The sequence below is a fragment of the Pyrus communis genome, chromosome 3 (assembly GCF_041283825.1).
Source record: "Pyrus communis isolate YQ-2024b chromosome 3, ASM4128382v1, whole genome shotgun sequence".
Lineage (NCBI taxonomy): Eukaryota > Viridiplantae > Streptophyta > Magnoliopsida > Rosales > Rosaceae > Pyrus > Pyrus communis.
Window position 1 is genome coordinate 23,352,655 of NC_142567.1, and position 72,089 is coordinate 23,424,743.

The window sequence follows — 72,089 nt, forward strand, 5'->3', positions numbered from 1 at the left end:
ACCCCAACCCGCAGGGAAAGGGTTCAAACCCTGACGGCAACATGTATTTTTTAGTATTTATATGTGATTTTTTTTTTTGGTTCGGTTCAGTCCGATTCGATTTCCAAACCTCAAAAACCGAAACCGAACCAGCCAAATTCGGTTCGGTTCAGTTTGGTAGTTTCGGTTTGGTTTTTTTCGGCCTCGGTTCGGTTTGGTTTTCGATTTTTTTCGGTTTTCGATTTTTTGAACCCACCCCTAATGAGCGATGGAAAGAAGCAATGAGTGAGAGGGAATGATGAGGAGGATGGGGACCAGCTGAGATGAGCAATGAGGAGGAAGGATGAGGATGAGCAATGAGGAGGAAGCTACGTGAAGAAGAGAGAGACTGAGTGAGAGAGAGGGAAGAGAGATCGACTATTTTTCAATTGCACAATTTACACCTCCATTTGGGAAAATTAAAAAATAAATATATAAATTTAAATCTACTTAATAAATATATATACCATTGAAATTGATAGGATACGCATTGTACGAAACTAATTTCAACGATCCAACCGTCAAACTTGTTTGTATAGACTTTAAGATCACATACTCCAAAAATTGCAAAAAACAAACATTCAGATATCAAGTAACGGGACAAAACTTTTCGACGGTTATAAACGAAAAATCACGATTTAACGGTAGTTTAAACTCCGATTTTGATGATTTTTTACAGCTACCCCCTTGACCCTATATGAATATAATGAACTAATTCGATCTTCAATTTAAAATATTTACACTAGTGGATAGCACAAAATCTTATGTTATAGTTAATGGAAGTATAAATAAACTCCAAGTGTTAGTGAATCTATTATTTTGATGGGATACGCATTCTACGAAACTAGTTTCAATGATTGAACTGTTAAACTTGTTTGTATATACTTTGAGATCGCATATGCCAAAAATTGCAAAAAACAAACATTCAAAGATCAAATAACAGGACAAAACTTTTCGATGGTTATAAACGAAAAATCACGATTTAACGGTAGTTTTAACTCCGATTTTGATGATTTTTTACAGATACACTCCTTGATCCTATATGAATACAATGAACTAATTCAATCGTTAGTTTAAAATATTTACACTAATGGACCACAAAAACACTTTGCGTGACGCAGTTTGTTTGTCACGTAAACAACCTTTGCGCGACGTAGTTTGTTCGTCGCGCAAACAACCTTTGCCTGACGCATTGGTTGGTTTGTCACGCAAACAACCTTTGCGTGACGCATTGGTTTCTGCGTCGCGCAAACAGTATTTGCGTAATGCATTGGTTGGTGCGTTGCTCAAAGCTTATTTGCGAAATGACCCAATTGTGATGTCACACAAGTTATTTTTTATTTTTTAAAAATTATTATAAAATATACTGAAAAAGTGACTTTACTCCTTTCAAATTCATTTTTTTTTTTACATAAAACACAATAATATATTTTTCAAACAAAAACCCGATCCGAACTACAATAATAAATTTAAAGTTACTTAATAAATATATATACCATTCAATTTCTTAAGTGTTATAACAAAATAAAGAAATTTAAAGCTACTTAAGAAATGTGACTTTACTTCAATATAATTCTTAATTACTTGCGGTGCATTGGATTTACCCTCAGTTCAACCGTATAGCACAAATATAGGAAATTTCAAGGGGAAACCAACATTTCTTACAATTTCTCCCGTGTAAATATATAAGTTAACCCTGATAAAGTATTCAAATGCTAATTCCAAATGAAGCCGAAACAAGTCTTTATCAATATATCTACAGTCTCACTCCTTTTAATAGGTAAAATTAATAAAGATTAATTAAAAATTCAATGATACAAAACTCCACCATTACCAAAAAAGGGCATAGCAAGTAGGCAAAGGTACGTATACAAAAATCCCATATGCAATTTGAAGAAAATACCTTCAAATTCGTTCTTCAATGATATTCATATACAAAAATCCTATACAAAACAAATTTAGTAGTGTGGAAAAACTCGTTGACTTTGCGTGACGTAGACTGACGTCGTGCAAAATATCTTTGCATGACGTTTTGTTGTCACCGTTGCGCAAACATACTTTGCGCGACGCAATTTGCTCCGTCGCGCAAATATGTTTTTGTACTAGTGGTTTGCGCGACGCAATTTGCTCCGTCGCGCAAATATGTTTTTGTACTAGTGGTTGCTGCTACTGGTTGTCTGTCTGTTGAATCTTAGCCTCTAGGTCCACCAATCGTTTAACATTAGCTTCATCCTTCCTTCTTAATTCATTGTTTTCAGTCATTAACAGTGCGACTGAACTCCTGGATGATCTCCTAGAGGAATTAAAAGTAGAAGCTGAAGAAGATGCATATGACACCATATCTGGAGTCACCCCATGTCCAAATCCTCGGACTCTATTATGACTCTCAGGATCCATCTTCTCGACATAAACTCGGGTCCTAAGCTCCTCACTGTCTTCTTGGCCAGACTTAATCAAAGATTGAATAATGCTCTCTATGGTTGCCTTGCAATACAATTTTTAAAAATAAAATTTCATTAATCATAAAATAGAAAAATAAACTATAGTTATTAAAAACTAATAATAATGAAATACTAACACGAAAAAATCAATAACCCTTGTGTGCTGAGATGTTTCATCAATCCAAGTTTTATCTTTTCGTGTATGACAATGACGAGGAAAAGAAAGAGGATCTACCTTCTTCCCATGCTTATTCCGCTATAATTATATGTCAATGAAAAAACAAATAATTTTAAGCAAACTTCATATTAAAAATAAAATTTCTACCAACTATATATTAAATTTAAAATTAACTACAATTCTTAAAAATGTATAACCCATACAAATTCTTCCCGAACTCTTGCAAAAGATTTTGAACCGGTTGTGTGGTTCATTGTTTTCAAATGCTGATTATGCTTTTTTTTTTTTTTAGCAATTTCCTGAAAAATAAGAGAATTTATTAGACAAATTTTAAGGTATAATAAAATAAATCATGAAACGTTTACCCTTGTTTTTTCTTTATTCCAGTATGCAACCAACTGAACCCACTGTGTAGGATTCACATCATGATGAGTGTTATTGTGCTCCTCAATTGGTTTATTAGTATAATAAGTTTTTTTAATCTATTTCTATACTCTTTATGTGCATGCTTCGCAATCTGAAGCGTCATGTGGCGGATCATAGGCATTTTCACTATATCTTCTTCTTGAAAAATAATAGTGTCCTAAATTCATCAAAAAGTTCAAGCTAATTAATTATTATTATTATAATCATTGCCTTATTCTACTATCTTCTAGTAAAAAAAAATAATAATAATAATAATATTTATACCTTTATTCTATTCCATAACACTTCCTTGTCTTTTTCCTTGATCAAATGCCAATCTCTCACCATCGGAATATTTCTGTAATCTCCAATCCCTACCGCTACATGTTTTGAAAAAGCACTAGAATTATCACTAATCCATTTTCCAAATGAATCAAAGGAACAAGGTTGTTCTTTCCAATTGGGAATTGAGGGTCCCCATCTCCGTTGAGTTGATCCTTATAAATACTAAAAAAACAATTAAAAACCAAGAAACAAAAATAAATTTTCAATTTAAGCATAATACTAGTTAGAATACAAAACAAAAACTAAAATTAATAATCATCATAATTTAAAAATGAACCACCTTCGAACTCTTCCTCTTTGAATTGGAGTTCCTCAGAATGTTGACCTTCAAAATGTTGATCCATAGCAAAAGTTACTGGAAGGAGAATGAGGAAAATTGAAACGGGCACTACAATAAAACATGGAATAGGTGACAAAATTCTATGTGACGCCCAAAAATTCGTCACATATAGAAAAATTATGTGACGAAATGTTAAATGCGTCATGCATAATTGGTTTGCTAGGTAAGGAATTTGAAAACACTTATGTGATGATAAATACATCACATATTCCAAAACTAAGTGACGAATATGACAAGCATCACCCATAATTATTTTATATGTTTAAGGATGAAAAAGTAGTGACATAAAATTTTCGAAGTCCTTACTAAAATATACGGCGGGGAAGAATGGTACCCTACGAAATACAATATGTGAGGAATTTCAAAGTGGGTCACATATTTGTATCCTTTGTGAGGAAAATGGTCGTCACATTTTGAACGGAGAATAAAAGTTCCAACAAAAAAAAAAAGAGTGAATCAAATATTAATATTTTTTAGAATACTCTATCTCTCAGACTTCTCCCTTCTCTCCATCACCGTGACCCAACATCATGGCAGCAACCACTATCTCAACTCTCAATCTTCTTCTCTTTCTACTATGACAGTACCAGGATCTTCTGAGCTAATCGCTCAAACCCTCTCTCATCCTTTCCCTCTCTATCACACTCGACAACTGAAAACCCTAGAGACCCTTTCAACCAACAAGCCAAATCCACACCCAGACTACCTCGATCTATCGTCCAATACTTCTCTTTTTGTTCTAATCATGATTTTTGTGTTGGATTCACAGATATCTGTCTCCAATCTTGAGCTTCCAGTAGTCCTTCACTTCTACATCTACGAATTCACCCTCCAATGTCTCTGTTTGTGTAAAATTGTTTTTTTTTTTTAATTTTTTTTATTATGAGTAAACCGTAAATGTTGAAATTATTATTTTTCTTTCACAAAATGTTGAAATTATTTACCTGATTAATTTATACATGTGTAGTTTTTTCTTAATTATTTGGTCTTTTTTTTTTCCAGAATATTTTTTGTTTGGTATGAACTTGCAGGTTGGAATTTTCCTAAGTTCTTAGGTTTTTCTTGATGATTTAAGGTAAAACAATTTGGTTGGTTGTTCATACACATGAATGAACAAAAGAAAGAAAATCTGATATAGTTTGGGCTTTATAGTTTCACTTTAGAAATTAAATCAAACATGTTCCTCCTAAAAATAATTGTATATTATTGAGGTCAATTTGATGTTTGTAGTTGTGAGTGCGAAAGACATTTATTGTTTGTCTTCCGGGTATGTGCTATAAACTGGTCTCCATAATATAAGAACACTTATCAATGTTGACATTGCCCAATACATCCATTTGTATAAAATATTTGATTGCCTTGATTTGTTACTTGTTTCCAGTAGCTATAATTATAATTGAATATACATTTACATTGTTGAGGAATATTTAATATACGTGAAATGTTTTAGAGCTTTTCTTGTACTCTTTGTCCAAAGATTGGAAACTGGAAAGTTAATTGTTACTATTTGGGAGTTTAAGTGTTTTTATTTTTATTTTTATTTTTTATGCTTGAAATCTGCTTCAAGGTTAAGGAAAGCTGATTTGTTGTTTTTAATATGTTTCAAGGTGAGAGAAAGATGCACTACAACAAAAATGGGCTAAGAACACAATTGATTTGTGCCCTTCTCATTTTCATTGAGCACAAATATATATTTGTGCTTTTTAAATTCCATTGAGCACCAAAATACCTCAAATGTGCCCTCTAACATAAAAGCACATTAGTTTGTGTCGGGTACTTGTGCCTATTAAAATTTGAACACAAAATATTGTGTCCAACTTGCATGTCAGAGATGAATTTTTTTTTTTATTAATTTACACAGACACAATAAAGGCTTTTGTGCCCTTTATTTTAATATATTTAAATAAAAAAAATGTTTTTGTGTTCTTTACATTTACTTTTTCCTATTCCCAACTATTTTTCCCTATTCACAATTTGTGAAAATATCTAATTGCAATCAACTTGAACTATTAGTGAGGCATTTAGATTGACATTTGTGTGTTTTAGACCTTTGATCAAACTAGCTCCTTAAAATGTGGCACCATTTAGATTATCATAAGCCCATTTTGTTATAAAAATATGTTAGGCGCCATTGCATTTAAATAAATGGACCACAATTCTTGAAAAACAGTGATTGATATTTCTATATTTCTGGAAATTAATTGTTTAAGTCATCAATATTTTCGAACGTCATGTTTGGTTTTGTACATTCATGTTAATAGTTGTCACATATTGTTCATGCAATTTTCTCTTTTTTTTTTTTCAATTTTATTCTCACATCCTACCATATAAATCAATGTACAAATGTCAATAAAATTATGAAAATGTACCCATAGCACCTATAAAACAAATGTACACAATTTATTTGTAATACCTTACGTATTTTTAGATGTATGATTTGGTTATTCATTTTTGTATGATTATGTGGAACTCGTTGGAAAACAAATAAGATGGTGGGTAATTTCATCTTTTGTGGGACCTTCGAGTTCAAGACACTTGGTGATAAATATTAAATTTTATTTAAATAATATTTATCTTAATGAACGCGTGGTCACAAATGGATGTGAATTCGGAGTTAGAACGAGTAAGTTACGAATTTTTAAAGTTAGAAGGTAAAATGGTAATTTTGGGAGGGAGGATTCTAGAAGTCAAAGGCTTCTCCCATTTTACTTTCCTAGCAGGCTGATGCAGCATGGACCCACCCACGTGGGTTTTCACCCTTCCCACCTGGTCATGTATATATAATTATTTGTTGTATAGACACAGTTATGTATATAATTATTTTATAAATTTTCTGATGGGTTTTTGTGTACCGTGGGACCCACCCACATGGGTCTTCACCCTTCCCTGTGCTTCTATTCCTCTCTACACCCCATCACTCTTCCGTCTCCCTCCTTCACGTAATCCTCTTTCTCTACTTCTTCACATTTTTCTCTATCATCTCCCTCACCATCTCTGTGCTCACTGCACAAAAAATCGCAACATCCATCTCTATTTAACTAGCCACTTCGGCGAACCTTGCCACCACCCAAACACTACACTGCCACCCTCGCTCTCTCACAATCTTTTTGTCTCTCCATCTCGACTTCTTCCTTGACACAGAGAAGCACATAAGCAATGATGCTGGCGGAGCTGGCGATCTCCAGCGAGGCAACCACCAGCGTCACCTTCCTCTCCTCACTGCAGACTCCCCATTACCTTTTGCTTTCTGGAAATCGAAATTGACGCGATGAAATGACAAGCTCCGTTGTAGCTTGACTCCCCGGCGAGATTTTCCGTCGAATCCAGTATGAGTGAGTCTCGAAAACACCTTAGTTAGGTTCTTTAAGTTGTTTAGAGACATTTTGCGCTGCATGCCTGATTTGGTTAAATTTGGATGCAGTTTCAACTCAAGGGGACAAATTCCCCAGATTTCCAACTAGGGCTATGATTTTTAGTCTGATTTTAAGATATCACTAGCTACCCAATGGCCCTGAAGAAGGTAAAATTCGAATACTTACCTTTGTAGCTTTGTTTTAGCTTTTGAATTATTGAAAATGGTTGTGATTTGGACCAAAATGGACTCTGAAACCCCTGGCGTGGCTGCATGTCGCACTGTCGTTGCATGTGGCATTGTTGTGGATGGCGCGTGGAGCACAGGCGCCTCCATCGGAAGGATGACTGCTTGAAAGGATGAATATACGTTTTCAAGGATGATTATACATTTTCAAATGTTTGTTTCAGATTGTAGGGTATTTCAAATTTGTTATTATTATTAATTTTTTATATTTAATTGACAGGGCACAATTACAAAAATTGTGCTAACGTGAATTTGAAATGGCATCTAACACTGGTGTCAGAACAGGGCACAATATAAACCTTATTGTGCTCAACTTTTTGAGCACACATGGGCGTATCGTGCCCTCTAATCAAAGGTGACGCCTGTAGAGGGCACAAATACAAATATAGTTGCCGCATTGTTGCTATTGGTCTATGGGAACAATTGTTGGTGCTTTTTGGCCTCAAAGGGCACTGATAATTTATTGTGCGCAGTGGCCATTTTTGTTGTAGTGATGATTGAGGGATCATGGCAACAATAAGAATAGGGTCTCCTGTTTTGGAGCCAAGCACTGGTAATTTTTTGTCATCTTTATTTGCTACTACTCTGTAATTAGTCTAGTAGTGTTTTCATGAAATCCATTTTTATTTATTGTGCTTTGGTTGATCTTATTTCATTTTTATGACATATGTAATCTCTATAAAGCTAACTCCAAATCTTAGTATCTTTGATTTTGGTAATCTCTCATTCTCTAAAGCATTGTTAGTTGATTAGTATAGAACAAAAACAGAATTATGAAGATCTTACAGGTCAATCAGTTCCTGTTTACCATAAGGCTGAGTTAAGAGCATTATCTACTAACGACGGAAGTTAGCCATATCTAGCTAGTTTTTGAAATGACTATCTAATCCATTATGGTTTATAGCCCTTTTCTCTTGTAGTGCTAGTCATCATGTGGGAATTAAGGATTTTGGTCTTATTGTTTTTTAGGAATGGTTTGTTTCGGATTGGGTTTTAATTAAATTTTGACATATCTTTGTTATTTACCTTACTTTCCTTGGCAGAAAATTGAACTATGCCGAACTAGAATTTGTGCACTTCGAGTATAGATTAATTGAGTGAGCTTGTTATTTGTTACACATGGGATAGTGCTCAATTTTTAATTTTTTTTTCTCTTGTATCTCCACATGTTTCTGATAAATTTTTGTCAGATAAGTTACTTGCGCCCTCCAACCAACAGTAGCAGCAGCATGAGAGTCTTTCATGGCCCAATTGGGTTTCGTGTAGTCTTATTGTATATGATAGTGGGAGACTTGGATATGTAAGTTGTAGCCTTAATGTCCATGGAAATCTACTTATGCAGGTTGTCTTAACAACTTAAGACATGAATGATTAATTTAGTTAAGTGACTATCTCATATCCAAATTGTTGTGATTTTGGATCATTGAATTGATCAAAGGAAGCAAGGAAATAGAAACAATTTGTTGTTGTTTTTCAAATTATGTCAAGTATATTTGTAATCTTGTTTATTTCTAGTTTGTAGGTGTTTTTCCTCGTACGGATACCTCTAGTTGCATTTCTTCTATGGCATTAAGTTCCAAGTTAACTGATATGAGATCTCAGATCAAGCTTTTGTCAGATGGTTTCCTCAAATTGCAACAAGAGAATGAACAATTGAGAGCTCGATTGGATTTATGTAATGATGATGAAAATCTGTTCACAAAAATCAAGGCATTTTTTGCTGCAAGTCAGGAGAAGATCAACAACTCTACAGAATCTGATGATGATATTTTAGAGGGTGAAAATACTTATCTTGAGCTAGAAGAACATGATTTGGAAGAGGAATGATGTCCATATTGTGTCTTTTGCGGTTAGTTTCAAGTATGCACATGGTACACCTCTTTTGTTAGCACATGGAGCACCTCTTTTGTTAGCATCTAAATGTGTCTTGGACTTGTCATTTGTTAGTACCCAAGATGTCTATATATAGGTGTTACTCCTCTTGATTATTCTGGCTTAGACTTTTGTTAGTACCTCAAGCTGTCATTTGTTAAGCACCTCAAGCTATTTTCAACTTCTCTTTTGAGATAGGTCACCATGACTTTAATTATTGGGATGTACATTTGGTGAATGTATTTGACTTATGTGTTTTAATTGTTGATTAATGAAAATTCTAGATTACGAAACAAGAAAAACGATTAGTTTGTCGTTATTATTTCTAAAAAGGTATTTGATTTAAACATGTGTGATGTAAGTTGCACCACATATCAAAGGAATATGTGACCTTTTCAGCGTCACTTAGTGTAAACTATATCATATGGTATCATATTGGGTGACTACAAAATCATCACCTATAAACCTGATACGAGACGAAAAAATAGGTCTCAAAACTTTGTATTTTGTGATGTATAATTCGTCACAGATATTGTTATTAAGTGACGAACGTTGTGTCACGTATACTGAAAAAAATGTGGCGAAAATAAAATTCGTCACATAGACTATAGGTGACTGTGTATATGTGATGAAAGTGGTGATGCTAGAATTTCGTCACATATAGTCAAATGTGACGAATTTTCTTGTTTATGTGACAAATGTTTGTTGCCACCTAAGCCATATTTTATTGTAATGGGGGGAAGAAAGGGACGCACGGGGAAGAGGGAATTAAACAAGTGGAGACCGAAATGAAAGAACGGATGAAACGGGGAAGGAGAAAAAGAAAGACTGAAATTGGGGGAGAAATGAAAGCATATATGAAATGGGGAAGAAAATGGTTTAAATATGGATACTGAGTTGGCGTCAATTAAAACCGACATTGACTGCACTGACGTCGAATTAAAAGCCACTGGTGTCGAAATAAATGAAGCTTGGTATCGGTTAAAACCAACACCAACTTTTGACATACTTTACTGATATGCACGTTGTTGAATTAGATGAAGCCACTTTCCAACACACTTTATTGAAATTCATGTGGCGCCGTTTTAAATGAAAATTGGTGTTGGTTTGAACCGACACGAGCTTCTGACACACTTTATTGAATTGCACATAGCATCGGTTTAGATGGAGTTTGCGTCAGTTAAAAACAACATGATATCTGACACATTGACTTCCTGACTGATGGTCCACTTCCCAAGTCAACTTTACGTCACTTTTATCGACGCTACTCACATGACATCGAAATAAATGAAGCTGGCATCGAATTAAAAGATCCTAGCATCGGTTACAATCGACATTACTCACCTGATATCAAATTCAATGTAACTCGTGTCGAATTAAGTGTACTTGGCGTCGGTTAAAACCGACATTAAGTCTAACACTGACTGCAATTCCTCTTCTCAATCCATTTCCTCGTGCAAAACAAGCGAGAAAATTCCTGCCTAAATATTTCAAATTATCTGACCAATGTCGTCAACTAAAAGTAACAAGAAACTAGTTTGAAATAAAAAATGTTTAACCCAAAGGAAAAAAAAATAACCAGCTTTTTTTTTTTTGTTATCTCATATAACATTTTAAGATTTTAATAAATAAAATACGTAATAAAAAACAAAAATATAATTTTATGATAAAATATCATCACATACGAATTGAAATATAGTCTAATTAATACTTAAAATACATAAAATAATTAATATATTTATTCCATGTCATCATCTGTTAGGTCATCGTCGGCGTTGGCATAATTAATGTACTCGGTAGGCAACGGTAATGATTCATGAAAAGGAGTCTCTTCCACGCCAACCCTTGTATGGAAATTTTCAATGTCAAGTATTCGATCATCCAAATTAGGTATGGCATAATCATCAATTGCATCACTATCCTCTAATACATCAAACAAATCCCTCAACTGCGTTCGAACAACTATGTGCCAATCGTTTTCTATTGTCCTCGACGTAAAATACTTGTGATGCTTGTGATGCTAATATGAAAGGATTCTCCTTAAAATCCCTATCTATTGAAGTTCACCATAGTGAATCCATATTGATCGGTCTTCATTCCTCGTGAACTTTCATTATTAACCCATTTGCACTTAAATGACATCACAGCTCGACCCCTATCTCCTACTCAGTATGACCACAATATTTAACCTCAAACATATCTACAACTCTACCATAACAATTCACTTGCCCAATTGCACCAGGAATATTTGCAGGTACAAAGACACTACAATTTTGATTCTTATGCTTATCATCCACAGATTTTATACGAAATCTGAACCCATGAACAATGTGACTTTTATATCTACTCGCAACCCTACTAGGATAATTAGCTAGCCAATGCAAGTCTTGAGATATCAACGTGTTATTACGATGACATCTTGAATTCATCTGTAATAAGAATGAAGATAGCTATAAACATGTTATAATTAAAATGTGAAAATATAAATAAATAATGTGATTGTTATATCAACTCACATGTTGCTTGAACCATTCTTGAAATTCTTTCTTGCTTAGCTCATTGATTTGTCGCATAGTTGACCTTTCTCGACGATGTTTAGTATTCAAGAATTCCTCATGTTGCCTGGGCAATTATGTCCAAATTTAGATAATTAATTTTTCAAAGTTAAGAAAACCAATCAAACATTAAGACGTATGATTAAACGTTCTTACCTTCTAAATGGGTTAACTTCATCACAGTTATTTAGAATGTATCTATGGTTCTGATCAAGAACATTTAGATCGAGCTCCACATTTTCTCCTGAAACCATGTAACATCCTTCGGAGTCAAAAATTGATAACCCACTAGATACTCCACGTCCAATACCATCTTCATTTCGGCCTCTACAGGTGCGACGAGAATTGACATCTCTATGATACATGAAACAGAATGACAAACACTCATCCACCAAATATGCTTCAGCAATAGAACCTTTAGGACGACCCTTATTACGAACATAGCGCTTCAATGTTTGCAAATACCTACAATTATAAAACGAAACACAAATTATTATAATTATTAATTAAAGTTAAGACGACCCTTATTACGAAAAATAGTGCTTCAATGTTTGCAAATACCTACAATTATACCTCTCACAACTCATTCAACTCGTCAATCAATGGACGCATGTACACATCAATCTCTTTACTAGGACTACGTAATCCTGGTATTAATATAGACAACAACAAATTTGGTTGTGTCATACACATCCAGGGCGGCAAATTGTAAACAGAAAACACCACATGCCATATGCTATGGTCATGCATCATTTTCCCAGAAGGAGTAAATCCATCATTGGTCAACCCTAATAGGACATTTCGAATTTCTGACGCAAACTCTGGATATAAATTATCCAAATCCTTCAATGCTGGAGAATCTGAAGGATGCCTCATAAACTCATCCTTAGGACATTCAGTTGCGGTCCACCTCATATGTTCAGCCATATGCTTCAACATAAAAACCTCTACAATCGTGCTTTTAAAGGAAAATACCACATAACCTTAGCTGCGATTTTTTTTCCTCGAGCTATCTTTTGCGTTGGTAATTTTATATCTTGATTTACCACAAACTGAGCACACGATCAACTTTAAGTGTATTTCCAATAGATCATGCAATCATTGGGACACGCATCAATCTTCACATACGTCAGACCCAAGTCATTTAAAAGTTTTTTTGCCTTATAACAAGATTTGGGCAAACAATCTCCTTCGGGCAACATTCTTTTAATTAACTGGAGTAAAGTGGTGAAGATCTCGTCTGGCATTCCCGTTAAACACTTGATCTGATACAGCCTTACAATCGCTTCCAATTTCTTGAACTCCTTACAACTTGACCACAAATTTTGATCTGCCTCTTCAAGCAACCTAAAAAAAGTCTCCACCTCTTTTGGCCACCCTTCCCTAATAGAGGGTTCAGTAGACGGCCCAACACCTTCTTATGTTAATGGTTGGACAAATGCATCATTAAGAAAATCATGCATACTAGTCACCTCATCTCCTGTTTCTTCTTCTCCAATTGCCACATTTTGGTCTCCAATGTTGGGCTCACCATGATGTCACCACCAAGCTTTTTTATAATCTTTATCCATATCATACAATACGAGATCTTTTGCAAGGACATCTAAACTTATCGGGGCCAACACCATTTGCACCCACTTGATCCAAAAACAATTAATTCCAGCTATATACGATTCCAAATTTCAGGGTATCGTCAATCAACTCTTGTCCATGTTTTACCACTTTATGAGGCAAAATATTACGTTGACACTAAGATCCCTACAATCTTTCAATCCCTATCATGTAGGCATAACTACTAGAATTTTCAATTTCTATCTTTCAACCCTCGAACTCTATCACAATTGCAATCTTTTAATTTCCAACACCTCTTATAATAAAAAAAAATTAAAATAACAACAAAAAGTTATCAAAATTATGCTCATCTAATCTTGATTGTTTGTTAAATTCAAGTTTTGAATATCCTCATAACAATTAGAGTGCAAAAAAAAAAAAAAAAAAAATAATAATAACATAATATATTCTTATATCACTAAATATTATTAGTTTATGTTATATTTAATATTGTTAATTTAACAGAAATACGTATAAATATTATTCATTTCCATTTTCTCATAACAATTCAAGTGACAAAATTAATTAATTTGACTAAATATTTATTAATTTAACATAAATTGTAGCAATTTATCTAAATACTTAAATCAGAATTTTTAAATAAATAAACTTGTGTATTATACAATTTAAAAATTAAGGAATTTATTGATAGAAACCTGAATTATGGAAGAATTTCGTCGTCTATCAATTCTTTATGTACTCAACCAGCTCAAGTAAAATCTCTGTAAAATTAAATTGTAAATAAAAATTAAGCATAAGAGGAGAAAATAAAAATACTAGAAGCAAGAAAAACTTACTGTGAAGAAGGAATTAATGAAGTTGGAAGAACAAATAAGAAAGATGAGAGAGAGAAAGAACAAAACACGTGGGAGAGTTTATAAATTGGAAGAAGAAATAAGAAAGATGCGAGAGGGGGAGAAGAAAACACCTGTTGCCTACAACTGACACCGGGTTTCAAAATATTTAAAAAAATTTAAAATCCAAGTCGACTGCAACCGACACAGGCTTGGAAAATATTTAAAAACTTTCATTAGTGTCGGGTAGAAGCGACACCAATCTTCTTTTAACTGACGCTAACTTTATGTCGATTATAAGGGACACCGGGTTTCAAAATATTTAATAAAAATTATAACCTATGTCGGCTACAACTGACACTGACTTTGAAAATATTTAAAAACTATCATTATTGTTAGGAATAAGCAACACCAGTCTGCTTTTAAACGACGCTAACGTTATGTCGGTTAAAAGCGACATGGTTTTTTTTATGCGACACCACTATTAAAAAATATTAAAATTTATGTCGGTTATAACCGACAAAAATTCCGACACCATGTTATGTAGATGTCGGAATGTCTTATCCGCCACTATATTATATAAAACCGACACCAACCACCGACACAATAAGGGCCTTTTGTAGTAGTGATGTGTTGAATCATTAACCTATATCCTATTACAGTAGAAGGAAGTCGAACCATTAACCTAGTTAATTTTGTAATATTCCGTTTTGTTTCCAATAGATCTTTGCAGAAATCACTTTTTTTTTTTTAAGTACATATCATATACCAATTTGTAGTACAACATAGTGGTATCATGTGTAGGTATATTTTGGCCAGATTTTTTAATTCATAATTGTTTAGAAAAATCTTATTGGAAGATGTTTTGGTTGTCCTAGTTTGTAAGGGATTGAAACTAACGATGGATCTTGAATTACTCACTGATATTAAAACTGGAAGACAATGTTGGTTTTGTACAAGGATTCTAATAGGAAAATCGTAGGGATTGTTTGTCTATATAAAAGGTTTCTCCTCACAATCACAGAAGAAGCTCATTGATATATTGAACCGAAATCTATTTTTTGTTGATCATTGAGGATCTGATAGAGCGGAGAATGTTAGCTTTAACGATCATGGCTTTTTTATCGACTTCTATAGGTCAGATATATTCATACATGACTCACATGTATGTGACTTATCCCAATTTCCTCTCCTGTTATAGTAAAATATCTCATTCCTTTAGAGTAGAATATTGTTCTATGAAGAAAAAGGTGTATGTCATATATTGTCATCGTTATCCAGTTGAAACAAGGGAGTAGTTAGTATCAAGGACTTCCTTCAACTAGAACTCGGATGTCATATTACGGACCTTAAAATTAAAGTTTATAAGCTGTTAAAAAATACGTAACACATTGTTTGAGCAAACTAAGATTTGGGAGGCAACTCCCCATCGAATATGATTTCGATGATTAATATTGAAACAAAAATTATATATATATATATATATGTATATATTTTCCTTTCCTTCTGGATGTACAATGGTTAATGAGAAGAAGAGTATGTGCATTAAAGAAAAAGAAAAAGAGAAGTATTTGTACAAAAAGGACTGCATCTGCACTGTGGAAAAGCTGTTCTAGAAGTTCTCCTTGTGGAAGACAAACCGAGTTGCTGAGTTTAGACTAAATTCTAGGCAGAGCTTCCTGAGTGTTTTGGTAAGTGTTGGACTTCCACAATAGAAAACTCCTGCAACAAACAAGTGAATCGAAACCGTCTTATACATGCTTAGAATGTCCAAAACTTTGTTGCACCTTGAAGACTTCATAATCGTTATGGATAAAAGAAATGCGAGATTTCATCAGAATTAGGCTCACCTATTCGGGAGGATTCATGTGCGGTAGCCAAGTCGGAAAACACCTTTCTCCAGTTAGGCCTTGCAAAATGAGTTCTTATCTGTCACAGTTACATTATACAGAATTAGGACTACTATAACTCCAGGACCAATGCTTTGCGTGTTGACAATGTTTCGAAGTTTAATACCCGGCTTTCTGAGACGACATCAACTCCATTCTTAGCATGTTGCAGTTTCTGAACCATGGCAATGAGAGCAGACCGCGCGTCTCCTTCTTCGTACACGCTAGTCAAGTAGTTGTGCATTTCTATCATATGCTGCAACATTTGGTTCATGTTAAAGAAAACAATGAAAAAAACAATGCGGCTAGGGTTGTTATCTGACTTTTATTTTAAAAACTCACATTGTTGTCACATTCTGCAATGTCATCCATGACACCTTTAAACCATTCAAAGGAAGCCTGCTCCCTTGTTACCCAATAAAAGTATGCTCTTTCTGGACCCTTTTTATATGCCTCCCCTGGCATGCTGTTTGATTTGGTTTCCGCGGATGTTTCTTGATGCCCGTTTATTGAATCCTGCATAAGTTAACTAATTTGAATTGTTAGTTATCGTTCTCATAAGATTCTCGACAAAACTTTAATCTTTTTCACTTCTTGGACTCACAGGATTATGAGCCAATTTGAGGTTTATCTGGTTTATGATATCTTTTAAGATGCTGACGAAGGGAGTTGCTCCAATTCCCAGACCTATGAGCAACAAGATGTCAAACTTTATGTAATTTTGAGCCGGTGCACCATATGGTCCCTTTATGACGATCTTCGGATATCTGCCATCAAAATAAAAATTGAATAGCATTTACTGATTTTCGCTTTTGGTTTGACTCATCATGAGAAACATATGGTTCATGCTAAGATTCTTCTCACCCTTCTGTTTCATGACCGTGGTTTGAATAAACTTTCGTTTCTATTCTAACAAGACTTCCCCTTCTAGTTTGTGTACTTTGAAGCTGGCTGCATGCCTGCATATCTTTGAATAAGTTTGCAGCAGAGATAAAAGAATGAGTGCATTTAACACTTGCTTAAAATAAATGGCCGGTTTTCTAAATTTCTTCATGATTTAGTAAGTAGCCTAAGTGAAAAATGAACAAGTAGCCTCAGATATCAAACTGTTAGAGAGTAGGATGTTGAAATATAGATTAGAACATAAGTACTATGATTTAAGCACATTAATACTAATACAAGTACATTACCTTTTCAAATCTTTCTCTAAGCTCCGTAGTCCAGTCTCCCAAGCTTCGTATGTGGACGCTCAAGTAGTCATCTCCTGGGGCAGAAGTGATGGTGAAGGGATGCCTGAAGTGAATGAAGCGTTTAATTTGTGTAAAGATATTATGGTTTCTGATCATGATCAGCAACTATGTAATTTTTATTACCATTCAAAACCTGATATATCAGGGCACTTAAGAAAGAGGTACATTCCACCTTTATACTTGAATCCAGGAGGTTTGCTCATGTACAGAGCCAGAACATTTCCCGTATATGTTACCGCCTGAAATATCCAAGAAGCGTGATGAATCAGATCAAGTTTTCGAGATATTTTAGTGAATGGTAAAAGTTTCGAGCACTGACCTTAATGACATGGACGGGGTGATTAATTTCTTTAATGAGTATAATAAAACTCTCAATTGCATACAGCATTACTGGAATAAGGATATACATCCATGTCTGCAAGAAACAAACAATGCAAACTGTTTCAGCAGGATGAATTTGAATCTTGAATTCGCAATAAAACTTCGGGAACTTGTTAAATTGTCTATGTGCATCCAGTAGCTTAGTGACTATAGTGATTCAGAGAATATGAAGCTAAATTTAAGTAGCGTATATACCGTCTTCTTGTGCCAGTCGCTCGCGAAAACTAGGAAGTAACCATGTGCGACGAAGAGCATATACACCAACGCAAGCAAATGATGTGCATACCAGAAAGAATTGAACCCTGACAAATTGTTGAGTGGCCACGGCAAGTTGACATTTGTTCTCATTGAATTTAATGCTAGCGTGAACGAGAAAATCATTAGAACCGTCATCAGAATCCCGGTTATTCCTGGAATACTGTTAATCATGTCCATGTAAGTTGGCTGCTTATAATTGAAATATGTCCCGACAACATCCATGAACTCATTTTTCTGGGATGTTACCAATCTTGGGAAATCACAAGTTATGTGTAAACCTCCATGTATAAAAGTCGAAATTACAATTCCCAGTGCAATCAACTTATGGAATTTGATATTGTCATCAAAAGGGATTAGGTTGCTGAGAAATGATGATCGAATTGCGGTAAGTGTTCCCCTACAAACTGGAATGAGAATGATAGCCATATTGAACTTGAGAGTCTCAGCGCAGCCCTTTGCAATGCAGATGCATTCACCCATGAGTTTGTATAATCCTCGTGTCTGGTATTGGCGGTATTTCCAAGTAAAGAGGCCTATGTTGACAGCTAACCACAATGTCACAATCCATATTTTCTTCCAGTTTTCATGCACAAGTTCTGCAGTCGTAGATAGGAATCTGCTAATGGGAGTTCTGTATCTTCTGGGAATCATGGCTCTCGTGAGAGATTCCGTTATCATTCCAATTTTTTGATTATCTTTAGATACTACCATTCCCCTCAGTAGGGTTTCTAACTGCCACATCTGCATTAAAACTAGAATGTAAGAAGATGCTGAAAGTGAGAAATTATTTCTAATCAATGCTATGAACCATCTACATATATTTCACCTCTATATATCCGAGGTGGTCAGGGTCAAGCTCTTCCATGATCAAAGCTGCGTATGATTTTGCTTGCTTTTTAAGATTTGCCAGCTTGTTCGCGGAGGCACTCAAAACTATAACCTTTTCCAGAAGAAATTTTAGAAATCCGATTCACAAACATACGAAGAAAAAAAAAATGAGAGAACGAAACATATAAGTTTGGTCTCCATCCTCACCTCTGTTACCTCATCCTCGGAGAGCATCCCATCACCATTCTTGTCACACCTAACAAATTAACAACTTCACTCATTTCTAATTTGTGTTTAATAATTTAAATTAAACACAAAGAGTATTTCCTTACATGTCGAAGAATATCTGAAGTCTTGCTTCCATGTCTTCATTAGTTATGTCTTCCCAAAACAACTTCAATTCTTCAAGAGTTATCCCACCTTTCGCGCAAATTATCCTTCTCCTAGCCAATGCATCAAACAATTCGCCTGCGAATTCCTTTGATTCTCCTCCCATCCCTACGAAACGAAAGATTCTAAAATCTCACATACATTGTGTTCCATGTTCCATTTCAAAATGCATACAACAACTTACAAATGGGTAATAAAGCAAAAGAGTACTTACCAATGCAGGCTCCAAATTTATCCCTAGAGAGCCTACCAGCCACCGCGTATTGATTAAACTGCTTCTCAATCTGCTTCCATGCCTCCCCTTCTTTTCCCGTGACTGTCCTATCGAGAAACCGTAAGCTCTTAATCCCTTCTTTCCCTCCTGGTACCGGCGCCCTACCTCCCACGCTGGCATGATTGTTTCCCTGAACCCCATTTCTCTTCCTTACACTGCTGTTGTTCCTCTTCAACGTCACGTTGTTGGAACTTTTGGTCACATTGCCTTCTGTGTCATTGTTACTCAAAGGAATATCCACCATGGGGTCAACATCAATTCTTTCAAGCTTCCATTTGTTGGGGTCTTTCTGGTCATCATTGTTTGACATATTCATTGCCACCATGAAACTTTTTTACCTCTGAAATTTACATGTCTTTGTGAAGGGAAAGATAGATGTGGAAACTAGAGAAGCAAGGGCGCAGTTAAGGTTGTGGAGAGAAGACAAAGCTGAAAGGGTCAAATGTGTGGAAAGGAGGGAAGAGTAATGGAAGGCTCAATTAGTTTGGTGGTTCTTTGTCTAATAATAGGAGAACCCTATCACTATTTTGTTTTATTTTGATATCTTATGTATAATGATGTTTGTAACAAAATATTTTCTCTTTTGATTTTTATTTTTACAACGGATAGGATAATCGTCTAAACGATATGAGGGAGGAAGATTTGAACTCAAAATGCCGTAAGTTGAAGGGAAGACCTATCCACAAAGCAATACAACGCTTGCTAATAAAAACATGCTTGTTAAACATATAATAATTATGTTGCCACTCATCTTACGATTTTAACAGTAATATTTTTGTTCACTTGTAAGGGCAAAGACAAAAACTTTCAATGGGATAGCTAAACATGTTACACATTTAACATAAGCAACCCTAATTAAGCACTAGCAACCTTATACATGTTATGCATTTAAGGCAGGTCTTATTGGCAATGGTGAGCTAGAGGGGGCACGGGCACGGTATTGTGCATAATGAAGATTTTTTTTTTTTTTTTTTTTTAAGATTAAAAAAATTCATTTATAAATCAAAAGGTTGGGACTAGTATTTAAGACAACCACAGTTTGACCCTCGATATAAATTTATGTAAATATATTTATTTAATATAATTATCATTTAAACGTCGAGATAGCGATTGTATCAAATACATTTAAGTATTGTAATCAAATGACAAAAAGTTCACCGTGAACAATAGGAACCAAATTAAACATAAATGCTAAGACGTCTTATACAATGGTAGTACATGGCAATTCCAAATAAATTGTCTTCCACCCCCAGAAAAAAAATTATGCTTTTAAAAAAAGATTTTGAGAAATTTCATTCTTATACAGTAAAATTTATCTAAAGGAATAACTTCTTTAAAGTCATAAAAACATTCCGGTCACAACTGGGACCATTTATGTATGGTAAGAAACTCCACATTTTAATAAGTTATAATTTTTCTTGATCTCATCTTAAAGAAACACCGACTTTTTTTCATGTCTGACTCATCATACATGTTGCCCGAGGACACAGCCCATTGACGACTCTAAGACAGTTAGGTATATGAGAAGGCCTTCGAGGAGTTGGCGGGAGCAATACTGGTGGATTCAACAAGTATTCTTTCATCTTGTCAAAGGCATGCTGACATTCATCTGTCCATTCGGTGGAAACATTCTTCTTCAGCAGCTTGAATAATGGTTCACATGTGGCAGTTAGTTGAGACAGTTCACGTAGTAATAATTGTCAATGATTACAAAAATATGCAGTATCACAAGTAAAAATTTAAGATGAACTAAAATATCTCTTGTTTGAGAAATGTTTTAGCTTTTAAAGTTGATGTCACGTCTTTGAGCTTGCAGGTATATAATACTTCGTCAACATTGACACTTTTTGTTGAAGCCAAAATGTTTCTAGCTTCTCAAGCATGTTTTTAGCTTTTTGACATGCAACTTTTGATATTTTTATATTGTCATTGTCTGGACTCTTATTTAGAAAATAAATATTTATTAAGGATAAATAAGTCAGCAAAATAATATATCACCTCTATTAAGTAATAGCCTCCCTAATGTTATCAAATTGGTTCCATCCAACTTTATAACCTTATATAGGTTTTATTGTATTACTAAAAGTAAGAAGTCATCATGAACACTTCTTGTGAAACTTCTTTCTTGTGCTTAAAGACATTTTATATGTCAATATCAGTTTATAAAAATTATGAATAAAACTAAAATGTATCCAAAATTAATACTAATATACAAACTTAATTATAAAAAGCTAATCAGGTAACACCACGCATCAAACTGTTTAGGACAGGAAAATTATGAAGCGCACTAAAATTTAGTGAATGAGTTCAATGGTCATAAAAAAGCAAATGTGTAATGAACCATGTTACAAAACCAAGCAACAAATTCACATCATTTTGGTATAAATAATTAAAAAAAATTAGAATATTTCAAAATCTCCACTCTTCAAAAATAACGTCTTGATTCCTGATATTTTTCAGATTTAAATAAGAAATTTTAAAGACCGAAAAGACAAAAAAACAACCAACCAGACGACGTCGTAACATCGAAGCGGGTCACAGATAGTAAAACTGGCCGGCCCGTAGGGCTTCTCCAAATGTTGGGCCGGCCCCCAAAAAGCAACGGGCAAAAAAAAAGAACAGAAAAAAAAGGAGACACGACTCGGAACTCGCAACGGTCAAGCGACTCGCCGAGTCAACTCGGCCTTCTCTCTCTGTGTTCTCTGCTGTTGCTTTCTTCTCTACCTCTGCGCTGCCACACGCATGCGCCCTCTTTTTCCTCTTTCCCGCTTCGGTGCCCCTTTTCGTAATTTCGCCCCCTCCCATCTTCGTCCTCGCGGAATCAGACGGCGCACCCCTCTCCACGTCACCATCGTCTTCTTCATCCCCACTGCAACCTCTCCTACGCACACATCTATATTATAATTTAACCGCTTCGTCTTTTAGCTCTCTATAGCCTTTTAGGGTTTCTCTCGTCTTCCACCCAAACGCAATCTCTCTCTTCTCTCTCTACGAACCGTCAATTCTCGCACCTCCGACGGTGAGGACTCCGTGCTCTGCTGGTCAATTTCACCATTGAAGTTCGCCGCAGGTATTCTTTCGTTCGAATCTCAGTCGTTTTAATTGATTTTTTTGTTATTTAGGGTAAATTTTGGTTTAAGTTGTGAATCGTGATACTCTTGCTTTTCGATTTGTGTGTTCTGTTTTTTATTTTTTCGTTTTGGTTGTGCAAATGTTGAGGATTTTATCTTTTGTGTTTTGAATTAGGGTTTTGATTCGGTGGCGGTTTGAAATTTGGGGATTTGGTGAAACTTGGAGGTGGCTTGGTGTGAAATTTGTGAGTCTCTTTGATTTTGGGTTTGTTTTGTGTTGGGATTCATGGCAATTGAGAAGAACAACTTCAAGGTTTCGAGGCTTGAATCAGAGTTTTCTCCCAGTAGTAGGAAGAGTTTGTCTAGTGATGAGGATGAGCTACAACAGCGTAGCTCTGCTGTGGAATCCGATGACGACGATGAATTTGATGATGCCGACTCGGGGGCGGGGTCTGATGACTTTGATTTGTTGGAATTGGGGGAAACCGGTGTGGAGTTTTGCCAAGTTGGGAATCAGACTTGTAGCATTCCTTTCGAGCTGTATGATCTTCCAAGCCTTGAAGACATATTGTCAGTGGATGTGTGGAATGAGTGCTTGAGTGAGGAGGAGCAGTTTGGCCTCACTAAGTATCTGCCTGATATGGACCAGGAGAGCTTTATGATTACCTTGAAAGAGCTTTTTACAGGTTGCAACTTTCATTTTGGGAGCCCTGTTAAGCAGTTGTTTGATATGTTGAAGGGAGGTTTGTGCGAGCCAAGAGTTGCTCTTTACCGGGAGGGTTTGAATTTCTTTCAGAAGCGGCAGCACTACAATCTTTTGAGGAAACATCAGAACAATATGGTTAGTAATCTGTGTCAAATAAGGGATACTTGGCTTAATTGCAAAGGATATAGTATTGAGGAGAGGCTCCGGGTGCTGAATATTATGAGAATCCAGAAGAGTTTGATGGGTGAGAAGATGGAAGATATGGAGGCTGACTCATCAGAAAGAGAGTCGGGTGAAGGTTTACGGAGCAACAAAATCAAGGACAGGAAAACTGCACAGAAAATGGCTCGTTATTCTCCATATGGGGTGGATACAAGTGTGGAACTTGCATCAAGAGGGCTGTCATCGGCTATGGAATTTGCAAAATATGGAAAGCAGAATCCAAAAGGTATACTGAAGTTGGCTGGGTCCAAGACTCCTTCAGCAAAAGAGCTAGCAAACCATTCAGGACTATACAGTTCAGCAGTAGCTCTTCCTCGGCAGCATAAAGCAGGAGGGTATGATGCTGGGGCAGCATTTAGAATGAGGGATCAATTGATAAGTGGTGATGATGTTGAAGACACAGCATATGGAATTGGCATTCAGCGAGATAGAAATGTGTCTCGTGGTAGCTCTATGGATAGGTCTGGTGTTTTCAAAGTGGGAAAGAATCATGACCTTTTAAGAGGTGACGAATTAAACATTGACAGTTTGATGGGTCTGCCTCTTTCCTCAAAGGCTGACGTTTATGCCTATGGTAGGAACCACAGTGTAAACCTTTTGTCAGAGGCAAAGGTGTTAACAGCAAAGCCTCCTAATTTAAGAGCTCCCTATGATTTTGTTAAAAAGGCCAAGTATCCGGAAAATATTCATCAATTTACAGCTGGGGATCAGATGAAGTCCTCGAAAGCCAGACTTTCACAGCCACCTCTCAGAGGAGATCGAGCTGACTTATCAGAACCTGCAGAACCATTCTGGCATAAAAGGACTGAAGGGGAGACTTTTTCTATGGATTCTCCCTTAAGAGCGGATGATTGGAATGCTAGGAGCAAGAAATGGAAGACAGGGAGGGAGTCTCATGATCTAAATTACAAATCATATAGAGCTTCCCCACCACAGATGAATGATAGGTTTATATCTTCTGAATTTAGAGCAAAACCATTGCAAGAGAAGACAAGAGAGAAGAGAATACAAAATGGAGGATCAGAAATGGCAGCATTGAAAGGTAATAGAATGTTTGTTAAAAATGAAGATACGGAATCAGACTCATCGGAGCAATTTGACGACGATGAGGATAGCAACCCGTTGTTGAGGAGCAAGCTGGCTTATCCCAGTGGTGTTATGGAACCTTCTCCATCTTCTTTGTTGAATCCCACTCTAGATGCAAAAAGGGCCAAAAACTCGAAGAAAGAGGTGAAGGATAGTTTACAGGCTCTTGATGGGATCAATTACTCCAGTAAGATGAGCGGTTTTGTGGAACATGGGCATATGCGTAATCTAGGGAACTATTCTTCCAAAGCAAAACAAAAGGGTAAGATGCGAGACAATAGTCCCTTACATAACTCTTCGACTAGAGCTTTGGAAGAGCGTTATATCCCGGGCTTGAGTAAGTTTAATGATGAAGGTGACGATTATGAAGAACAGAAACAAATCTACAAAATGGGCAAGAATGCCCAATTTCAAGGGGAAGCTGGTGAAAGGTTACATACACCCTCATGGAAAGTCTACGCTGGAAAGCAGAAAAGAGAAGTTGGCCATCATCATTCTGTGCCAGAGTCTCGTTATTTGGTTGATGAGGAGGATGATTCACATGAAATGCGGTTACTAGGGAATGGTAGTGGACAGGGTAATATCAGGAAGAAAGGTCAGAACTTTGAAGACTCTGAGGGTGATCGCCATGAAAGGATTGAGGTCCCATTATTAGGGTGCAACATGGCAGCAAAGAAGCGGAAAGGGAAGGTGGATGTGTTGGATACTGGTAGAGGAGATGAAGATGGTGATCTCCAGTCTAACCATTCACAGCTCATCGTTGATTCCAGTTCCTTGAAAAAAAGGGCAAAGAGGAAGCTAGAGAATGAGAATGTTAGTTCAGATGTAGAAATTTCTGAGCAGCCAATTACAGAATTGGGAGCAACAGAGATGGAGCCGGGAACCAAGCCCCAGAAAAAGGCATTTACTCCAATTACACCTACAGTTCATACTGGTTTCTCATTCTCGATTATACATCTTCTTTCAGCTGTTCGCTTGGCAATGATCACTCCAGTTCCGGAAGGTACTGTTGGGGAATCTGTCGATGAGCAAAACAAAAATCACAAGGGTGCTGTCAATGGGGTTCTTTCTTGTGAAAAGGTGGATGTCAATAACTCAGAGCTTGCTGGAGAAATGAATATGCCTTCTCTAACGGTTCAGGAGATTGTGAACCGTGTTAGCTCGAATCCAGGAGATCCTTGTATCATTGAGACACAAGAGCCACTTCAGGATCTTGTGAGAGGAGTTCTAAGGATATTTTCATCAAAAACAGCACCTTTAGGAGCAAAGGGTTGGAAGACGCTGGTTGCCTTTGAAAAAGCAACAAAAAGCTGGTCGTGGACTGGACCAGTTTCTCAGAGTTCTTCAGATCGTGACGCTAATGAGGAGGTGATATCTCCTGAAGCATGGGGTCTTCCGCACAAAATGCTTGTCAAGCTGGTGGATTCGTTTGCTAATTGGCTCAAATGCGGGCAAGATACCATTCAACAAATTGGAATTCTTCCGGCACCGCCCTTGGAGTTGATGCAGCTCAACCTGGATGAGAAAGAAAGGTTCAGGGATTTAAGAGCTCAAAAGAGTCTTAACACCATTAGCCCAAGTTCTGAAGAAGTCAGGGCTTATTTCCGGAAGGAGGAGGTTCTTAGGTATTCAATTCCAGACAGAGCCTTCTCTTACACAGCAGCTGATGGTAAAAAATCCATTGTTGCTCCCTTGAGAAGGTGCGGTGGTAAGCCAACATCAAAAGCCCGAGATCACTTTATGCTGAAACGTGATCGACCACCACATGTTACAATTCTTTGTCTTGTGAGAGATGCAGCGGCAAGGTTGCCTGGAAGTATTGGCACCAGAGCAGATGTTTGCACTTTGATAAGAGATTCTCAGTACATTGTTGAAGATGTGTCTGATGCACAAGTTAATCAAGTTGTTAGTGGAGCCCTTGATCGGTTGCATTATGAGCGTGATCCTTGTGTGCAATTTGACGGGGAAAGGAAATTATGGGTCTACTTACATAGGGAAAGAGAAGAAGAAGATTTTGAGGATGATGGTACTTCATCTACGAAGAAATGGAAGAGGCAGAAAAAGGATGCTGGCGATCTACCTGACCAAGGAGCAGTGACTGTGGCTTATCATGGGACTGAGGAACAAACTGGATATGATGTGTGCTCCGATCTCAATGTCGAGCCATCATGTTTGGATGATATGCAACAAGATGTGGAGGATAATACGGATACCAATAACGGGTCTGAACAAGATGAAATGCGCCAAGGCGATCCAATGCTTTGGGAGGGTGTTGGCTTAAATCCAACGCGTGAAAATAAATTATTGTGTCAGGAAAATTCCACAAATGAAGATTTTGATGATGAAACGTTTGGGAGAGAAAGAACAGTTGGGCTCTTGAGTGCAAGCTTATTATGAGGTTATCTTCAGGTAGTTTTCGATGGCATTTTGCATTATCCAAATAATATTGTCTCCTTTGTGTCTTAGTGTTGGCAAGTAACTCTTTTGGATTGAAATTTTATTCGTATGCTATTAATATGATTCATGAAAGCTGTTGTTGATTGAACCCACGTTAGGTATCCTTTTACACGAAGAAATGTCAGATATATTATATACAGTTGAGTAATTACTATGATCAAAAGGTTCTCAGAGATAATAAATCGGGGTTTCTCCCCTTTGTGGTGCATGCTTATAGTTGTGACAAGGAGAAGTAACTTACGTTTAATCAACTGTACTTTGCCATCCCTCGTGTAGGGTTCTGACGAAGAACATTGATATGTTTTGCAGGCATAGCACTCCAACCTCCCATCGGACCGCGGATTGCAGATCACATGGTCCTTCCCAGGTCAAGGAGCGTGTCATACATTGAATCCGCGGTCACATGGTTGTTCCCAGGTCAAGGAGCGTGTCATACATTGAAGGTGCAGTATTTTTGCATATAATATTGATTCCATCAGGAAAATGTGTAGAGTAGAAATTTAGTCTTGATCGAGGCTCATGAGTCTGCCTTCCATAAACAAAATATTTGTCTTTATGTATTTAGATCTTGAAGAAGAGAAGAAAAATGCAGTTGATAACGTGATACTTGATAGTCGTGTACATTAAGTGAGCAAAATGGCCAATTCCATGTTTCGGTTGTTTATGCATATATGGTTTAGGACTAATTGTGAGGAACTAGACGAGTTGTTTTCGTTGACTAAAAAAAACATATACATCACGAAAAACAATATCCAAGATAAAGATGTAGTTCTGATTAACGGTTTGATAACAAACTTGCGCATACAAAGACATCTTTGTAGATCATAATTATAAGGTTTTTTAGCCAAAATGGTTCTTGAGATTTGCATCATTTTAGTCATTTTGGCCAAAATGATTCTATTGATTTTAAATCTCAATGATCAAAGTGAGGAGTTATACAAATTTTAGAGACCATTTTGGTCAAAAAACCTAATTATAAATCACCTTATATGACAATTGATGTGGCACGCCAAGTCATTAAAAGCAATCCACGTGTATATATATATATTTTTTTTTTTAACTTTCAATCTCCTAATGAAATCCACGTGTATTTTTTTTCCTATATGACAACTTGCATTATCTTAAGAGATGCATTTTAATCTGATCGTATCAGTCCAAAAATCCACGTCTCCATCTGACTTGACAATCTTAAAAGTTAAAAACTCAAAAGGTAAAACGTATATTGCAGTCATGTAGACACTAGTTCGGCGAGAGTCCTGCAAAAGCAGCGAAAAACTAGCTGAGTAAATTGAACTATGTCCATCAGAAAGGAAGCTAAAACACCTGAACACGAAAAAGAAGCCAACAACGCGCCATTTTGGAGCTTCCGCTCTGTCCAGAAATCTAAAACAGTTTTGGATGTTGGATTGGTTTTTTATCCTCCCTATTGCCGGAAACTAATGGATCTGTGTTCCAATGCAATCTCAATGATTTTCAGGCAAAATACGTTCGAGCGCAAGCCAATCAGTAATTTTACCAACAGAATCATTATGCAGTTGCTTCAATGATATCACAATGTATGCAAACATATCTACCCAGTTCTCTGGCTAATAATATGTCAACAATAAAATGCAAAAACTTGCCCTAAACAACACAATCTGATATAGTGGGTTTCACCTTGGACACCATGCTTGTCAAGGGTGCAACAATTCCAGAGTTCACTGTGATAGTCAGAAGCATCTCCTTCAACTTTCAAATATGCAAATTAACTTCATCATGATCTTTCTAACAATGGCAACAAAGCAAGACCCACAACATCTTTACACAACAAATTAACTATCAATTCCGCAGTAGACGCATCTGCTGAAAACCCCCTCTCCACCATTTCATGGATAAGTCTCATCGCCCTTGACGTCTCGTTCTTATTGATGAACCACCGGATAATTGTGATATAGGTGCAATCATTTGGCAAGATTATTGACAAAGTCTACTAATCATTATGGTAAACGTCCCGACATTAGGCTGAAGTCCTTTTGATGATAAACCGCTAAAGAGATCCCTTGAGCATTCAACATTTCCACTTATGCACAAACCTTCAATAAGAATATTGTAAACCACAATATTTGGATCCAATTTCTTGTTGACATATTATTAGCCATACCATCCATGAGCAAATTGTAAGTAACTGTATTAAGCTCAATACCTCTTTGGTCATCATTTCAACCATAGTTTCTGCTTTCCCGGCCAAGCCCTCCTTACAAAGGGTGTCTACCAAGACACTGAAGGTGTGCACATTTGGAAAGATACCTTTTCTCACCATTTCATTGAACAATCTCGTAGCTTCTGTCCACTCCCCCAATTTGCACACTCCATGAATCAAAGAGGTAAAGGTAATGACATTGGGGGCAATACCCCTTACTTGTCATTTCAGATAAGAGGTTCAATGAATCCACAACAAGAGTATCTTTACAGTGACTGTCGATGATCGTGCTGTAAATGACAATGTCAGGCTTGCAACCTCCTTCCATTTTCCTAAGTAGTTGAATAGCTTCAGTGTTGTTACCTTTCATGCAAAGGCCCTTTACTAGTGTGCCGAAAGTAACCACATTGGGTTACAAGTACCACTCTAAATCATTTTAGTCAGAATCCCGACAGCATCAACCTCTCTATTCTGAAGAAGGAATCCGTTGATTAAAGTGGTGAAGGCCGAGACATCAGGTTCAAAACCAAGTTTGGAGAATTTTCCCAAGACAGACAAACCAACCCCCATTTGGTTGAGATGAGAAAAGCAATTAATGATGATGTTTGGAGTTTAAACATCAGGACGAATTCCCGACGGCTCCATTTGGTCATTCCGCGAGATGACTGCCGAATAATGTTTCAACTTCACAACGGACGGCAGAGGACGCATTTGAAGCATTTCGTCGAACACATGGAGTGCATCTTCAAGATTATTGACTTTGACACGCCGTTGCAAATGGGAGTTTTTAGATTTGGGCGGATGAGAAGGTCGAGAGTGGAACGGACCGAAGTAACTGTTGGGTAATAGAAAAAGAGCAAGGTTATGAAAAAGACAAGGCACAGCCGGCATACTTCTCACTCTCAGTCTGCTGGTGATGACATAAACAACCTTCAAAGAAGAAGAAGCCATTTTCGTCGCCTGCATCCTCCTCAGCATCTGGGTTAAGAAGATGATGCATTGATTGCGTCTATCTAACCTTTTTTCCGGTGAGATTCGGAGTTGGGGGTTGTTTGATAAATAAAGAGTGAGAGTAATTGAAAGTCGTATTTATGTTTTATTATTTTGTAGTATATTGAAAGCGGGAATATTTTCTTTAATTAAATAAATAATCATTTACATCTTATCTAAATGTTTTGTTTGTAGGCTGGAATTAAATGATTACGTTAGGCTTGCAAGCTGCATCTTAAATCCCCTTACTTCTCATACACTCTTGATTGGAACGTGATATTCACACTTTTTTTTTACTTATTAAACGTTTTTTTTTTTTTGGATGTCGAATCGGATGAATTAAATAAGATCAAATGACAAAAATGGATCAGCTAATGATTTGGCCACAACAGTTCATCATTTTAGAAACCGAAAAGATTCACAGAATCACTATTGTTAAACCGAAAAGATTCACAGAATCACTATTGTGACCTTTTGCATGAATGTCAGTTACTAATACTATTGTGCCGAAAGCAATCACAATTGCATTATGGTGAATTTGGATCCTCGCCGGATCCTCTTTGTGAGGATTTTGGGAATCCGTGAATCATGTCTGTTCATCGTACATCGTGCGGTCAGAAATCATTTAAATATTTTTATTTAAATTTAAACACAAACAGTACCTGATAAAAACTGATAATATGATGTATTATAAACGAACACAATTTACAAATCTCCAGAACCTTCACCGAAAGGTTCGGAGAGGATCCTGTTGGCGTTATAGTTACCTCCCTATATCATTTTGTTGAAAAATGAAAAATGTTGAGACCTGTCTCAACCTTCCTATCTCGAAAAAGAAAGTCGTTGATTAAAGTGTTGAAGGTCGCCGCATTCGGTTCAAAACCAATTTTGAAGAACTTTCTCAAGACAGATAAATCAAATCCAATTTAGTTACTGATTTTATTAGTTTCAACAACAACAAAAACATATTCGAAAAACAAGAAAAAAAAAATACAAAACAAAAGAACTTAGTTTTCTTATTATTTTACTATAATATATTTACACCAACGGAGTGGAAAAATAAATTAATTGCGAATTGCCATTGCAATAGTCGAACACAAGGAAAGATAAATGTCATTAGTGTTACTGAATCTATATATTTGCTTTTGTTTTTTTGTAGGGAACTTTAACTAAAAACCGCATTTTTACACTAAAAAATCAATCATGATACTATTCATTTTACCCTTTATTTTGTTTTATCATTAAAACTCAAAGTTTTCAAGCACTTTTCATTAGTTTTTTTTTTTTTAATAAGCCTTAGCCCCTAGTTCATTGGTTTATGGTTTAGGCAAGACCGATAAACCGAACGCCATCAAATGAGATTCCAAGTTTACTTGTTAGTTACTTCTTGTGATTGTCTTTTTCATAAGAGGATCTCCAATAGAAGATGCAAATTTCAAATGTAAAAGCCCCATTCACATCTCATTTTACATTTTCGATCAATATCTATCGACCTTATTATTCTTTAAGACAAATTGATGTCCACTCCAGGCCTTGAGGTCTGGGAGGAGGGGACATGCCCTGGTGTGAACTTGACCATGAAAATGCTACCTGGGGTACTTGCAGCTATGATCCAGTGCTTTGATTGGACGGTTATCGGGTCCTGATCGGGTGACGATGTTCTTCAAATGGATGAACGGCCAAGATTTACTACTCCAAGAGCACATGATCTTGTGTGTGTTCCAGTAGCCCGATTCAGCCCACTCAACATCCTTGACCCATAAGCCAACTCTTTTGTTGGTCATTTTATGTAAAACTATCGCTAGTAAATTTAGTGCCGGTTTCGTTACCTGCAGCAGCCTTGAGACTTTGGGCTGTAAGCCATAATCAGCAGGGCGATTCTGAAGCTCAGCTGGCCAAGTAATCTGCAAAGAACTTGTTGCCAATTTTGATCAACGGATGAAGGTGTAAACAGGACGGAGTCTGGAGAGGAAGATCCTGCTGCTTAACAAGAGCAATAACAACTGTCAGAGTCAACTTCAAGCTCTACAGATAAAAAATATAAAAAAACCTGTCCTCCAAGCCAGTTTCTGCACCAAAAACAAACCGTGTAACTTTGCAGAAACCATAAAGGATCCCAGTCCAAGAGGCCCTCAGTTCTGGTGGGTTTAGAGCGCAATGATGAGTTGGAATGCCTCCACTCTTGAGCATAGGTCCAGATCACATTCTTGCGGCATGCAAGGAAAATATATAATCAGAATCAAAACTCGCAGATTCCTCCATCTCCACAAGAACCAACAGCTTAAGCCAAAAATACCTGACACCCCAAACCAAATTAGAGGATAAATTAGCTTTTAACCAATCCAGGAGAGGCAGATAAAAGTATTGACCCAAAGTTTGAGGAGTACCAAGACCAAGCTGAGTTTGCATATTGACATGAACGATACACATATCACTGAATTGGGAAGTGTCTCCTGCGCCCAAAGCGACTCACAGTTCACTTGGTGCAAAGGGATATCATACTTTATCAACAAGATCATTCGACAAATGTACAAAAACATGTGCACGCATCATATTGCTCCCCCCATGAAATGGTGATTTGAACTAGAAATAGGGAAATTCCTTTTGTCCTAGGAAGCAATTAATGAGAGAAACATTCACCTCCATAAAAGCTCCCCATACCAGACATCATCATACGCTCACATTGTTTACCTGAATTTGATCCCCTGCAAAACAGTAGCAATAGAGAAAATCAGTGGCACCCTTATACTGTTCCATCAAGATCCGACATTAATTGTTCAGAACATGTTTGAATGTAAAACCGGTCTTGTTCACTCCATCTACACTAACATGAGCTTAGTATAACAAGCAGGGGATTGGTCATTTTCTTCAGCTAATTTTACAATCAGAAGTTATATATGTATATATAAGAGAGAGAGAGAGAGAGAGAGAGAGAGAGAGAGAGAGAGAGAGAGAGAGAGAGAGAGAGGAGAGAGATCATCATACTTGACATCCACAGAGTTACTTGTAGACCATCATACTCAACACATTCCAAGGGATTGATATATTTGTCTTCAAAAGTAAGCTTTCAGGCATAACATGGTACTAATAAATAACCTGTAGAATACATCCACGCTTACCAAGGGTGAGTTTTACTGTCGAATCTCTTCACAAACTTAAAGGAGTTTTACTGTTGCTACAAACTTTCCCCTGTTGTTGACATGCCTTGGCTTCAACCTTTTTTCATCCAAATAATCATACTAATAAAATAAATCAAATAATTGTTTCAGCAACAAAAACAATTTACATAACTACTGTAGACAACCAAAGTTCAAAGTCTCAAAACTGTCTCTATCCAATATTGCAAACATCAGCCCTAGATTTTCCCCAAATGAAAAAAACATGACAACTTCTTACTAACGTAATCACTATGCAACCTGTTATCACAATATTGCGATGTATAACAGTTTTTCTACTAAACTCTTCAAAATAAGCATATGGAACTACTCAAATGCTAAACTTTGGGGTGCAGTAAAAAATATACGTTGTGTTTCCACGTGACTAATGAAGAACATATATAATACACTAATCAAAGGTGCAACAGGTTCAAAGCTCGTTATAATAATTAGAAGGATCTCTTACCAATTTCAAAGATGCAAATCAACTTCATTGCGATACCTCAACCAATGTCAACAAAGCAGGATCAACAGCATCTTTAGACAGCAAATTAATTATCAATTCCATAGTTGACGCATCAGCAGAAAAACCCCTCTCCACCATTTCTTGGATAAGTCTCATTGCCTTTACTGTCTCATTGTTATTGATGCACCCTCGGATAATTATGTTGTAGGTGCAACCATTTGGAGGATGACCTCTATCTTTCATTTCTTGAAGCAACTTTTCCGCTTCACTTATTAAGCCCCCATTACAAAATCCACTAATCATTATAGTATATGTCCTGACGTTGGGCTGAAATCTTTTTGATGATAAACCACAAAAGAGATTCCATGCAGATTCAACTTTTCCAGCTATGCATAAACCTTCGATAAGAATATTGTGACTCACAATATCTGGGTCCAACTTTTTACTTACCATATCTCTTAACAGTTCCATTGCCTTAGATAGTTGTTGGTTTTTACACAGGCCATCCAGTAAAACATTATAACTGTGTACATTTGGAAGTTGGCCACAAGCTTGCATCTGAGAGAACAACTTTTGTGCATCTTGTATTCTTCCTACTTTGCAAAACCCGTCCATAAGAGTGTTATAAGTAACTGTATCTGGAACCAGTCTGTTATTAGACATTTCATTAAAAATCATCAGTGCCTCATCTATCCTTCCATGCTTACAATAGCCATTGATGAATATGTTGTAGCTATAAGGATCAGTTGTGTAGCCCTTGCTGAGCATTAGTTCCAAAACCTTTTTCGCCTCACCCATTTCTCCTCGCAAACAATATCCATCCATAAGCGAACTGTACGTGACCATGTCAGGCTCAATATCTCTTTGAGTCATCATTTCGACCATGCATTTTGCTTTCCCGACCAAGCCCTCCTTGCAAAGGGTATCTACCAAGACATTGTAGCTGTGCAAGTTTGGAAAGATACCTTTGCTCACCATTTCATTAAACAATCTCGTAGCTTCATTCCACCCTCCTAATTTGCATACTCCATGAATCAAAGAAGTATAGGTAATGACGTTTGGGTCAATACGTTTACTCATCATTTCAGAGAAGAGGTTCAATGCATCCACAACTAGAGTATCTTTACAAAGGCTATCAATGATCGTGCTGTAAATGACTAGGTTGGGCTTGCAACCTCCTTCTTCCATTTTCCTAAGCAATTGAATAGCTCCAGTGTTGTTACCTTTTGCACAAAGGCCCTTTACAAGTGTGCCGAAAGTAATCACATCTGGGTTACAATTACCTCCCTTCATCATTTTATTCAGAATCTCGACAGCATCAGCCTCACTATTCTGAAGAAGGAATCCGTTGATTAACGTGTTGAAAGTCGCCACATTCGGTTCAAAGCCAAGTTTGAAGAACTTTCCCAAGACAGATAAACTAAACCCCATTTGATTCGTATGGGAAAAGCAATTAATGATAATGGTTAGAGTATAAACATTAGGGCGAATCCCCGAAAAACCCATTCGGTTGTGCAACGAGATGACTGCCGAATAATGTTTCAACTTGGCGACTTGACCCAAGAGTTGAGTGAAACAGAGCATGGAAGGCGGAGGACGCCTTTGAAGCATTTCGTCGAACAGATGGAGTGCATCCTCAAGGTTAGATACTATCACAAGACGGCGTGGTTGGGTGTTTCTAGATTTGGTTGATTGAGAGTGAAACGGAGCGAAGTAATTGTTGAAGAACGGGAAAAGAGTAGAGTTATGAAGAAGACAAGGCACAGGCGGCATACCCCTCACTCTCAGTCTCAGTCTGCTGCCGATGCCATAACCAACCTTCAAAGAAGAAGAAGAAACTGTCGCCGCCCGCATCATCTTCAGAATGTCTGTCTGTGAGTGGGTGAGCGAGTGGGTGTTGAGCCTCAAAACTCCAACCGGCTTCGTCGATAAATCTCAACTTGCATATTCTTCCGTTTGCCTTTTGCTGTTTCAAAGTTATATATTATTATTTTATTAACCATATACAGTTTAGCCATGGATCGCACTACATCTTATACCTCGTATGTTTTGAAAGAAATCTTCTCCAGATCCCTTCCATTGAGTCCCCTGATTAATAAATCCGGACCCTTGAAATTTGATCCAACGATTAAAAATAAGGGGCCCCATTAAAAGTTATAATAACTTTAAACGTTTGATCAAATTTTAAGGATCCGAATTTGTTGGTTAGAGGCTCAGATGGAAGGGATCCGGAGACCCTTTCCTATATTTTTAATATTGTCATGTCATATCTTAATTTATAAATTCATTATCATGTCATACTTGCGTTAATTAATCAATCAAATTAATGTTAAGTGATGTTGTATCAAATGCAGAGCTCATATTTGTTGACGTGACAATCAACTTGTGCCAATGGTCAAACAACTAATAAAAGTATTTAATTATTAAAATTATTTTAATTCATCTAAGTATTTTTTTTTTTTTTTTAATTCTTTAAAAAAAAAAACCTAGCCTCACCCCACTCATCTCCTTCCTTTCCCTCACTTCTCATACCTCAAATTTTTAACATTACAATGTCATATCTTAATTTATGAATTCATTGTCATGTCATACTTAAGTTAATTAATCAGTCAAACTAATGTTAAGTGATGACGTGTCAAATGCAGGACTCATATTATGTTGATGTGGCAATCAACCTGTGCCAATGGTCAAACAACTAATAAAAGTATTTAATTATTAAATATTATTTTAAAAAAAATCTTTAAAAAAAAAAAAACTAGCCTCATCTAAACCTGGCATTCGTGTCGTGTTTCTTGTTTTCATGTCATACCCAAGAGCTTAACTGGACATGTCGTGTAATACCCATTAAAGTAAACGGGTAATATGACCCAACCCGAAATCAACCCGTTAATATTATCACGTAATATGACCTGATCCGTTACTCGTTAAGAAAAATATATTTTAAATCAATAAAAATGAAAATGAAAAACATAATTTGACCCAAAAAAATGTAAAACATAATACTAAATTTCAGAGTTGATTCCTTCATGAAAGTTGTAAAACTTTTCATTACGAGTAATTACATTTTTCACACTTCTAAAAAACATTGTTCATGAGATTTGGAGAGTTTTAAAAATCTAAACAACTATGTAACCATCATCTAAGCGTTGAGGATGCAATTATGAACGTTTATTATGCTTTCACATCTCTCAGATTTATACATTAATGATTATGAATTTTGTTTATTTTGAACTCCCTTAAAATACTATTCATGAGAGTTTGTATGGTTTTAAAAATTCAAACGATCATATACCCATCCTCAAAGCGTAAAGGGTGCGACTACGAGCGTTTGCATATTTTTTTCATATTTTTCACACATGTAAATTAATTATTATAATTTTTTTAGAGAATTGTTATTAGCACTCTAAAAGTCTCATTTGGTACTCCAAACTTTCTATAATTAGAAAGAAAAATACATTTGTGAAAAATGCAGAATAAGATTTTGGAGTGCTAATAATAGTTCCTTTTTTTTAATGTGTTTAGTATTTTTAAATTACTTGATATTTTTATTTTTAATGTGTTTTATGATTTTTAATCTCAATCATTGACTATAATATACTATAAAAATAAATAAATAAATAAAACTTAAATTTTAAAATTTATATAGAATAATAATTAATAAACAATATATACATATTCATTATATCTATTGTATTTTATACTAAGTTTTTTTTAGTAGTTTAAAAAATTAAAATCATCAAAATAACTGTTTTCTTATCGTATTGAAACAAGTTACCCACATGTCACTTTCGTGTAAACATGTTAAGGACCCATTATTAACGGGTTATTATCGTGTGACCCGATTAATTATCGTGTTGATCCGAAACCCGTTATTTTCATATTGTGTTAACGGATCATGTAAAAAATTATATAGAATAAATAAATAAAACTTAAATTTTAAAATTTATATAGAATAATAATTAATAAACAATATATACATATTCATTATATCTATATTATTTTATACTAAGTTTTTTTTAGTAGTTTAAAAAATTAAAATCATCAAAATAACTGTTTTCTTATCGTGTTGAAACAAGTTACCCACGTGTCACTTTCGTGTAAACATGTTAAGGATCCATTACTATCGTGTGACCCGATTAGTTATCGTGTTGATCCGAAACCCGTTATTTTCATGTTGTGTTAACGGATTATGTAAAAAATTACTAGGTCTAGCCTCACCCCACTCATCTCCTTCCTTCCCCCCCCCCCCAAAAAAAACTTCTCTCTCGCTGCGCCTGAACCCAAAACCACCATCCCACCCCTCTCTCCCCTTCCCCATAAGGGCGAGGAGGGGCGGCCACCCCTCCCTAAGCCGAAAATCAAACCCAGGACCGGTGGTTCCGCCCTTCTTGTCCCATTTAGTTTTCTGGTGTTTTGGGTTTCCTGCGCGCAAACTTTCTTTCTTTTTTTTTAAATATCCAGGCTTTGCATTTTGCAGCTACTGAAAAGTAACAAAGAAGAACAGAAAGAGGAAGAAGATAGACTTTCTCTTTCACCCACCCCACGTATCGTTTCAAAATTACCCACTTTGATTTGATTTTTCAACTATTGTACCCAATCAGTTTGGGCCACATAGCTTTGATTTTTCAACTATTGTACCCAATCATTTTGGGCCACATAGCTAGCTATTTAATGTGCTGATTATATTGAGATTTTTTTTGTTTTCTAATTACTGTTTGATTAATTTGCCCGCTTTTTCAATTATTTTTAGCCACTTTTTGACACTATTATTTATCTTCAAATTTATTATAAATTCATACAAATTTTAAAAAATATTTTGTAAAGTATTACGAACTTGTAATCATTTGAATTTTTATCTCCTACTGTCAAATACAACAAAGTAATAAAAAAAAAATTTGTCAATGTTTTCATATATTATATGTTTTATAGTCAATGTTCTTAGATATTATATGTATATAATAAATAGATACTTATTTATACAATATATAATAAAAAAATTTAAATTCGCCTAGTCCACCTAGGTCAGGTCATGTTCAATTCCTACTTCGAATATTTCGGTTAGTGCAATTCTTCTACAAATATCCCAGGTAGTTCACATAGGTCTCGAATGGATGTCCACATTTTTTCGGGACCTTAAACCGTTTAAATTTCACCCCTCCTCCTAACAATTCATGGCTTCGCCATTGCCCAACCCTCCCGTATTCTCTCTCCCTTTCTCCCTTTCACGATGTGGTCCTAGTGTAAAAAATACATCTCTCTCAATGGAACAAGGGAACGAACATATTGTGGCGGATATTCTATAAAGTTTCATTTTGGGTGACAAGAATAATGGTTAAAAAGAAGCAGCTTACAAAACACTAAAAAAAAAAACACTCAACTCCTCATCAAAAATCCAACTGCAGTTTGTTACAGACGTGGGAAATTCAACGAACTCAATTTTGAAGTTCCCCAAGAACCCTACGTACCACATCGATTTCTCCATCCACAAATAGTTCATTTTCTCAATAAACAATCAACGAATAAGAGTTGCGTAGCGCAGCGACTACAGAGTACATATATAAGCCATATACGTTATGTACACACGTGTTTTTCTGACCACTAAATGTTCGTATCCCCCTCTCTTTAGTTAATAGCAGTGAGGGGAACTCTGGAGTCTCTAATGGATTGAGCAGCCTCGTACGCCCCTACGATGTGTTTTAGGTCTCCATTTGCTTGCGGTTTCGCCGATCTTCCATCCCAGAATAACCTCAACAATTCCTCAAAAGCAGGAGTCCTGAGCTCTTCAATGGATGCAACGCTTGGAAGATTGAATGACCTCTTTCTTAGCATGGAACATGATGGTTCCTCCACCTGCTTGTTGCAGAGGTTGAAAATATCGTTAAAGAACACAGAATACTTAAAAATGTGACTCTACTTAGAAACTAATTGGGTAATTTTTAAGATTAGTTTTCTTTTTTTTTTTTTTTTTGAAAATTTCATTGAGAAAAACAGTTATTGCACAATACCACTCTTAACAGTCTTACCACATATTCATCGAGAAGAAATTTTCCTGCATTTTCGGTGATTTCAACAACATTATGGTAGTGACCTCCCTTTAGTTCCCTCAGATCCCCGCAACATGGAACAATCATTGAGTTCAGATTTCCACACGCCTCACGGTCAAGTTGTAATGAATCTGCAAATATCTGTTTCAATAACTGTAGTACAACATATAACAAAAAAGACAAATGTAAACTTAAAACGTGAAACTAGATACTGACGATCTATGGAAGAAAGGAGATTCTTGTCTGCAACATCTACATCTTCTAGTGCAGCCGACACAGCCAAGGAAAACTTATCACGTAAGGCTTGATTCGCTTCCGTTCCCCTCCTAATTGAAGAGAAAAGAAAAGAAAATTTTGAATTGAAACCTGCAGTATTTGTCTTTTACGAGGAATGAGCTTGCAATATTGAGCATACCTGATAATGGAATCCACAGAAGCAACATTTCTCTTTTCTAGATTGAGCAAGGACCCCTGAGCTTTCTTCCATTGTTCTGTACCCATTGATGCCTGCTTCAAACTGCACAATATCGTTTGGTGTAAGTAATGGGCTAGAAAAATTCAACTAGCAGAAAAATGCCAAAATCAGTTAAATTTCTCATATCCAGATACTCCAGAATATATGTACCAATTCTGTAGAACCTCCTCCATGCCTTTCTTTCCACATTCCACAGCCGAAGTATCTTCATGGTAATGGGATTCTGTTGTTTCCATGTGAAGTGTCCACTTTGCTTTGATAGAAGAAGTTGAACCTTGCATGGTCGACATTTCTTGCTGTAATTTGCTGGTTCTGCTTGTTGCGCTCTCTCGAAGATCCTTTACTGCAATTTGGACCTAAAAATACATAGTGTGTTGTCAATTGAAACCCAAATAAAAAGTCGTTACCCAATACTAACATAAAACCTCAGGAACAAGGAATAAGGAAATGGCAACAGCTTAAGAACAAATCATACCAGTCTTTTCTTCCTGGCATTTGAACTTGCCAGCAGCTCTGCCACTTTCTCTAGTAACTGTCTTTCTTCATTAGCAGCACACTCCTACATAGAGATAATAAAAAACAAGCATTTAATTTGATGAATGACGTTGTTCTACAGTCCACTCAGTTTAAGAAGTGCACAGAAACCACCTCAAACTTCTCTTCAAGTTCAGACAATTTCTTGTCGTTGGCAGTTTGTGCTTCTTCCACAATTTGGGTCAGAATGGATGCATGAAAGTCTAGAGTTTTGAAGAAGTCCACAGTAACTTTAGAAACTGACCGTGCAGTTTCAACTGCTCTTGCATGAGCCTGCGCAAAATCACAGACCAAATTATTACATCAAAACTGATGATTGAGTTTTTACGTTAAAGAAAATAAAGCTCCCCTGAAACCGACAATGAATTACGAACCTCACGCTGTTGTTGTGCAAATGCACTTAGCTTCTCTTCTTGGTTGTGAAGATTGCCTTGAAGATCATTGAGTAACGCATCAGCTTCGGAAGCGATTCCTTTGAAGAGCTGAATCATTTAAACAAAGTCATTAACAGAATCAGGAAGAAATCTGAAGACTAAAAATATTGTTAAATTAATGCTTACATCTTCCAGAGCAGAAGAATGGTCAGAAACTTCAGAGTTTAGATGAGAAAATGTTGATTGCGAATTTCCTTCAAGATCCCCAGCTATACCATCCAGAGTTTTAATACCAGAACCATACATGTTTTTAAGCTTTCCTAATCTTCCTCGCAGTTCTTCAGTAGCCTTCAAAAGCAAGCCAAATAATGAAGTTGTACAGAGAGGATTTGATCTCAGAAATGCATGCAAAGACAATCATCTCCTTGTCAAGATCTTACCTCTGCCTTCGTTGATACAAAGGACTGCATGTCCTCTTCCATATCTTTCAATTGCTGTTCTTGTTGTGTCACTGCAACTGCCACAGTTTTATGCAGGACTTCAAGCTGCTGAGTTAATTGGGACTGGAATTTCTGGACTAGTAACCGGTTTCCATCTTCAATCTTGTCCTTACGCTCTACGAAACTAGCCATGGTCAGAAACAAATAACCAAAGTTTTGAGGGAGATCCAAGAAGAATATGCAAAATAAAATACAAACCAATTTTAGCAAATAAACTGGACACATCTGATGCAGCATTCTCTAGCTCTGCTCGCAGCTCAAATGCACGCTCGACAAGTGATCTTTCTGGAAGCAAACAGTAGATTAATAGTAAAAAAAAAAGGCATTTAAGTGTACCATCTAGCATGAGATTTAATATATGCATATACTCGAATACACTGGTGTAGTATTAACCCTAATGTCAGCTATATAACTAAGGAAGTGTTACTGGCACTCCAAGAATCTCACTCTACACTCCTTACAAGTGTATTTTTTTCTTTCTAAATATAGAAAGTTTGGAGTGTAGAAGGAGAATTTTGGAGTGCCAATAACAATTCCCTATAACTAAGGTAAGATGAAATGGTCTGAATATATAGATGGTAATACCAGGAACTTTACTCACCCGATTTGAGAAGATTTACTATCAGAAATTCCTTCTCTTTGATGGTTGCATTTGCTTGTTGATGTTTGTCCTCGAGATCAAACAGTGCATGTCCAGTTTCCTCAAGCTTTTTCTGAAGTATAAAGTGTTGAATTTACTCAGGATAAGAGCAGAAAGAACAAATGCCGACTCTTTAAGTTAATATAACAAATGTACAAATGTTTTACCTCAGTTTTTTCCAATTTATCGCTCAATTCTACAGCTAAAAGTTGCTGAGAACTGTAAAGTTCCTGAAGCTCCAGCAATTGCTGCTCTTAGGCCATAACGTAACATGTATATTAGTTCCCACCCTGTCGTCAATATTATTCAAAAAGAAAGGAATATCTTGATGGAAATACCTTGTCTTTGGATTCAGAATCATGTTCCATCCGTTCTATCTTTTCAGCCATTGCCTAGGGTACATAAAGAGTTAATGAGGTGAGTAACCAGCCAACTGTGCACTTATGTAGGAAAGCAATCCATAATTCAGTTAAATGATAAGAATAAGACCTTCTTCTCTGCTTCTTCACTAAGATAACGATCTCGTGGTATATAGATTCCATTCTTCTCTCTGGCAGCATATACCTCTGAATGAACATAAGAAACGTGCCAAACAATTTAGCCTCAAGCAAAATAACTATAGAAAATCATTAAATAATTGGTCCATTGAAAAAATCTTTGGGGAGAGAGGGAGCATATCAATGCTAGAATCAGTTAACAACCTTGCTTGAGCCGATCAATCTCAGAATACAAATCCTTGATCAAAGCAGATTTCATCATTTTTTGATTGACCTGAAACAATAAGCAACGAAAAACCATAACAAGGACCATCATTTTTTGACTGACAGTTCAACTTTATCATCTATGAGAACAGGGATTGAACAAATTTCTGACCTCTGGTTTGTTCTTTATATTTTTGGCACGGTGTGCATAATCTAAGGTGCTGAGTGTTTCTTCCAAACAATGGATGGAGGGTGACACAGTAGCAATTATGCATGTCTTTGTTTTTCCTCCTAAGGAGTCTCGCAGTAATCTTGTAAGTTTACTATCCCTGATATTCCAAACAATTTCATAGTAATAAAATTTACCTTCTGAGGTCTGCAAATATAGTCAAGAAGAGCCAGGGATATTTGATTAAATATATAAGTAATACCTATACGGAACATGACCAGAGTGCTCAACAAGAGTATTAATGACACGACCAAGAGTAAGTAAGCTTTTATTTATCTCCCCAGCTTCCCTTGCTCTGCCCTGCAAGTGAAAGTTTCTGTGTAAAGATTAAATAAGCTAAAAACACAAACTTGATGGACATTGTGGCAATAAGATCCAGTTAGTAAAATAACAGCCCAAGGAACTCACCATATGCATGTGCTTTACATCATTATATTGATTTAGACAATTAATTTTATGCCATACCTCTCTTGCACCAGAGCGTGAAATGTTCTCAGAACCAGCGAGGTCTACAAGATTGAGCTTCCCACACTTAATCATTTCTTCGCCCTCTGGAGTGCATTCCTTAATGTGAATTGTGATGGAAAATATTGAGTGCGAACGGCTGCTTTGTTTGTTGAGAAGTGTCTCAGCTGTACGCCTTTTTGCCGATCCCTTCTCCAAGATTTTATAAATTTCATTTGCTGTGCATACTATCTCTTCTTCCAAGCCTCTTACAAAAACACCACCCTTTCCATCTTCCATGAGAGCTATGGGTTTCTTTGATTTGTCATCTACAAACTTCATGTTCTCATCAGGGGCCAAAACATCACTTATCTCCTCATTGTACAGCTCTAAAAATGTGACTTTCATGCTATACTCAGCAACCTGAGCTTCTAATATGTCAAAAATTTGTTTAACAGCTCTTGGGATAACACCCGCATCACTTGGAAACTCCCCATTCTACAAAAATCACAAAATCCAATTAGGATATTATGAAAAAGAATATCATAACGTAACATACAAAGTGCCGACTATTCTAAAGTCACAAACCAACCTTCTTTCTTGCTCCTCCTTCCATTGTGTATGTTTTTCCCGTCCCTGTCTGACCATAGGCAAAGATAGTGCAGTTATATCCCTCAAGAACTTCATTTACGATAGGTGCCACAGCTTGATCATACAGTTCCTTCTGTTGGGATGCCGGACCAAAGACCTAAACAACACTATCCAACTTTCTGATCACTTACCAGCGCAAAGAAAGAATATAACAAGTAGTATAAGAACAGGAAACATATACCAATTGCGCTGAACTAAAATTTAGGATAAATCCTTATTTATATTTCGGAACTTTGGGAACCCAAAATCGATCAAAATCCATGAATTCCTTCATCAAATAAGACCCTAGTGCATAATTAGAAGGAGAAGACACACAAGAAATTTTAGTTTCACTATTCCAAGCCACAAACCTTGTCAAACGCAAAAGTTCTATCAATCTGCTTGTTAGCTATATTCTGAATTGCAGCAACTTCTCTTCTACTCTCATTGCAAGAAATCACGACCGGCGTATGCACCCTCATTTCATCTTCACTCAATGGCCTACAAACGCAAACTAATGGATTAACTCACTCACTCAGACAACATCTCACTGAACTCAACTCGAAATCTGACTCACCTGCAACGCACAAGGACCTGCACATTGACACCCTTTTCCTTCTCATGCCTGTTTGTCGAATTCGAATCCCCGGATCGCAGATCTCGCACCGACTTGTCGCTCGACCTTGGCGTCTGCGAGGGTGATAGTGACACCAATCCTCCTCTTCTCTGTTGGGACTGTGAGGAATCCATAGCTCTGTTGCCCTCTGAATCTGAAAACCTTCACTCATCAGTACCAGTGTACATACGTACATATACACACAGATATATATATATATATATATATATATATAATCATTCAAGATGAGTGCATATTAATAGGATAATTTGAATTTCCAATCTTCGAGTCAACGATCGATCGCCAAACAAATTCGAGCAATGCAATTCTGGATTCACCCAGATATAGAGATGCGAATCGGAAAATGATCGAAAACGAACGACCGAAACCAAAATGTGTGCGATTCAAACGAAGAAATCAGAAAACACAGACAAAAACGCAGAATTAATGAAGAAAAAGATGAAGAAGAAACTTACAGTGAAATCGAAATGCCGGCCGGACTGCAAGTCCAGAGAGATGCTTGAAGCAATGGCGATGGCGGTCCCTAGAGAGAGAAAGTCGTAGTCGTAGAGTATAGAGAGAGAGAGAGAGCTGTGAGAAACAAGAAAGACTAACGAGGGACTGTGTTTTGAGGGTTTCCTAATTTTGTGTTTGGAGCTCAAAAATAAAATAATAATATCTTAATTAAAAATATAAATTAGGCTAATTTTCAAGAGACGTTAACGGGAGCGTCTGAAATTCTGAGGACGGCATTGACGCGTCTATTTAACGCCGTCAACTAAAATAAATATCCGTTTGCAGAGATGGTTTAATTCCCGACCGTTATGAATCGACAAAGAGTCCTCACCTCGCTGATCTTTTCAAATAATTTGAAAAGGAACCGGGTTTAAATTATTACCCCTATTGTTACCAGATATTACGGATATATCCTTTCTTGTTTCTATTATTAACCTGGGTTTAATTAGTGTCGTTTTTTTTAATTAGGTCAAATTTCAATTAATGTGCGCATTTAAACTAATTATGGGTAAATCTGGGCCCCACTCAATTAAATATGATGGCCCCGCGCAAATATTTGTCACTGTGAAGTGTATAATTTTGGGTTTTGATTACAAAATCAAGAAGAAAAATGACAAAGAACGTATTTAGGAGTCGTTTAATTTTGAAATTTTGAATCTTGAAGACAAATAATTTGGCCTTTAAGAAAGTTGGTTCCAGTTTGATGGAGACTTCGGAAATCTGAGATGTTCACAGTTAGGTTTGTGTTGTAGTGGTCACCATTTGTAAACATATTAAATTTTGGTTAAACATTCAATGTATATCATATGGGTGACAAATTCTACGCCAAGTAGTTAGGGAAAAATTCCAAATCAGTATTTCACGGGGCATGTCCTGAGTTTGACTCCTGGTGCTGGTGAATCGCACAAAAGTGGTCAGGAAGAGGCTGAAATATCTTTGTGAGTCTTTCTGCCTCCGGAAGGATAGACTACCGTGGCTAAGCCATCAACTAGTCATTTTAAAATAAAATAAAAAAATCATATGGGTAATTTGGTTGAGGTCACAAAATGTTATTGGAAATAAAATTGGATCGATCAATATTTTGTGTTTTTAAGTAGAGGTCAATAAATTTTTTTAACAGGGTGTAATGACCTTAGAGGAAAGTTGTACATACTAAGTGGTAAGGGAAATAATTGGTGTCAAACTCGTCATTTACGAGATTCGAATCTAATACATCTTAGGTTACAAAGTGGCAGTTTTAATATTTTATGTTAGGGGAGAGGGAGATGAACCTAAAACTGCAAACTATTTGCAGCTATTAAAAAATTTATACGTTATACCTAAATCCATTATCTTAGCACGAGAATGAGAGGGTAAGAAAATAATGGGTGCTTAATTTTTTTTGTTAAATTATCAAAATAATCTTATTAACAAGTCAAAAACGTGTCGTGTAAGAATTACACGTGAACGCGTAAGTAACCTAATTTAACGAGGCATGTTTGCAGAGCTGATAAATGAAGAAACCAATTCAATTTGTTGTTGAATAAAAGTGTCTAACAAAGTTCAAGTTTGTCAAATTTTCACCAACCGTTTGATTTGGTAATTTATGCAATTGGTGGAATTGTTTAATAGTGATAAGTCAAGCGGAATACATGGTGATGAAACTGTGAAAAGATTTGGGACAGGAAGGGAAAACACAATTGAAGATGATGAAAAGGAAGACAAAGTGGGTATGTCCGTACGTGTATGGTGGCAAAGTTGCCCCACGTGATAAAGAGTGATGTGTGAAGGCACATCGTGTTGGTGCTAAGAGCAGTTCCAGCCCTACACATTTGGACCGGCACCAAGTGAAAAAAATAGATTGGCACCCTGTCCATCACTTCCAGCCCGCAAAACAGGCTGGCACCCAGCCCAAGCCAGGCAGGAGCCCCAGCCCAAAATGGACAGACCCAGAGGCCAGTCCATTTCCCTGGCGCGTGCACAACACGCGCTCCTGGCGCGAGTAGCCGACAGCAATTGCAGGCGGTGGGGCCCGCGTGCAGGGCAAGTTGCGTTCGATTTTCAAAGGGCTATGTGGCCCTCCTCAGAGCCGTTGGATTTCCAACGGCTAGTTTTTGTAGGCCGTTGGATTTCCAACGGTAAAAAAAATTTAAATTTCACTTTTAAATTGGACCGTCCGATCACAGATCAACGGTCCACGTTTTTTTCACCAAAAATTTTAAAAAAAAAAAAAGGCCCAACGGTCAGAAATTTGACCGTTGGCCACGTGGCAGCGTGTTGGCTGTTGGATTTGATTATTTTTCAAATCCAACGGTCCAGATTAATTACAACATTAAAATTAATTAAAAATTGTCAAAATTTTTTTAAAAAATACAGAAAAATTTTAAAAAATTAATTTTTTTTCTTCTATAAATACCTAACCCTCATCTTCCACCTTACACCACATTTCAATATTTTCTACACTTTCTACACTTTCTACATTTGAATATTTTGTACACTTTGAGAGAAAAAAATGACTTCGTGGAAGCTCAGTGAAGATGTTACGTTGTGTGAATGTTGGGTTCGCACTACTCATGACCCGATTACGGGTAATGAGATGGATAAGCGAGAAATGTGGAGTAAAATTACGAAATTGTTTTGCGATGTACATGGAAAAGATGCCAGATCTAGTCAAGGTCTTCATGGTCGTTGGAAAAAACTCAACGCATCCTTTACTTGTTGGAAAAACGCCCTCTCTCATGCTTCTGGTAATCTGCGTAGTGGGACAAGTTTAGCGGATGAGGTAACAATATTTTTATTTATTTATATGCATTCCACCCACATCAATATTTTAATTTATTTAATTTCTTATGTAATTTTTATGTAATATGCATTCCACGCCCATCAATATTTTATGTAATTTCTATGTAATTTATATGCATTCCACGTCCATCAATATTTTAATTTATTTATTTGTGTTACACCCGTATTTTTTAATACTATCTTATCCCACATTTTTATAGACACTACAAGCACAAGCATTCTACAATGCAAAGAACCATAACAAATCATTCAACAAATGGGAATATTGGCAAATTGTCAAAGATTGCCCTAGATACAAAATTGTGGCAACTGGTCCAGAAGTTGTCATGCACGGTATGGGTCTACACAGTTCGCTAGAAGCAGACACAGCCGAACAAGAAGACAACACATTTGAAGACACGGAAGGGACACCTGAACAAGTGTCAGAGACCCAACCGACTTGTCAGTCCCTCAGGCCTCAAGGTAAAAAGGCATCAAAGAAAAAAGGTAGTTCTTCCAAAAATGACTACACTAAATATATGGAGGAACTTACTCGTCAAGGTGAACTGACACGTGGCATGTCAGGATTGGTTGAAAATCTTAGCGGAAATCTATTCAAAAAATAGTATGTTCGGATAATGACACGTGGCGTGACGAGATTGGTTAAAAATCTTATCGAAATCTTGCCTAAATTATTGTAAACAGGAAGTGACACGTGGGTTGTCGGGATTGGTTGAAAATCTTAGCGGAAATCTATTCAAAAAATAGTACGTTCGGAGAATGACACATGGCGTGACGAGATTGGTTAAAAATCCTATTCAAAATTAAAACTATTTTTTTTATTATTTTATAAAAAATTTATTTAATATTTTAAATGGACTGGGTGCCAGCGCATTTTGTAGGGGTGGAGATCGTTTGTGCCAGCGCATTTTTTGACTGGGTGCCAGCACATTTTTTTTGGGGTGGAGATGCTTTGGCCTATTACTGTTCATTGGGTCTATTACTGTTCAATTAAGTGGATAAATGGGTTGGGTGCTGGCGCAAAGTCTTTAGGGGTGGAGTTGCTCTAAATACATTCCTCGCGACTTCAAAAAATTAAAAATAGAAATAAAAACAAATACACTTATGAAAAAATGTAGGAGCGTTTTGAATGAGGGGTTTCGTTTTTCAATTTCGTTAATAAAACATCTGTTTCTTTTAATAATTTAATTAAGCATTTTTTTTTACAAGTTTTTTAGGAGTACGTTTGATTATACACATTAGATTACCTCTGATATGAGTTCATTTAATTTTGTCGTACATTTGGATTTCTGATACATTTTGTTTCTTGGCACATTTAAAATCCAAATGTACAAAAAGTTGGTACATTTATTTTCAAATACACCATAAGTCTTAGATACATTTTTTTATATAATTATACGTAAAATTTTTACAAATTAAAGCGAACCTAAGACCTCTCGTTTACAAGTAAAAAAGAATATCACTAGATCATAGTACTAAGTGGCAGTAATAATGAGCAAATAGTTAAATTAATATATAAAGCCACGAATTTAAAATTCCTAGATTGTAGGCTTTTTTTTATTAGGTAGGAAATTAGTTGTTAGCTAGCTTAAGTGGATATATATTAAATAAATAGAAAATTGCTAAGTTGACAAGTGATCAAAGCGTCTTAATCAAATTTTGTACAGTAATATATGTTTAGTCTATACAGTAATATATGTGTAATAAGTCATTTTGCTTTAGTGATAAAATAAGTTTTGAATATGTCTTTATAATATTTTGTAATTATAACGAGATATATTTGTACATGCATCAAACTATAAATTGTATAACCCTAAAAATTATTCTAGTTGCTCCCATTTTCCTAACTTGATCCTCCCTCTTCAAAGCTCCCAAGTCCCAAGTAGAAGTTGTTGTGGGTACGATTATTTGTCATTGTTTGTATTATAGAATTAATTGGTTGGTGCAACTGTGGTTATTGATTTTTTAATTGACTTGTAGAATGACCCCATGGAATTACTTACTTTCAACATTTGTTACTTCAAACCTTATCAAATGATGTCACTAAATATATAAGCCATAAATATGAAATTTTTCAATGTGACGGAACCTGATTTGGTATACTAAATGTAATAATACAATAAATTGTAAACTTGAAAAAAAATTCAACCAATTGTATTATACTGAACTATAAATATTATACTGATATACACAATCTAGATGACTACCACAATTTTGTCTTGTGCAATTCTGCCGAGACACAGCTCAACACAAAAACACAACTACTGCAACGGCACTGCACACGCTGCCTGATTAATCATCCTGTTTTATTTCCACATAATCCATCTCACATTGAGTAATTAATGCACTATAAAACTGGAACATAACAAAGTTCAATGTCACTCATCGCCACACACACAAAACATCTAGCACTACTCTTCAATAGTAGCAATGGCAGTTCCCAAGCTTAAGCTCGTCATCGCCCTTTTCTTCCTTCAAGCCCTCCTCACATCCCATATCCAAGCCGGTCCGGCAAACTCCGATCTCTTCCGAGAATACATAGGAGCCGAATTCAACAACGTCAAGTTTTCCGATGTCCCCATAAACCCTAATGTCGAATTCCACTTCATCCTCTCCTTTGCCATAGACTATGACCCCTCAGGCTCCTCTCCCACCAACGGCAAATTCAATGTCTTTTGGGACTCGGACAACCTTAGCCCTTCCCAAGTTTCCTCCATAAAAAACCAACATTCTAACGTTAAAGTGGCCTTGAGCTTAGGAGGAGACAGTGTCGGCAGTGGCTCTGCCTACTTCAACCCTTCCTCGATTGATTCCTGGGTTTCAAATGCTGTTTCTTCACTCACAAGCATCATCCAACAGTACAACTTGGACGGAATCGACATTGATTACGAGCACTTTCAAGCGGACCCCGATACATTTTCCGAGTGCATTGGAAGGGTTATAACAACCCTAAAGAACAATGGAGTCATCTCATTTGCTTCCATTGCTCCGTTCGACGATGATCAAGTTCAGAGTCACTACTTGGCCTTGTGGAAGAGCTATGGCCATTTGATTGACTATGTCAATTTCCAATTTTATGCATACGATCAGGGCACCACGGTGTCTCAGTTCATCAATTATTTCAACACTCAGAGCTCCAATTACAACGGCGGACAGGTCTTGGCAAGCTTTATCAGTGACGGGAGCGGCGGATTGTCCCCGGAGAACGGTTTTTTTAAAGCCTGCCATAGGCTCAAGAGTGAGGGAAAACTTGGTGGTATCTTTGTTTGGTCTGCTGATGATTCCATGAAACTTGGTTTCCGCTACGAAAAGCAATCGCAAGCTCTCTTGGCCAATAACTAGTACTATATGTTGTTAGATCGATCTTATGTTTGCGTTGTATATGAGTGTGATTAAGAAGTAGGCTCTGGAATCGGATTCCAGAGTATTATGTTACTACTTATTATATACTGTACTATGTACTAGAGTTTATTTTACATATTTCAGGTTGTCTTATATATGTCAGAGAGCTACGTTTTATAAAAATTTGCTTGTTTTCAATGAAAGAGTTTTTAGTGTGCCTGAAACTTGGCCTTTAATTACATAATTCAACATTCTTCTTTTCATATACTCTCACATCAAGATGGACTTTGAATCCACAGTACTCAAACCTATGTTTTTTGTTTTATCCAACGAGTGGGAGATATGAACAAAATAAAGAGTAAATGTCACTATATCAAATGATATCAACGTTGTTCGGCACTTTATCTGGTGGAACAAATATTAGTAATCCAAACTAATTGTTATATGATGGCTGGTAAAGTTGTCAACACATAAATGGTGCTAAAAGGATTCCATATATATGTGCTCCTTGAAGGAACATCACAAAATGAGAGATATTGTTTGACAGAAGGTGTAAGCCAAGTGAACATGGGAATCAAGCGCAAACGCAGCTTTTCAAGTGTCGTGATACCGACCCGATAGCAACAAAAGCAGCTTTTCAAATATGCTATAAACTTTTATCTGTATTTTCATCGGTCTAAGACGTACGCAGTAGGGCAAAATACATTTCATTGCTCTAAAACCCCACAATACAAAACATGGAAGTTTCTCATCCGTTTCTTCCTTCAAAATGCCTTAATGTAGTTAATAGTCCTATTGATAAGCTCATATTTATATATATTTTATATCAAATTCACTTGTCTTTTCTTAGTTAGTTCCTTATATTTTTGAGATATTTACTTGTTTTTGTGTTTTGTAGGATTTGTCAAGCAAAGAAAAGAAAAATAACATAAGTGAAATTTTAAGTAACAAATTCGTCAAAACTGCCTGTTCAGGTCAGCTAACTTTGGAAGCAAGTTGCGGACAGCTCAGAATGAATTAGAGAATGAGCCTTATATGCTTGGAAAGCTACGGATGTCTATTTTCTGGAGCATTTCGCGGATTGTTAATATCATTTTCTCTAGAAGAAGTTATGGCCGTTTTAACACTGAAAGGTTCCCAAGAGGCTGAGCAGTTTGTAACTGACAAGAAAGCATTGGAAGCAATAAATCCAATAAATCTAGCAGCCAAAACTGATGCAATCAAGAACAAACCAGTTGACACCTATTCAAATATCAGAGGAAATGGAATTAAAGATGAGGATTAGGAGGGAGTAATTGGCATAAAGGCTACCCAAGGAGTTACAATTGTTTTACATTTCCTCTCACTTATTGTCATCACTAAATGGCTATTAGTGGGTGAGTTAAGGAGAAGAAAATGATGCAGCAAGAATTGTTTTAAAAGTAGTGTTGGGGAAGGAAGGAAAGAGGAAGCCTCAGTCGATTTCTTTCGGTTCTATTTTCTCAAACTCATGTTTATCTTTTGTTTTAACTTAAGGATTGTGTAACTAAATTTTTAGTAGTTAGGGGCTGTTTGAAGCCTCGAATATGATTGCAAGTTTGTTATGACATTTCGTTTGAATTACTTTTATGATTGGATGAAAATTGGTTCACTACTTGTCTCATTGATGAATTCTTTATGTGTTTTCTACGGATGCATACTTAGTAAGCATATCTAGGATTCTAATGCTATGCCTGCCCTTGTCAAATGAGGACCTACATATGTTCTAGAGTAGTACTTGTTAATTGCGATTAACATGTGAACCAATTTCTAGGATAAGTAAGACAACGCCAGTACTTACGATGCTTTGTGATGACTCAAACTCTTTTCATTCTTAATGATTTCTACCTGTTAAATCTATGAACATGCCATTCTAGATTGCATGTTAGGGACTAAGTTAAGTTGAAAATGCCATTCTCTTAACATACTACATAAGAAAGAGTAATAGGTTGAGTTCTAACATTGAGCCAACTTGAGCATCTTCATCTGGAAATAGAAGGAATTTGAATGAAACATAACATGTTTGCATGATTATTTGGTGGTGGATAGCAATTCCCCTAACTCGTTTTTCTTAATTTGCGAAATACTTAAAATCTGTTTTTGTCCTGTTTTTGTTCGATTTAATTTAAATAGCAAATCAACATCAAAAATCCCGAAAATTTGTGTGAGTGTAGCTCCGTGTATCTAGTATCTGCATATACAATTTCGTAGACTTTAGACAAGTGTAAGTCAATCTAATATTTATTTTTCGGTGGCTGGTCAGTAGGGACAACAGCCCAGTTTTTGTGACATTTTAAGTAATTAGATAAAACAATCTTCTGCGGGAAAGACCCTTATTTTCATATGCTACAATTGACAAATCTTAGTGTTAATAAGGAAAATCAATAGGACATTTGTTTGCTACTTTGTGGTGTGCTTTTAATCCTATCACCTATCCAAATTAGTCATCCCTATCAAACAAGGAAAGCATGCTTCTAATGGGCTTACCTCATTATGAATCGCCAAAGAAATAACCGAACTAACATTATGGTTCGGTTTTGACCAATACCGCCATTTGAAATAGATAAAATTAAATCATTGTGGTTCAATTCATTTAAGCCTATTCCAACACATAAATAAAAATGCATTCAACATTTCAAGAGTTTTAATCTTCTAAATATCCTCACATCTCACACAATCCAATTCGATCAAAATAATAAGTTTTCTGGAACATAAAAATTCATCAAGTCAAATAGAACTGAGTTTCAGTTAAATGAAATCTCATGCTAGCAAACAATTTATTAGTTACAACCTCACATAAGCATTAAATACATATAAATATTATAATACTCATTACAACTTATAATAAGTTGAGACTCATAATATATGTATGGTAAGACCTCTAAATAATCTATAATATATACGTTGACATGTGTAAATTAAATAAACTAATAATTAAAGGATACATGATTGGTTTGGTTTGGTTTGATTGGGTCGGTTTTCAAAAATATTAAAACCGAACCAAACAAAATGAAAAATAAATATCTCAATTCTGTTTTAATTAAATTGTTTGACTTTAACTTTTTTTCTTGGTTGAAACCAAACCAAACCGATCAATACGATTTTAGTAGATCCATTTGGATCGGTTGGCTTGATGCCTACACCTAAAGACAACAACCTAGTAATTGGCTGTTTCTATTTGTTATGTTACTACCAAACCCTAATAATTCTCATACACTGATTAACATTGGATCACCAGATATTTTTTATCCAACAATAATCTACTATAAAGGAATTAAGTTACTATATTATATGTCATCTTTATCTATTTGAGTTGGACTCGAGACTTCTCAATTATAAATAAAGAGAAATACATAGTACTACTTGATCTTACCAAACTTAAACCCAACAGTCCTTTTCCTCTTCACTGAAGAGATACAAACATCTTTTTAACACAATTTAACAAATTGAAAATTGAAGATTTGATGTAGAATATCTTAACATACTCGAAGCTCCTTACAAGGGGTTTCGCTAATATGGTGAATGTTGAACCCTTCGACTGGTCTTTGGTTTAACAATCGAAACCTCTCCAAATCATAGTGAAAGTGGTTTTCATTTGATGGGCAAAAAGACCTGACCAACGATATTAAGAAAAGTAATCTGCGAGTTGACCTTCGCTTCAATTTTCAGAGCCAAGAAAGTCCTCAACACTAATCCAACGTAGCCGATCATTACTTGGACACATAGATCGACTTGGTTGTTGTTCCTCTTACATGAAAAGGACCATAATGCATGCCTTATCCTAACATTCTCTTTCTCTTATCGTAATGATCAACTGTGCCAGTAAACCTCTGAAGACTTTTGAGTGGAGTGTAAATATAATTGACGTTGATGTGGAAACTCGACGCGGTATAAGTAGTTAAAAGTGCTATTCTTGTTTAGAAGTATAATTGATTTTTGCCAACTAGGTCAACTATATCAATCTCAGTCTCTGTGTTGATCATTGCTCAAATGTGTTCATAAGTTTAGGGTTTAAAGAACTCTCTACATAGTCATGTTGAAAAATAAGGATCTCACATCCAGCATATATATGATTACTATATGGAAGTTTCTACCCTTAATATCTCTGAGGCATTTTGTAATCAAATTCAACACTTAATAATAGATGATTAAGTTAAGATAGTATCGATGATGTTGGTAGTGAATCATGCTAATCCTAAAAACTCTACCAGACTCATCCATATCAAGTCATTATATCGACTTGGTTGTTGTTCCTCTTACATGGAAAGGACCATAATGAATGCTTTATCCTAACGTTCACCTTCTCTTATCGTAATGGCCAACTGTGCCACCTAACCTCTGAAGACTTTTGAGTGAAGTGTTAATATGATTGACGTTGATGTGGAAACTCGACGCGGTATAAGTAGTTAAAAGTGCTATTCTTGTTAGAAGTGTGACTGATTTTTGCCAACTAGGTCAAGTATATCAATCCTCAGTCTCAGTGTTGATCATTGCTCAAATGTGTTTGGAAGTTTAGGGTTTAAAGAATTGTTGAAGAATGGATCTCATATCGGTTGTATGATAAAATAATAAACAATTAATATATGAGAGTTTTCATCCTTAATATTACTGAGAATTTTTGTGAGAAAAATCTAATACATAGTAATAGGTGGTTAAGTCCGAACAGTACTGGTGATGTTGGTGGTGGCCCATGTTAAGCCTAAAAAGTTTATCATGGTACCAAAGCAAGCTAGCCATTCTCTAGATGTCCTAGGCTCCAATTTGTCTCCTTAAGTTGGGGTTTCGAAAAGCTATGTTAGTTCTAGCTTAAGGATATTAAATGATTGAGCATTCAAAAAGTTACGTTGACTGTAGAGAATGAATGTTGACCGGCTCTTGAAAAGTTGTGTTAGCTCTGGTGTTTAGACTTGACCAGTTCTCGACGTGGGAATTGGTTTCCATTGTGACCCTATGTGGACCACTCGCGATGGGATGTGTTGGAGAATAGGATCCCACATTGGGTATATAACAAAAAAATAATATACAATTCATATATGAGAGTTTCCACCCTAATATTCTGAAGGCTTTTTGTGATAAAACTCAACACCTAGTAATAGGTGGTTAAGTTGGAACAATATTAGTGATATTGGGTGGACCATGCTGAATGGGAGTTTCCATCGTAATATTCCCAAGAATAAAGCTCAACACCTAGTAATATATGGTTAAGTTAGAATAATATCGGTGAAATTGAGAACGGACCATGTTGAACTTAAAAGTTTATCAAACTCATCCATTTCAAGTCATTATTATTTAAATCAAATGTGTTTCCAGATAGTTAGTGGTAGCCACACTGAATTGAAATTTGAAAGTTGTAAAGGGCAGTAGACAAAAATGCATACCTATATTTACAATAATTGCAACCATCTGTGTATATTTCCATATCATCGAACGTCGATATTTTTGAGTTTTAATTGTATTTTGTCTTGCAAGGCACACTAAGGTTGAGGGGGACAAAAGAGGCGCAATAGAGCGAGATGTATGCATGTGGGACAAGCCAAGCGGATAAGGTTGGAAGTCATCTGAATATTGTTGTATTCATCTAAGATATGAAAAGTAAATACAAGAGATCCAACTACATTTGATATTTAAATCTTATTTAAGTGCATTACACACTTCTAAGGGTTTAGGAGCTAGGGAGGGGTTGGTTCTAGTGAATAGTCGGGGACTTCAAAATTTGTTGTTGGAGAGCGATTCACTCTAGATTGTAATTGCGTTGAAGGGTTTTTTTTTTTTGTTTTTTTTTAGGAAAATTTGTCCGTTGTTGGACACATTATTGAAGATTCGAAGGTATTGATTGCTTAGATCACTAGAGCTACTTCTCTTGAAAATTTGTCCGTCGTTGGACATATTATTTTTATCGTTTAGTGAAATAAAATTTGGTAATCCAAGAAAACACTAAAATGCTAATGATTTTATTAATTTTGTGTTTGTCCAAGTTTTTGCTATGAATGATCTCGTTATAAAAAGGAGTACCTAATGAAAAATAAACGTTTCGAATTATTAAAATAGAGTACGAATCTCATTCCAGCAGTACAAAAACTGGTATAGACTATTTATTTAGGGAATTGTTATTAGCACTCCAAAAAACTCATTCTACACTCCAAACTTTTTATATTAGAAAAGAAAAATTCACTTGTGAGGAGTGTAGAATGAGATTTTTGAAGTGTTAATAACATTTCCCTTTATTTATTATATAAATATGACCCTCGTATTTTGAAGAAAAAAGAAAAAAATTGTGAACAAAAGGATTTATAGAGTGAATACGTGGTCACACATATGATGGTCTTGTCCCTCCCTCTAGTTTTTGTTATAGTAAAATGGGATCTTCTGCCAAGAAGTTTTTACACACACTTATTGCATGCATGCGGACAATATGTGGGCACACTCCATATAGAATTTTAATGATTTGTACATACGGTGTATTTTTCAAGTTTCAATTCATATAGATAAATCTAATAAACTATTAGTCAAATTATAAATGTTTATGATATCTTGTTCTAAGCAAAGAATTGACAAACATAGTTAGAAAGAAACATGGAAATATCTTGATAAGAATCAAATGGGTAAATGATTTTGGAATGAATTGATTTTTTTTTTTTTGTTGCCAATATCATGTATGAATGTTGGCTTAAAATGCAGACACTTCGGATCATCGTAAAAGAATTCAAGTGGAGTGGGCTTCACAAAGACTCGCATTTTTTCGTCTATTTTTTTCTTCTTTTGTTATAATTAGATGGCTCAAACATTTTTAATTTGGCTAATATTAAAAAATAAGAATCAAACAAATAAATTGTTTTGGAATGAATTTATATGTTGCAAGAATAATCTATGAATGAAAAGTTAAAAGTAAACAGTTTTGATCATTGCAAAGAACGCATAATACGTTTCAAAATGAGTTTTTCACCCAAAAAAAAGGAATCCATTTGCTTACATATATGATGTCATAGATCCACTCCATACACACAATGTATTTGAACGCTTCAAACTATTTAGTTCTTAGGTCTTACATCCAAAAGATTATCGTTGCAAGCATGATTTTTTAATGAAGACTTGAAAGTAAACGATTTAGATTATGAAAAAACAATATGAAGCCGCCCCATAAAGTGTCCCCCAAATAAGATTAGTTGAGACATCCCTAACTAGAAGAGGCCATTATGGGAAATAAATCGTATTTTTCATCATTCAACAATATTAGGATGTTTCTTGTATAAGAAAAGTTAATTCACATTCACCATTTTCTATTCCCGCCTTCCCGAATTCCACTTCTTACAGTCAGTAATTGCTTTCATAATTTTTTGTACATTTGATTCTCTAATGCAAACCCCTACGCGAACACCCATGTGTGTAATCCCCAAAGCCAAAATCATCCACTCTTTCGTCATGCCCTCCAAACCCAGCATTGAAGAAGGGAATGGTCAATTAGGCCCTTAAGGGGGTGTTTGTTTGCCCTCATTAAAATTTACTGGACTGAACTAGACTAACTCTTAGTCCAGTCCCGTGTTTGTTTCCTGGAAGGCTTAGGTTTAATGAGATTAGCTCTCACTTGCTTCGACTAAAGAAGAGACTAGTGGGTCCAAAAACCATGGGATTTCTAATCTCATCTCCAAAAATGATTGCACAATGCAAGTTTATAAACACTACATGTCCGCAAGCTCGCAAGCATGCTTTTGGGCAACTCGATTTGCCAACCCATTTCCCAGATCGAAACCCAGCCTCACCGCTACCTAAATCTCAACACCAAAATTCGAAAAAAAAAAAAATGCAAAACCATAACAGCAACAATCCTAATAGAAAAATTCTTCCTTATTCTCGAAAATTCCTAGAAAATTTTCCTTTTTCCTAGAAAATTTCAAAAGAGAAATGGATAGAGAAGGGGAGAAAGTAGCTTTGGGACAAAGAGCAATGGAGAGACGGAGACGGAGGAGAGAGTAGTTTTGAGGACGATTTTACACAGGAAAAATGATTTTGAAGGTTGTGGTTTTGCAGGACAAATGATGGGGAAAATGAGTTTTAAGGGGGACGAAACTAGGAAGTAAAGAAAGAACTCTCCAGAGAGAGTCTAGAGAGAGGTTGGATAAAAAAAATTAAAATATTGTTGAATTAATAAAGGGTACAGAACGAAAGAGTGTTCTAGACACATAAAAAAAAGGGCAAAAGCTCGAATAAAATACACTAAATTAATAATAAAATATTATTGGATGTGTATTAAATAATATAATATTATAATTGTTAATTATCCTTCTTTTAGTCCGTCACTATATCAAACGTTTCATTAAGTCAATCCAACTTAGTCTAGTCTAAGCCAATCTCTAGGCCAGTCTGAGATAGTCTCTTGCAACAAACGCCCCCTAAAAGTGAAAGTGAGAGACCAAAACGATAAGTTTGGTCTTCTAAATTAGTTTTAAAAGTGAAAGTGAGAGGACTAAAACGATGAGTTGGGTCAATTTGAACATTTTTTTTATAACACTCCTTTTTTTTAGGGAATTGTTATTGGCACTCCAAAATCTAATTGTGCACTCCAAACTTTCTATATTTAGAAAGAAAATTACTCTTATGAGGAGTGCACAATTAGATTTTTAGAGTGCCAATAAAGTTCCCTTTTTTATTATAACCGATAAAATGTTGGAGTTGGGGGTATGGGTGGGTTGATGGTTTGGGTTGAAGTGAAGGGCTTTCAAAGTGTGGAATGAATTGATTATGGGTTTTTATTCTTACAAATTCGGACATATTTGACAATTTTTGGAGCTATATCGGGTCTTCTTATCGGCTATCTCAATTGCTATTATGGTTGGACAAACATCGTGCATGTTGAGAATGAATCATACATTGATGAGAGAAGAGACCTTGCATGTGCATATAAGTAGGTTGGGCTAGTCCACATATTGTCAATTGGTTTTATGGTGGAACCTCAACTTTCTTCATGGTATCAGAGCCGATTGTCCCTTGTGTGAAATCCAAAGGCTACACATGCTCCACGTCACCCGATTTCTATTGTTTATGTGTTAGGCTTGAAAATTCACCATAGGTATGTGATGAGGCTTGTTCAGAATGAATTCCACATTGATGAGAAGATGGACCTTGCATGGGCTTATAAGTAAGTTCGGTTACTCCTCATATTGCCAATTGGTTTTATGGTGGAATTTCAATTTCTACATGATATTAGAGCAAGGTGTTGTAAATGTAACGACAAAGATGGAGAATAGTATTCTTGCAGAAGAAGAAAGAGTATTTGAAGAGAGATAGGTGTTTTAGACAGAGAAAGATATTTTTCATTAACCGTTTTTTCTTAACTAATTACAATGGTAGTTATTAGGAGTATATATCTAACTAGATTGCTATTGAGCTTGTTATATTATTATCATCCCTCCTCAATCATAGGATGGGATTTACATAGCTTGAGATTCTAGCAATGTGTCTAAACAATGGAGTAGACAACCCTTTAGTAAGAATATAAGCAAATTGTTCATTTGAAGAGACAATGAACTTGAAGTAATTTCTTAGCAACCCTCTCTCGGACAATGTTGTAGAAGGAGATAATGTTGCAGTGATGAGTTGCATTAGAGTCCTATCATGCATATTCCAAATCTTGAATGTGTCAATGTCAGGTTTGGGAGGAGAATCACTTGAGGACATAGTGGAATCACTGGAATTCTGAGTACCAAAGCTTGCATGACAAGGGTTTGTACCATCCACAAAACCCATAATTCCATGTCCTTCCAGAAGAAGCTCCATCTGGAAATGCCATGTAAGGTAGTTGAATTCATCAAGTTTCGCGGATACGGATGAAGAAACTAATAAAATTAGAGTAGTAATAGGAGATTGAAGAATATGCAATTGTGTCGCAGTCACCATGATTGAATACCAATCAAGAACCCAGAGAAAAAGTCTTTAAGGTGTAAGATCAAACACCTGGTGTGCAAGATACGAGCACCGAGAAACAAAGAAGAAGAGGGTAATGATAAACCCTAAATCGAGAATCAGTGCGGAAGCAGAAGAACCTAGATCAATAAACCATCAAGCACGAAGCTTTTCCGGCGAATGACACCATGTAAATGTAAAGACAGAGATGGAGAATTGTATTCTTGTAGAAGAAAAAAGAATATTCGAAGAGAGAGAGAGAGGTTTTAGACAGAGGAAGATATTTTTCATTAACTGTTTTCTTAACTAATTACAATGGTAGTTATCAAGAGTATATATCTAACTAGATTGCTTACTCCCTAAGCTATTACAAACCTTACAAGATGATTACACTTGTCACTATTACAACCATATGATCATAAGTTGTTAAGCTTGTTATACTGTTATCAGGTGTCCCAAGTGTGAAGCCTAATGACCACACGTGCTCCACTTATCCGAGTTGTGTTGTCTACGTATTAGGCTTAAAAAATTGCCACACATGAGAGGGCGTGTTGAGAATGAATCTCACATTGACAAGAAGAGAAGATCCCTTGCATATGCTTATAAGTAAATTGGGTTATTCTCTATATTACCAATTGGTTTTACAGTGAAACATTAACTTTCTATTGTACAATTAGGAAAAACCAACCAAACCAGCTATTTTGGTTTGATTTAAATACTTTCTGAACTGAACATGTTCTAGTTCAATTTGGATTCGATACTTGTCTTCTGACGGTTCTGCTTCCAACCGAACTGAACACTTCGGCTCTGATATAAATAAAATCAACATTGATTTTCCAAAAACCCTAGCCGTATCATCAAAGCAATCATGAGAGCTTCATTGACTAACCAAAATAATAACTCCCAAAAAAATAAAAGGACTAACCAAAATGAAGCATAATATATCTGCAAGCCTTCCAAAACCTTCACTATTACGATCCGACTACTGAATGTCAATGAAAATTGACAGAATGTCGTTCATTTTATTTTTTTAATGAACAATACTCTTTCATTACTAATTCATAAAAAATCGTATTAAATGATAATTTATTTTTTAAACACATATAAACATTTATTAGACAAATAACCTCATTAAAATTAGCTCTTAATCGCAATGGAGAATCCCCTTACTTGAGGCTGATAACAATCACATGGTCTCAGAATCACTCATGCAAGTGGGGAAACTGTTCTAATTTCTTGTTGACCCCATTAATCACAAACCCACAACAAGCTACCTAATTTCGTTATCTAGAAGAAACCCCACCTGCATGTTCCAAAGGTCCACCACATGAATAAGAGCACAATTGCTTACTAGGTTATAGGCATGCATTATTTCGATCTCATAGCCTAGCAGAACTTGGATACTGAAGATTCTTTTCTTTGCAAGTATATACGAAATAAAAGGTGAAAAAAAAAATAAATAAATAATAGAAAGCCAGAAGAAAATAATAGAAAAGCTAGCAAATCAATTATCAACTTTGGTTTCTTACTATGTTAGAGTATAGATTTTGATATATTATAAGGGTTTTTTGAGTAGAATAAAGACTATGATTGATTTCATGTTTGTTGCAAGGTTTTAAGATTGCTTTCGTGAAATTTGTGTCATTATTAGGTTTATTGATACAGTTCTTGTAATTTCACCATGTTATATCTGAGGCTGCGTGCGGCTTTAATATAAGTGCGATGCATTGTGTTATGATGAGTCTCAGCCGATTGGTATCAAGGTCCCGCAAGAGTACTCGAAGAAAAACATCAAGATCCCTCTCATGTATTACAAATACATAATGCAAATTAATACCTGCAAACGTATGCCATTCATTATAAATTTTTTTTTTAATGTTTTAGCAGTATAAATAAAATTCGAGGCCATGCATGCAGTTCTCTCATAATATTTGAGGCCAGCATGCATGCTTCTATGGAAATTAAAGTATTATCTACACACACACATATAGGTACAATTTGAGTATTGCACGGACTATATTATGCATCTATGCAAGTAATAATGGGAAAAAGGAAAATAAATCAGCGACATATGGGACAAGTACATCATGCAAGTTGGTAGAATAGCACTGCAACATTACGTTGTTTACGTTACGCAATGGCATAGTGCTGCAAGCAATAATTAAGAGTACACAAATTTTGTTCGATCCAATTGGCTTGGAATGGCTTCAACCTAGTTATTGACCAACCAAGGAACGAAACGTCTTGTTGTCTAAGCCCTGCCCTGGCCAGTTGGTTACTTTGTGAGCTGTGTATACAGAAAAAGGATCTTGGAGGCAATTGATTTGTTGTGACTGAGTTTCTGAACAATAGATACTCCTTTTTGAAGTGATATAGATGATTCTCATGGACCTACGTTTCATTATATAGAAGATGCTAAAGAGGTCCCCTCTCTCTCGCATGGTCAATGTACATCTAAATCGATTACCTTGGGAAAGTTTTCAAAGTTTACATCATCATAAGAGATTTAGGTCAAGCATGCAATATCTCTGTTCCCTAGATTTCAAGAACATTGATCGGAGACAGAAATTTTAGTAAACTCATGCCAATTAAGCTTAGTGGTGATTAGGAATTACTGATTAGTTATGAAAGAATATCTTGGTGGTCTAGATCGATAATACTAAGTTTGGTATTAAGTTACACCAGAAATCTATTCAGAGAATGTCCTTTTCCTTTTGCGAATAAAGTTAGACCTGCAAAACATAACTGGTTCATGCAGATCGAAACACCATAAGAAACAAACCTTGTGAAGTCATCCTTGACGGCACAGTGAAGATGAACAGCAGCAAGAACTCGAGCTACGGCTTCTGTACACTCACCACCACTGTATAACTCGAACCTATCCTCACTATTTATACCGACTTAACCCTAATGAACCTTCCAATAATGATATCATTAGGATTCTTTGCAGTCAAGGATTTGATCCACCAAATCTCATTTCAAATATGATAGAATCAGGAGCCCTTATTTCCAAGGAAAACCGGAATATTAACTGTACTTGAGGTATAAGCTATAACTATTAACTAAACCCTAACCTTACTTATACTCCATGCAAATCCTTAGTAACTGTCTAAACCTATTAGCCGTTGGAGGGTCTAACGTCCAACAAGACTAAGAAGACTGAAGGAAGTTTGAAGGGGTTCAGTTTGTTAGAGTGAGAGAATTTAACTGAAAAACAATTGGTAATAGGTGAAGAGGTCAGACAAGCACTTAATTAAAAATTTATCACCAACATGAAATATTCTCGTTTGTTTCAAAATCAAACTGCCCTTTGAAGTATTTCAAAGTAAAGTAAAGTTGGTATATATACTCTGATGTTAATTGTTAGTGTTAGCATTATTCGTGTCCCAAAGTGCATTTAATTTTAAGGCCTAGCATTTTTTTTTTTGAAATCCAACTTCAAATAATACTGATTTCTCTAAAGCATGCTTTTGAAAAATTTCTTCTTCTGCACAGTTTAATTATGTTATATTTGACAGTCACGTAATTTTCAAACTTCAAAAGTGTTTACAAAAGCACTTCCGATAGGAGTAGAGAAATGGGTTCACTGCAGAACATTGAAATAAATTTCTACTTTCAGTGGCAAGCATGAGGGATCCAAGTGAAAAAGAAAAAAATCAGGTTTATTTGTAATATGTTTTTCCAATAGTGATGATTTACAAGGAAGACAATGACACTTTGATGATCATAGTTAACAGGATCTTAACTATATATGTGATATCCTTCCTAGCTAACAAGAGGGTTGGTGCTTATGGGCTCGTTTGCAAGTGCTTTTAAAATAACTGAAAACTCTTTTGGTGAATATATTTTTGGAACCAATCCTTAGTAAAAATGCAAGTGAATCCTATAAAAGCACTTAAAGTTTTTCTTGGAAAAAACAGAAAGCATTTCAAGTGCTTTTGGAACCCAAAATTTTTTTATCTAAAAATACTTTCAGTCATTTTAAAAATATTTCAAAAAGAGCCCTATGTCTTTAGAATATAACTAGCTATGGATTATAACAGTTTCCTGTCATAAAATCCTAATATAATGTTTTGTTTCCAAAATTTCCAATATACTTCAATATTCATATGATTGGGAGTACTTTATGCTCCTCACATGGAGCTGGATGTGTTAAATAACTCTCTCACTCTGTAGCTCTCATGTGGATCTAAGTAGTGGTGGGGTTATTTATTTGTTGTCAAATGCAAGTTGGGTAAAGATTTTCTAGATTTCTCACAGGAAATGTCTTGGACTAAACAGGGAGGGGAGTATATATATGTGTGTGTGTGTGTGTGTATTTAGGACCAGTTTGAAAAAGTTCTGCCCAGCTCTTGCCTTGCTACTTGCTTGCTACTACACTGTTTGACCGAATGTTCCATTTAGTTCATGCATTCACAAATTCATGACAGAAAATATTACAAAATATTTTTTCAAAGTAAGGCCTTGTCTCCAAAGTTCAGGTCAAGAAATCTAATTAAAACTACGGACCTCTAAAGTGAATATTATCTTTAGCCAAAAATATCATAAATATACAAAATAAGAGAGAGAGAGAGAGAGAGAGAGAGAGAGAGAGAGAGAGAGAGAGTCAAATGTAGGCTAGAAAAATTGATAGCAACCTGAATTGGATAAAATTGGCAGACCATCTGTATCGACGATTGACAGATATATAGAGAGAAGGCAAGAGAAAGTTTTTGACAGCTAAAATTTAGTTAGGTTCATTATTGCATGCTAAATGGTGCTTGTCCTTTTATATAATTCCTGTATGTTTAGAAGTCTTGACAAGTAAGTATCCAACACAACCAGGCCGACAACTTAAAAATATCTTGCCAAGCAATTGAGTAACTAAGCACATATCCGCTGTCAATAATTGGATGGCAATAAAGCAATACCAAAACATTGGTAGGAAGTAGATTGATGAGTCGATATTGTTCTATATTTTTACCGTAATTAAGTTTAGTTATAATTTATTGATCATTTTGAGAGAATTTTGATAAATTTTCTTTATATTTCAATTGTAGGACATGTGTATCTACTTTGGCCAAAAAGCAATAAAATGAAGGAACTTTGGAGTAATTCTAGTTGGAGTGGATTTGTGAGTCTCTCAGAATAATTGTATCAAAATTTCAGACGTTATCTCCAAGCCGTTTGATTATGGTGAATTAAAGAAGGTTGACTCCGCAGTGTTGCCAGTTTGACGTCTTGAGCTTATTGGGCTATAAGTCATTAAAGATGACATTTTTTGGGAAAAGTTCCTTCTGCTAAATTGCAGGGGACAATTTTATCGACAACTTCCTTCATAATTGGCGGAGTAGTTTCGGGAGGAGGATTGTCTCCCCTTCTAATCTCTCTCCCTTTCCTTTCACTTCTATTTAAACGGTCACGATTAAGCCACGTTAACATATTAGAGAGAAAAAGACAAAAAGAACACTGTAAGAAGAGGGAAGGGAAGAGAATGAAAATAGGAGGGGAGTGAATCCTACTCTATAGTTTCACTACAAAAGAGGACGGTCTCTCTTCGCAGGATATATACGTTCATTAGTGATGCTTGTCCTATTGTGAGCAATAATACAAAAAAGAACTCTTAGAGAAGAGAAGATTAAACTCAAGACATCATAAAGAAGTCTACACCTGCAAGTATCATCATTTATATTGATAGCTAGGGTTTGCTGCAGTTAGAATTTTATGCAATACGAAGTTATAGGAACATTCAAATGTGGTTTAAATGCATCGATCACTAGATAATGATATTGTTAGGGTTTAAATGTGTATCTTTTATTTTACATATAATGGATTTGCCCGGTACGCAGTGGCGAAGCTATGTGAGGGCGAGGAGTGGCGGCCGCCTCTCCCCTCGCCAGCAAACATGCCTAGGAGCGCTGGTTCAGCCCCTCTGCTGTCTTGGTTGAATTTGCAGAGAAATGGCGATAATTTGGTTGGATTTGCAGAGGAATGACGAAGACGGAGGAGAGAGCTAGGTTGGGGGGAGAGGGGAGGGGGGAAAGAAGATGGAGAAAAGAAGATGGGCTGAAGAAGAAACCATAGCCATGGCATGGAGATTAGCAGACATCGGAGAAGAAGAGTTCTGTTTGGTATTGGGTTTAAAGGGGTTGGTTTGCGTTTGGTTACAAAGATAGCAAAACTTGAGATTGTTTTAAATTTGGTATTGGGTTTAAAGGGGTTGGTTTGCGTCTAGCCCCACCTTATTTTTGTGGTTTATTAACCCATTCTTTCATTTCTTATTATTTTTGTTATTCTTGTATGTATTTTTATTTTCTCTTTTAATACTCTCATCGTATTTATCTCAAACTCTCACATTATTTATAAATATTGTATTACTTTTTAAAAACAATGTAAATATTGTTTAATACTTGTTTTACGATAATTTAAATCCATCTAAGCTCCTACCTATATCTCGCCTAAGCACCTAAATGCTAGGTTCCAGTCCGTTATTTGACTAGCGCCTAATATTTTAAGAGGATCTAATCCTAGTCAATTTAAGCTTCTTACATTGGCTTTGATATTATTGCTTACAACCGCTTTGATGGAGAGACTATTTTCTACTATGAATATTGACTCAAAACTTTGCACTCTCCAATGTGAAAGCAACTGCTTCGATTGAACTTTGCACTCTTTTGAATTTCTCCCCTCCCCTAGGCAAATCTTGGCTTTGCCACTGCCGGTATGTACTTGTAAAGAATTCAAACGCGACAACGGTATGATAATAAGATATGATGACAACGCTGCGGTTGTTATTGATCAAGAAGGAAATCCAAAAGGAACACGATGTTTTAGGATTTTTATAATAATTCCGCCGCACTATTATAATTATAATTCCGGGCATTCTTGATGCTTCATCTCGTTCATGATTACTTATATTTTCGGCAATTGACTTGTGCATGCTTTATCTTAATGAAATAAACAAATGAATTTTTGAATTTTTAAAGTGCTAGTAATTGGAAAGGATCATCTCCAGATTCCTTCTACCAAATACACCTAATCATCTAATCTGGGCCTTTGAAATTTGATTCAACGGCTAAAATTATTATAACTTTTAAAGAAGTCCCTTGTTTGTAGCTATTGGATTAAATTTCTAGGACCTAGATTAATTAATTGAGTGAATTTGGTGGAAAGGATCTAGAGAGGATCCCTTTATCCAATAATTAACATTTTTTTAAAGTTCTAATAACAAAAGCAAATATAAAAATTGGCAACACAAAAACAAAATATCCAAGCCTGCCAATCCGAACATAGGATATGCAAATGATGGTTCTGTGGACACTGTACAAATCGTTGGACACACTCCCCTTCCTTTGTACTTATCTCTCTTCCTCCCTCTAGAGTTAGGCCCCCGATGTGATTTACTGAAGTGATGATTTTAACCCTTGAATATTCATTGTCCTTCAATCAATTAAGATAAATATAAGCAAACCGTCAGTTGGATATATATATGCTGTTGCCTACTGGATTACCAATATAATGTTTTTGGAGAGCCATAAATCATTTTCTATATTTTTACAAGGGATGTGTTATTCACACACCCCATTTTACTTCTCACATACTCCTTAATAATTTATGTCTGTTGATCTTCTTCAATTCATCCGATCCGACGGCCAAAAATTAAAAAGATGTGTGAGAAGTAAAATAGGGGGGTGTGGATATCACACTCCTTTTTACAATTTTATTCACTCATTTTGGCAACATAAGATGGTAGATACAACATGAATGGTGCTATTTACACGCATCCTTTTATCTTACATAAACTTTGTTTGTCTTTTAATTTTGTTCAAATCATTTAATTGGGTCACTGAAAATTAAAAAATGTGTGTGAAAGATTAAAAGAGTGCAGACATATAGCACCTACAAGAGAGGTTACTACCTAAAACCAGTCTTAAGACTTAAGAGGGGGGCCTTCAACATTGTCGTGAGAGGTCATGTGTAGACGCTTTGTGAGTACTGGTAGGCTAACGTCTCATCATTCCATGTCCCAGACCCCAAACTCCAAACCCTAGCAGTAGCAGGAGTTAAACCAGGTCAACCCTTTCCCTAAAAGCATGACATCATCATCCACGTCACCATGCAGTCTCTCCAGTCACATCTCCTCCGCTCTCTATGGCCCCCACCCAGAAGGATCCTTGCCTGATCCAAGAATTTTACAAATTTTTCAATCACATTCATTCATCGTACATGATGCGGTCAGAAATCACTATAATTTTTTTATTTAAATTTGAATATAAATAGTATCTGATAAAAATTGATCGCACAATTTATGATAAACGGATCTCACAAAGAGGATCCAGCGAGGAAGATCCTCACCTCTCACCTCCCTTGCCTTCTTCCCTTTAAGTACCCCCGCACAAAGTCCCAGCCTTCCATCCGCGTCCGTAAATCTATCCATCTCTCCAAACTCTCCAGTATTCGCTCCACTCATAGAACAGAAACTCCAAAAACCTTCCCAAAACCCTACTACACACCTCACGCGCCAATGTACGGACACAATAGCACCGCATTCCCACGCGCCCCCGATTTTCAGTATCATCACGGCTCGCATGCGGCTCTTCCGGTGCCGTATCATCACGACCACCTTGTCTCCGCCGAGTTCAGCAACAGCTGTAGCAGCGGCTCCAGCAGCTACGGAGCCTCGCCGATCAGCAACGGGGCTCACGAGTGCCACGGAGAACCGGACCCGAACATGATTCAGCGAAGCGTCAGCACTTGCGGGACCCACAAGTTGGTCTCCGACTTGCTGGAGTCAGAAACCGGCCATGTCCGCCGGGTTTGTAGCACTGGGGACTTGGATTTGCAGGTTCGATTTAATATGGAGACAATTGAGTTCGTCTAGTTTCATACCACACCGTAAAATACTTATGTTCCTAGACTATTATTACATTGATAGACAAAAGTTAACATAATTTCCTCAGTTCCATACCAAAAACTTAGATGATCATTGCTCAGTTGTCCAAATTTACTTCTATATGTTACTGCAACTGTGCATTTAGATAAGAGTTAACTTGATCAATAATTCGAGGTGATTTACTCTTTGTTCGTTGGGGCGTTGGTGGTGGGGCTTGCCCAAATAACGTGAGGGTTTAGGGCTAACACAATGTGACAAGAGAATATTTTGTATTTTTGCTCTCATGTGTCACTCGTCGACGTTGTCGGGTTGTAGCTAGGGTTTTACTTGAATTAATACAATTTTGTGTATTTGTGCTACAATATTGTGGATGCATGCAGACAATTAATAGCAAGAACAGTAATGGGGTGCAAGTAGTGCAGCAATTGCAGTATGGTGGTTATAATAGATCATCATCAGAAAGTAGTCCGCTGTCGAGTGAGAGCAGTATGATTATAGAAGGGATGAGCAAAGCCTGTCGGTATAGTCCCGAGGAGAAGAAGGAGAGAATTGAGAGGTATAGAAGCAAGCGCAACCAAAGAAACTTCAACAAGACCATTAAGGCAATACCACTCTACTTCAATTAATTAACTATTTAATTATTTGCTTTGATTTGAACATTGCTCTGCACCTCATAGTATATAGATACTTTATACAGATTAAATACACAGTTGTCGTTTCTTTTTAACTGCAAATGTCTGATACATTTATTAAAAAGATTATTAAGAAAGACTATACAAAAAGAAGTTTTTGTACTCATATCAAACTGTATTTGTCCTTAAAAAGAGGGTGGTCTACTCACACATCCATTTTTATTTCTCACACACTTTTTGTTTAATTTTGTCTTTTAATCTTCTTCAATTCAATGATCCGATGGCAAAAAATTAAGAGTATAAAAGGTAAAAATGGATGTGTGAATACCACCACCATAAAAAAAAAAATCTTCTTAAATGGGAGGAAACCAAGTAACTTTTGCCCTCTTATATATCTTTCTTCTAAGTTGCTGCTTCACCCGACCCACTAGCTAGTGCCACTTTAAGATTTATGTATATGGTGGCCTAGTTCTTGTTGCTTTTTGGCCCACGATTTTCACACGTTGATTATATTCTCTAGTGTAAAATTTTAGCTACTTAATTTACTCCTTTTGCCTACTATGCATGATTCCATGGTCTGCGTCTGTCACATCCTACATTGTTTCTATTTCATTTCAAATAGTGGAAAGGATATGGTAGTGCATTTTTGACATATAAGTTTTTGGGAGCTAGCTTGGCCTAGCTCTATAATGGACTAATGGAGTGGTTGTTCGAAAAAACTGAATGAAATGACAATTAAAATGTACACTAGTTGAATCATTTGTGCATAGAAAAGATTAACTCCACGGGCGAGAGTTAAGCGGCACCCCATATACTCAAACATTTGAGTGCGTACAACATGAAATAATCATTTCGACGTAGTTAAACGAGTGTCTATCGTAATTAATTGTGAAGTTCATCACGTATATATTATTTGAGTTTTTTGTGTATGAATAAAATAGCAAGGTATAGATGTAGTGGCATGTCATGCAACAGAGTAAGTTAATAAATTATTTTTTATACAACGGTAGTTTACACTAAATTTAAATACTTATATCAACGTCATTCCAAACTCTTTATCTTTCTGTTGGCCAATTTTATTTTCA

At 36.1% G+C, this 72,089-nt stretch overlaps 6 protein-coding genes and 1 long non-coding RNA gene across 9 annotated transcripts in view; 3 read left to right on the forward strand and 4 right to left on the reverse strand.

Annotated features, from left to right (window-relative positions):
- Positions 1-15,682: 15,682 nt before the first annotated feature.
- On the reverse strand, positions 15,683-19,821 carry LOC137714190 (putative respiratory burst oxidase homolog protein H). Its single transcript, XM_068453467.2, has 14 exons — positions 19,368-19,821; positions 19,096-19,261; positions 18,971-19,019; positions 18,762-18,875; positions 17,873-18,676; positions 17,616-17,711; positions 17,420-17,535; positions 17,237-17,339; positions 16,911-17,005; positions 16,651-16,813; positions 16,389-16,562; positions 16,174-16,302; positions 16,008-16,086; positions 15,683-15,879 (listed from the first exon to the last, which is right to left on the reverse strand). Exons 1-14 carry the CDS (start codon positions 19,750-19,752, stop codon positions 15,770-15,772), a joined length of 2,583 nt encoding a protein of 860 aa, XP_068309568.2. The 5' UTR covers positions 19,753-19,821; the 3' UTR covers positions 15,683-15,769.
- Positions 19,822-22,079: 2,258 nt separating this feature from the next.
- LOC137715424 (uncharacterized) lies at positions 22,080-27,637 on the forward strand. The gene is made up of 3 exons (XM_068454753.2): positions 22,080-22,497; positions 22,674-26,921; positions 27,279-27,637. The coding sequence occupies exon 2, from the start codon at positions 22,785-22,787 to the stop codon at positions 26,907-26,909; it is 4,125 nt and encodes a 1,374-aa protein (XP_068310854.2). The 5' UTR covers positions 22,080-22,497; positions 22,674-22,784; the 3' UTR covers positions 26,910-26,921; positions 27,279-27,637.
- Positions 27,638-28,085: 448 nt separating this feature from the next.
- LOC148698158 (uncharacterized) lies at positions 28,086-30,276 on the reverse strand. Its single transcript, XR_015960899.1, has 2 exons — positions 28,626-30,276; positions 28,086-28,225 (listed from the first exon to the last, which is right to left on the reverse strand). It is a non-coding gene; the product is annotated as an uncharacterized LOC148698158 (long non-coding RNA).
- Positions 30,277-31,551: 1,275 nt separating this feature from the next.
- LOC137715874 (uncharacterized) lies at positions 31,552-35,693 on the reverse strand. Its single transcript, XM_088691381.1, is given in 6 exon segments — positions 31,552-32,118; positions 32,225-32,434; positions 32,526-32,843; positions 33,124-33,234; positions 33,760-33,794; positions 33,796-35,693. Coding segments are annotated over 2 exon segments (1,851 nt in total). The 5' UTR covers positions 35,617-35,693; the 3' UTR covers positions 31,552-32,118; positions 32,225-32,434; positions 32,526-32,843; positions 33,124-33,234; positions 33,760-33,764.
- A 3,424-nt stretch (positions 35,694-39,117) lies between these two features.
- On the reverse strand, positions 39,118-45,780 carry LOC137715247 (kinesin-like protein KIN-5D). Of its 2 annotated transcripts, none has more exons than XM_068454501.2 (23): positions 45,423-45,780; positions 44,908-45,100; positions 44,702-44,831; positions 44,293-44,448; positions 43,722-44,198; positions 43,459-43,556; positions 43,200-43,356; positions 43,028-43,097; positions 42,816-42,892; positions 42,665-42,718; positions 42,494-42,574; positions 42,288-42,399; positions 41,885-41,971; positions 41,627-41,802; positions 41,373-41,534; positions 41,187-41,294; positions 40,927-41,085; positions 40,754-40,837; positions 40,429-40,634; positions 40,219-40,320; positions 40,020-40,129; positions 39,783-39,934; positions 39,118-39,609 (listed from the first exon to the last, which is right to left on the reverse strand). In XM_068454501.2, the coding sequence occupies exons 2-23, from the start codon at positions 45,078-45,080 to the stop codon at positions 39,382-39,384; spliced, it is 3,159 nt and encodes a 1,052-aa protein (XP_068310602.2). In that variant the 5' UTR covers positions 45,081-45,100; positions 45,423-45,780; the 3' UTR covers positions 39,118-39,381. The 2 variants fall into 2 exon arrangements, with proteins under 2 accessions (XP_068310602.2, XP_088547508.1); XM_088691382.1 differs by having other exon boundaries at positions 44,293-44,458; positions 45,423-45,569.
- Positions 45,781-50,609: 4,829 nt separating this feature from the next.
- On the forward strand, positions 50,610-51,809 carry LOC137714201 (chitinase 2). The gene has a single exon (XM_068453472.2). It carries the CDS (start codon positions 50,674-50,676, stop codon positions 51,583-51,585), a length of 912 nt encoding a protein of 303 aa, XP_068309573.2. The 5' UTR covers positions 50,610-50,673; the 3' UTR covers positions 51,586-51,809.
- Positions 51,810-69,867: 18,058 nt separating this feature from the next.
- The window catches only part of LOC137715937 (uncharacterized), a 3,142-nt gene continuing 920 nt past the window's right edge, over positions 69,868-72,089 (forward strand). The window contains exons 1-2 of one of the 2 annotated variants that reach the window (XM_088691383.1): positions 69,868-70,324; positions 70,795-70,974. In XM_088691383.1, coding sequence (XP_088547509.1) covers positions 70,004-70,324; positions 70,795-70,974 — 501 coding nt within the window. In that variant the 5' untranslated portion in view covers positions 69,868-70,003. Of the gene's footprint in view, positions 70,325-70,752; positions 70,975-72,089 lie in introns of both variants that reach the window. The other variant, XM_068455300.2, reaches the window with a different exon arrangement.

Coding starts and splice junctions, on each gene's coding strand:
- LOC137714190 (XM_068453467.2), bottom strand. CDS start 19,752: ATGGTGGCAATGAATATGTCAAACAATGATGACCAGAAAGACCCCAAC. Junction 19,020..19,095: donor CTTCAGATATTCTTCGACAT/GTAAGGAAATAC, acceptor TTAATTTGTTAG/GTGTGACAAGAATGGTGATG. Junction 17,712..17,872: donor GCGACTGGCACAAGAAGACG/GTATATACGCTA, acceptor TGTTTCTTGCAG/ACATGGATGTATATCCTTAT.
- LOC137715424 (XM_068454753.2), top strand. CDS start 22,785: ATGGCAATTGAGAAGAACAACTTCAAGGTTTCGAGGCTTGAATCAGAG.
- LOC137715247 (XM_068454501.2), bottom strand. CDS start 45,080: ATGGATTCCTCACAGTCCCAACAGAGAAGAGGAGGATTGGTGTCACTA. Junction 44,832..44,907: donor CAGGTCCTTGTGCGTTGCAG/GTGAGTCAGATT, acceptor TTGCGTTTGTAG/GCCATTGAGTGAAGATGAAA. Junction 43,098..43,199: donor ATATAAAGAACAAACCAGAG/GTCAGAAATTTG, acceptor TTATTGTTTCAG/GTCAATCAAAAAATGATGAA.
- LOC137714201 (XM_068453472.2), top strand. CDS start 50,674: ATGGCAGTTCCCAAGCTTAAGCTCGTCATCGCCCTTTTCTTCCTTCAA.